At 32.6% G+C, this 56445-nt stretch overlaps 3 protein-coding genes across 23 annotated transcripts; 1 reads left to right on the top strand and 2 right to left on the bottom strand.

Annotated features, from left to right (window-relative positions):
• Positions 1-2752: 2752 nt before the first annotated feature.
• Positions 2753-19018, bottom strand: LOC18095308 (paired amphipathic helix protein Sin3-like 2). 15 transcript variants are annotated; one of them, XR_008059712.1, is made up of 27 exons: positions 18722-18989; positions 18449-18622; positions 18143-18326; positions 17964-18062; positions 17670-17843; positions 16357-16651; positions 15597-15733; positions 14726-14801; positions 14580-14609; positions 14255-14445; positions 14012-14166; positions 13783-13904; positions 13341-13595; positions 11528-12208; positions 11320-11405; positions 10525-11127; positions 10317-10417; positions 10102-10240; positions 9870-10022; positions 9589-9752; positions 8953-9064; positions 6441-6608; positions 6218-6327; positions 5703-5799; positions 3820-4788; positions 3048-3153; positions 2753-2945 (listed from the first exon to the last, which is right to left on the bottom strand). XR_008059712.1 is itself a non-coding variant. In XM_024610141.2 (24 exons), exons 2-23 carry the CDS (start codon positions 18817-18819, stop codon positions 6471-6473), a joined length of 4167 nt encoding a protein of 1388 aa, XP_024465909.1. In that variant the 5' UTR covers positions 18820-18821; positions 18901-19018; the 3' UTR covers positions 5847-6327; positions 6441-6470. The 15 variants fall into 15 exon arrangements, 7 of the variants coding, with proteins under 7 accessions (XP_024465909.1, XP_024465906.1, XP_024465920.1 ...); XR_008059716.1 differs by lacking the exon at positions 3048-3153; XR_008059713.1 differs by lacking the exon at positions 3820-4788 and having other exon boundaries at positions 3048-3156.
• Positions 19019-24776: 5758 nt separating this feature from the next.
• LOC7487848 (uncharacterized) lies at positions 24777-37194 on the bottom strand. Of its 7 annotated transcripts, XR_008058564.1 has the most exons (14): positions 37012-37194; positions 36534-36703; positions 36387-36449; positions 36222-36241; positions 36045-36089; positions 33211-33272; positions 32585-32718; positions 32354-32442; positions 31719-31853; positions 26285-26522; positions 25910-26206; positions 25572-25823; positions 25358-25489; positions 24777-25272 (listed from the first exon to the last, which is right to left on the bottom strand). XR_008058564.1 is itself a non-coding variant. In XM_024603315.2 (10 exons), exons 1-9 carry the CDS (start codon positions 37082-37084, stop codon positions 31721-31723), a joined length of 789 nt encoding a protein of 262 aa, XP_024459083.1. In that variant the 5' UTR covers positions 37085-37194; the 3' UTR covers positions 29202-29521; positions 31719-31720. The 7 variants fall into 7 exon arrangements, 5 of the variants coding, with proteins under 5 accessions (XP_024459083.1, XP_052306595.1, XP_024459090.1 ...); XR_002982406.2 differs by having other exon boundaries at positions 24777-25489; XM_024603315.2 differs by lacking the exons at positions 24777-25272; positions 25358-25489; positions 25572-25823; positions 25910-26206; positions 26285-26522 and adding an exon at positions 29202-29521.
• An 11566-nt stretch (positions 37195-48760) lies between these two features.
• LOC7487849 (uncharacterized) lies at positions 48761-53250 on the top strand. Its single transcript, XM_002298483.4, has 4 exons — positions 48761-48924; positions 49007-49183; positions 50515-52194; positions 52833-53250. Exons 1-3 carry the CDS (start codon positions 48910-48912, stop codon positions 52171-52173), a joined length of 1851 nt encoding a protein of 616 aa, XP_002298519.1. The 5' UTR covers positions 48761-48909; the 3' UTR covers positions 52174-52194; positions 52833-53250.
• The last annotated feature ends 3195 nt before the right edge of the window (positions 53251-56445 follow it).

Here is a 56445-nt window from a genome sequence, read left to right as displayed (position 1 = left end):
TGAAGAAGATGGCAACGTTCGTTAGCATTTGTTTTGATGGATGAATTGACAGTGTGGTAACTATATAACTAGTGTTTGATCATGTGGTGTTGTTACATCTAATTTCCTCGTTCATTTCAGTTCTCTTTTCTATTCTTTTTTCTTCTCTCGCCATTAACACGCATCTTCCTTTGAACAAAACCCAAATATCATTGTTTCTCCTTCACATCTCTTCAAATTAGCAATAATTTAAATAAAAAAATCAATATTTGATCTTAAGGTAATCTTATTGGTCCACAACAGTAATTTGGTAAGGTGACCCCCTCACTTTCCCACTTTATATCGCTTGGATGTTTCGGTCAAGAACGAAAGGTGAACTTTCCCTTGCATCAATGGCGTGCCATGTGAATAAGTGAAACTTGACGGTCCTAATGGATATCAATTGTCATCAGAGAAATGAGCTAACAAGATGATTGTTAATACTACCAGAAAAAAAAAAAGCTTTAATTTTATTGGAAAACAATGATAAAAGCGACTCATATTTAATAAAATAATATTAGTGATTTTTTTAAAATCCAAGGGAAAGCAAATTAAAAAAACAAATTAAATGACGATATAAAAAAAAATCAAGCTTGTGGGTTTGGAAGCCTTCTTTTTTATTTAAATAGATGAACAAAACATTAGACTTTTTATTTAAAATATAAAATAGTGTTGTCAACTAGTTAAGATTTTGACCATTAAAGATGCCTGACAAGTTGGGATGTTGGGATATGAGTTTTTAGAATCTTAAAATCTATTTTCTAATTTTTTTTTTTTACTTTAAAATAACTCAAGAAACATACTAAGAACCTCATTAAATCTATTTTCAACTTCAAAACATCCTACAAAGAAAGTTAAGGATTTAATTGAAAAATCTTCAAACAGTGTGGTAAATATATAGCTATTTTGAATCCTTTGAATATCTTCTTTTGGGAATAAAGAACATGCTAGAAAAAAATGCAAATCTATATCATTGACATGCCATCATTGGCATTGATATTTTGCTTTGATTGATTCCCAAATCACATAATGATTGTTCTTTGTTACAAACTAAGGATTGATATAAGGAACTTAGCAACATTATGTGATAAATATGGTAGAAAACATTTAGTTATTGTTAGCATTTTCACATGTGTTGATTAACATATTTTAGCACGTGAATATTAATTATATAGTTAAGAGTTAATTGAATGGAAGTTACTAGATAGATAGTTAGGTGGAATCCATACAAATAAGATTGATGTTTTGGCGGTGTAAAATGTTAGTTCTCCATTAATTTCTTATACTTCTCTTTTAATTTTCTTCTAAACTCTTGTTTGTTAAGGAATATTCTTACCAATTAGTATCAAAACAACCTTCCAAAGCCAAAGGAAGTTTGTTTCTATACAAAAAAAAATTACAATGGCGAAAAACAATATGGGAGGGTTTTGAAGGAACTTTACTTGCAAATGGAAGCCATGTTGGCAATCTTTAAATCCGTCAAGACCAATCAAAAAGCGAGGCTCAAAAGAATCGTCTTTGGTGATTCTTTCACCCACCAAATCAATCTAAGCAGAAGGCAATCATCAAAACGATCCAAGTCCAACTTCTTTTAAGGAGGGTTGTTAAAAAATGATTGAACCTTTCAAAGTAATCATTGTTCACAACATGGGGGATGGAGTTTCTGAAATAGACTTGCTTAAGTTGTTCCGGTCATTCAAGATTATAACGTAACTTATTATGCTTCGTGATGAAAATCAAGCTTTCCTCCAAATACATGTTATTTCATGCATCAATGCTCTTCAATATTGTACAAGTGTTCATCCAACCATAAGGAGAAATAATATTATATTCAATTCTCATCACATCAATAACTTACTACAATCGATCAAAATACTTTTAAAGAGGTAACATGCTCTTCTTTAACTAAATATGAGATTAGTTTTAGAGAGAAACAAGAAGTGGATTTTGAAGAAAATAAAGTGAAGTTTGATTCTTTGAATAAAAAGAGTGTTGTTTATTGTGAATTGTTGTGTGGACCTTCTGAAAGTTGAGAGTTCGATGTAAAGATTGAGAGTTTTAGTGTGAAAGTGCAAGAAGTTGAGAATTTTATGGATGATGAATCAAAGAAGGAATACGTGGGTTATGCTGAAGAAGTAGATGAGGAAAAGAAGATTGAATTCAAGAAGAAAAAGATGAAGGAGGATTGGTGGTAGTTCCTTAACAAGGAGAAGCCTATTTGGTTGTGCAAGCCTAAGGCTGGTCCCATTTCCTGAAGTTGAAATGATTAAGACTCGCGGCAACACTTCCAGGAGGCCATAGCAACAACACTCCCTTTCAACATCAGCAACGATTATGACAGTAGCAGCTGAAGAACATCGTCCAAGGAGTTTCTTTCCTATCTTTTCTAAGTTGAATACCTTTGTTCATACCTTTTGTATCTCACACGTGTTCAGATGAATCTCGGTAAAAACAGTTGGTGTCTAAATTTTACAATGCTTATTGTCTCCTTTATTATGTGAAAATCCCATCATGTACGCGTGTATTGTGTTGTTTCTTCCATGCATACTTTGAAAATCCAGCATCAGGGCATGATAAAATTTAGGAATTGGCTTGATGTGAATTGTGAGTTCAAGAATAAGGATAGCATGTTACAGTAGAAATCTCCATCCATCCATCAGCCCATTTCTTTCCAAAATATTGTTTTCAGAGTCATTAAATCCGCAGCTTTAGAAAATGAAACAAGAGCAAGAAATAAAACTCAAGATTACTTGTTTCTTAGGAGAGTTTATCAAACGGTCTGGAATGCATAAATTTAGAAAGAATAGATCATTTCATTAGCTATCCCAAGTCTGCAAAAATATAAGTATATAAGGGTCATGAATCATGGAAGTGTAGTATCTTTACATAATAGCAGTGTTCATCCCAAGCCTTTAAACGGGCAGTTTCTGCATTTTAAGAAAGGAAATCAAAAGTAAAGAACATGCAGCTTCAAAAAGAAAAAAGAAGATAAAAATGGGAATGAAAAGGTGAGTCTCATGACAACTCACTTTGTTCTTAATCCATGAAAGTAGAAAAGAAGGTATGTCCAGTAGCTAGTTAGATTTTTCTTGTGATAGATCCATCCCTAAGTCTTCATTTCTATCTTTGTTAAATCTGCTGAATGGGAATATAATAATAAAAGGTTTACGCCAAGAGTATTTTGTTGTCACCATGCTAAGTCTTTTTTTTTTTAAAGCTATGAGCCTGCAGTTTAGTGTTGCTTGAAAAACAAAAATTATAATAACAATCATGTCCATTAAGTTAGGTTTTCTTTCCAAATTTTCATGAATGTTTGTAGAATATGTGAAGGAAAAAATACAGAAGAAGAAAGAGAACTGTTTAGCCTTAATTCTTGAACTTTAAACCATTTATATGATGTTTTGATCCAATAATAGCTTTATCTTTTGAAATCCAAAATTTATTTTATAGACCATTAATAATTTGCAGTCTAGTTTTTTTTTTTAGGGTTTTAGTGATGGATTGTAGATTGTAGATATAAAATGCATACATTAATTGTTAAGAAGTGGAAACTCAAATCTTCAAAACCATAAATAAAATTGTTGAAGGAAAGTTTTTTTTTTTCATACAGTTTTTTAGATCTATAAACATGCAAAAATAAAACTAAAAACAAACATGCTTTCAACACAAATATATTTAAAGGATACTAATATGCATACTAAACATATATTCAAACTTGAAATTGATATAAAGTCAAAATTTTAGCTTGCATACTAATAATAAAATTAATTATGCTTAAATTAAAATAAAAAGGATACTTACTTGTTGAAGCGCTTTAAAATAATGAATCTTTTGTTGTTGTCAATGATAAATCCTTGAGACTTGATTACTCCTCACTTGTGCAACTAAAATGTTTACAGTGTCTTTCAAGATTCTAACAATATCTTTCAAGGTTTAGATGTACTTTCAAACTAAGTTCTTTGAACCAAAATAAAAAAACTCGATTATCTCTCAATAAAATGAATCTAAACTCTAAATTTTTTAAAGGAAAATCAAAGCATAAAAAAAAAAAAAAAAACATTAAAAATAAGATGAGTAAGAGTGTGTAAAAATATAAAAAGATAAAAAATACATTAAATTAGAAACTCTTTCTTCACTTCACTCCCTTTTATAGTGAAATTAGAAAGATAAAAAATTAAAGAATTATTAAAAATTAATTTCCACCATTATCTACCAGCCATCTCAAATCAAGAATAAAATCTAAAAAAACCAAGGGTTATTTAAAATAGAAAAATCATGAGTTCTTTTAGATTAATTTCAATAGTGAATTTTAAAAGTTAAGAAATTAATTTCTATAATTATTTACCTTTGATTAGATTAACTATTATAGATCAAGAATTAATTCCAAAGAAATCAAGAGTTCTATGAGTAGAAAACTAAGAATTCTTTTAGATTAATTTATAATTTATTTAAATAATGTTAATTAAACAAATTTAAAACATGATTATCTTAAATCTTCCATGAATTTTGTTCCTCGTACCTAGGTTTGTCTTTATACTTGGGTTTTTTTTTTAATTATAAATTTTAAAGATTTTCTTTTCCCTTGATAATTTATAAAATTTAAGAAGTTATGGAAAAAATTGATGACTCTGATGTGCCTGGCACATGGACGGACCATGTGAGCACGCACCCAAAGGGATAATGAAACACAGTTCTATAGAGCCGGTGATAAAGCAATTCGAATGAAAGAGCATCCGCAACGTGTTCCACTCCAGCCCTTTAGTTTAAAGACTAATGGCAAAATAAAAGGAAAGTCAATGCAAGGACAAATAGAGATTGTTAACAAAATGTTTAGGATCTAATTGCTCATCTTGGAGCTACAAGGTTTGTTTTTTGAAATAAAAATTATATATTCTCCAATAGCTTCTAATGTAATTGAACCAGCAATAACTAGCCAAGAACCTACGGTAGTGCTGGCTTAGCATTCCTAGTTTTGTTTGCCATGTCGTCTACTGATTAATATCAGAATTGGGCAGCGCATAGATTGCATTGAAGCACAAATTAAAAAAACTATTGATTAATTTACAATGTTATGGAAACGCTCCATTGATTATCAACTAGAAAAGCCAAAAGAACTACAAGGCATGGCAGCTACATAATTATCTCACAGATATGAATTCATATTTTAATTTCTTTTGTTTAGTTTGTGTGTGTTCAGTGTGTTTTTGGATAACAAAAAATCACAAACATTCTACCTAGGAGCTCACTATGTAGGAATTACAAAAATCAATAGCTTCCTCTTATTCATCATGCCTAAAACACAATAATCAAAACAAACCCATCCTAATCAACATCAATCTGCATGTCGCCACTGAATGATTAATAGATTTTAATTGAAATATTTCTACTTTATATAGATGTAGATGTCAGGGAAAGTTTAGATATCTACATAACCATTGGCATATGATATCAGTGTTTTCTAGGGTTCCATTTCTTGGTAAATATAATCTCACAACAGCTTGTACCTAAAAGAAGTTTATTAACCCTAAGCACAAGTCAGAATTACTAAGCCTTTCTCGCACCGAAAGGAATTGTTTCCACAGCTAATACTTGACCATTAATGTTATACTATATGAACTAACTGATAATTGTTTCTTTAACAACCATCACTATTATGCCTGAAACAAATAATATTCAAGGAATACCTGACATCCGATAATGTGCGCTGAGAAACCAGAGGATTTGTCATCTGCCTTCGTTTCCCCCGGATGACAAGTCTTGATGAAAGTTATCCTCTGAACGCTGAACTTCAGGAAAAGATTTTCTAAATTGTATCAACAATAAAGAGGTCGAACAACAAATAATCTAAATTTTTGACGCTAGAAACAAGTACAAAAGATTGTATCTCTAAACAAAACGCTGGCAATGCCCAGCTGCAAACCAAAAGGCCTAGAATGCAGGAAGCTCTGAATAAAAATCTCTATCCCCTACCTGATCACTTTCTTCCCACCTACAGATTCCACTGAGGTATTTTGTTCCATAAATAGGAACCACCACAGATTCTAAATTCAGGAACAAAGGAAAAAGGGAAAAACAAAACAGAGAGACGCAACGTGTACAAGAAGACTAACCATAAATTATATAAAATTTCAACAAAATCATGATTCAACCTTATGTACAAGAATGGCTCTAATAACGTTTATATACCCTCACAAGATACCTCGAGCAGGTCCATTTCTCAGGTCTCCATTTGACAAGTTGGCGTGAATGTTAAATAATATATGAAGATGTTGTCTTGAAGAAGTCCTTCTAACTTCAATAGAAAGCATCCTATAGAAACATAAAAAAAAATGCATGTCTTTCATTAAAATATGTAGCAGAAAGTAAAGCAAGGAAAAAACTATAATGCATTTCCTGGATCAATAATGCCATTCTGTATATACCTTGTCTGATGAAAAGTATTGCTTATTTCATTAAGCTGATAAGAATCTCCGGAAGCGTTGTACTCTTGCTTGAACCTTATCATGATACAAAGATCTTCCTTGAGGTGAATTTCTTCTTTTCCTTCTTGTTCGAAAAAAGAAATCTTCCGTGTCTAGGACATAGGAAATCTGCCCAAACAACACAGATATTTAGCAGTGGTCATTTGCCTTTGTTCTTTCAAGCAGCAAGAAAACGAAAATTTGACACAATAACAATGATGACATGAGAGCTTTTGGAAGAATTAATATTCTCCTTGGCAACCTATTCAGTTCAAGGATCCTTATGTTATAAAGAAGTTGTCTACAAACCCTAAACCTATTTTTCTAGTTTCAGACCTTCAATTTTCTACTACTTTTAGCCATTATATTTATAGTTCTTAGCTGTTTTGGATTGAATTAGGGTTTGATCGTACACAATGGTTGGCCGTGGTAGTGGTCATGGATGAAGATGAAGAAATCAAGGCCAGCAAGCAGATATGGCAAAATTGAGACAGGTAATTGAAGACTTGTTGAAAGCTGTTCTTGCCTTGCAAGGACAGGATCTGTGGGGGGCAAAATGGAGATTCCAAAAGGCAACCCCAACGCCTTGGAAATTCCAGAAGGTGGTCTTGAGGATAAACTTGATGATGGGATTGGAGAAAACCCCTATCACGATACTGGACCTGTATAAAATCCAGTAAGAGGAGGATTGAAAGGGCGTTTAGCCCATGCCCTTGGGTTGAATGGAGAAGGAATTAAAATAGTTGTTTTTGTGGAAAGATCCTCGTAGAGGATTATTTAGATTGAGAAATCTAGCTTGGAGACTTATTTTGAATGGAAACATGTGAACGCTAGAAAGGTGTTGTTCGGGAAGCTTAATTGAAGGGCACTACACTGTACTGGAAGATAATTGAATAGCAACATGCATGACAAAGTAAGCATAAAATATGTGCCAGGGAACATATGAAAGCAAAATTAACCAAGTAATTTTTTGCCAGCTGATTATACAAGGGAATTACATGAGAAGTTCCGTTTGTTAAAGTAAAGATGCATGTAGAGGAGTATATAGCCCAATGCAACAACCTTTCAATTCAGGTAGAATTGAATGAGCAAAGAGCAGAAAGTTGATCAAACACACAGATTGTAAAAATCCACTTGATTGATAGAACTTAAAAAAATGAAACTCTTATTTTAAAATAATTAAAGATCAAACATTTATTGTAAAAATCACCAAAGTTCAGTTCAGATATTTGGATGCCTATCATCCCCAATTTTAAGCTTAGTGAATGAGTGAAGGGTTGAGTTTAATGAGAGCACGGATGGGACCGCAATACAGGATTTGCATCAGATGCAGCAAGAAAACTTTGGACACATCTCTTTTATGTGACTAGTATGATATTGACAAGACTTTGCTATATAACAGAGTTGCTCATTTAAAAAAAAAAAATAACAATTTTCAGCTAGAAAGGAAGCTTTGTTTGTATGGTAGTTATTTTTTATCTTCTGGTCTAGTCAAATATCAAGATATAAAATAAAATAAAATAAAACCTAAATTGGGCCATATTCTGTGGAATGGGCTGTGTACTATTATTTTCCATTGGTTTAGACAAATTATTATTTACTTACTATTCATTAGACTATTCACCTAAAAACAAATCACTATTCATTTATTTATTATGGTATTTTATTAAAATTAAAACTAAAAGAGGATGTTGTTTTATTATTCATAGATTGTTCACCTAGAATTTAACATTAACAATTAACAAATTAAAATATATAACAATCTCCAGTAAAAATACAATAGCTTTTCATTTATGAGATGTTATTGATAAATTTGGAAAAATGAAAAAAGGGCTATCATAAGGACCCACAACAAAATAAACTTTTCCAGGTGCCCTTACCGAAATTTGGATTCTTTCAAACCAAGTTCAGGTATACTACAATATAGGATTTGAAAGGATCAACAGCTAGATGCATACCCACACCAAACACTCATATAACTAGGATAGAGCAAACATATCTAATAATTTAAAATGAAGAGGAAAATGCTTTATATACAAACAATTTTAAGAAATTTATGTTCTTAATTAATGTAAGGAATTGTGAACAGGTTCTATATACTTGATTCAATAATGGCAATTTTCTGATTAAATATGCTAAGAGGCTTCACTTTGATTAAAAAAAATGCCACATCAATTACTAAGCATGTTGATGCAGGCAACAAAAGAAGCATAATTACTTTTTTTGTGAGTTTTTTTAAGAATTTTTTTTTTTTTTTTTTGGGGGGGGGGTTATGTAATTTCAAGATTTGCTGGAAAATTATCTAGGTCTTGATTTTTAAGTTTTAGGGTAATGCTAGCCCAGAATTAAATGAAAATCCAAGCAATGTGCAGGTTTCTTGACTGGTGTTGAAGCAGACATGAATGTAGAAAAAAAGGAAGAAACCTTGCAAGAATGTAAAACAATGATAATTTGCACAGAAAAAAGAAGATACCTTGCATGAATTGCAGGCAACCTTACACTCCAAACCATTGAACATTTTAACGCCTTCCATGGCCATGCTTAAGGCAGAAAATTCATCTAGGCCAGCATATTTCCGCTTGTTTCTGCAGATAAAAGAGTCATATACCTAATCAATTGATTTCAAAATCCTTTCTAGCCATCATATTCTAAAACTTTTTTTTTTTTTTGGATATCATATTCTAGAACTACACAAAGGAAAGAGACATTCCTTTCCAAATGTGATGGCTCTTGCAAACAATTACACATGGCTGAACTAGCCATGGTAGAGATGGGAATACAGATCAGCAGGATGCTTTTATCAAACTTATTTATTGCACTAGAACTATTTGAAGACAACTAATAAATAGAAGTCTTTGCCTTTCCTTTTCTTAGTTTTCATTCCTTTTTATTATTATTATTATTGATAGAGAAGTGCACAGATCAAGTAGTTTCAAGTGTCTAACGAGACAGCTTTAGTCAGAGAATAAAGGAGTGCAATCTAAGCCGTTAACACATGCTGCTTGCACTTTAATGGAACTTATAAACAGTCTTGCACAGCTATTGCTGATAATAAATAACAAAAAAAAAATCCTTGTAAGCGTGGATATCTGAAGCATAATGTCAATACCTCAGCAGTGTAATGTCATGCGACTCCATTTTTATAGGATGGACAGAGAGATAATCATTATGCAAATATGCAGAAAAAGTTGGATCCATGCAAACTGCCAACACTTCAGATTTCTCAGTTGCGTTGTCCATCAGCTGGGTGGATAAAACAGATGGAGCAGATGACTGTGGAGACCCAAAAAATCATCAATGGTCAAATCAAGTGGGAACTACAGACAAAATAATACACCAATAAAATCACCTCAAATAATACACACACAAATGCAAGGAAAAAGGACTTACAAATTCCAACCGATATATGTTCTCCTCATGAAGGAAAAACCGCATGTTGTCATAATACACCAAATCATTGAAGCTCTCAGATTTCCGGGATATTTCGTATTCATACAATTGAAGAAGCTTACTAGCCATCTCATCAGTTGCAACAGTTTGGAGCTACAAGATAACTACAATTACAAACTTTTCAGGAAAACCTTGTATAAATACATGGAGAAAGAAATTGCTGTAAGCAAACCTGTTTGACTAATTTATATATTAACTTGTCCAGTGTGAATAACACATATGACTGATTTCCAATAATAGCTCTGCACTCATCCTCAAACTTCGCATTATCAACAGATCCATCTAGTAAACTGTATAGTGCACTCATAAATCTGCAGAAGTAGACAAACATAGAGCGTTAATATGCATTTAATATTCAAAACCAACCAAAAAGAAAATGTTAAAGACCTGGCATAAGGATCTGGAGAACTAGCATCCTTAGAAGTTCTCCATTTGATTTCAGCACCAGATGAATTCACTCTTGCTGATAAAATACGGTCATAGAGGATCTACAAATTCAAAGACAACCATAAAAGGCACTTTAAAATCACCAAAAATAGAAAATTACAAAAGAAACACAAATTTCTTTGTATGTGCATTGTGAATCTTGCTATACCTGATGAAGCCTGAAAAGCACATAAAAATCATCATTTCCATAGAAAACCCAGGAATCTCTCCTTTTCTCGTTAACTAAATCTGTTGGAACATGCTTTGCAAGGGGCTTAACAGACATGAGAGAGTGTTCTGGGAATGGTGCATCTCCTCCATTATACTGTGTATCAACCATCCCCTCAGCTTCACCTTCACTCTCAGCTTTCGCATCATCACGTTCTACTTCATCATCCTCAAGCTCTTCCCGGGAGCACTCATCACCAGCAGACTCGCTGCTTGATGCAGCATCACGAGCCTCAGAAACATTCCCACTATCCTCATCATCAGCATCATGTCCTTCTACGATATCCTGAGTGTGTAAGTCCTCATCATTTCCAGATCCATGCCGCATGCATCCAATACTATTCTTTCCCGTGGCAATAGCCTGCAAGCCAGTATCTCCATAGGCATCGAAATTATCCTCTTCAAAATCACCATTAGGGGATAACTCGCCTTCTTCCTTCTCAATTTTGGATGGTCCAGTGGATTCTTCATGACATCTATCATTTTTAGCACCATCCCTTACTCCTTCATTTGCAGGTAAAACTGATTTTACAACAATCACACCCTATGCCAACAAAGAAATAAAATCAACAATTCACCTCTACTGTAAAAGAAGATAGAACAAGAGGCAGAAAAAATTATGCAAAAATGAAGAACCCTAAGTTGCATAATGTGAACCAATTACCAATTACTGTATCTACTCTAGGCATGGCATGCAGGGTCTTGAATTTGTCAAAACTGATAAAAGTTATCGTACCTCTGAAGAAGGTCCAGCATCAATACCAGCATTGAGTTGACGGTCAATAGCATCACCACCTGGCACAGACACATTTGAACCTGAACCTTGAAATTCTAACTAATGTCAGTATCACAAAATTATCAGAAGATAACACAGATAACTAGCTCAGAATTAACAGAACACCAAGAAAAGAGAATAGGTATTGTGCAGCTGATCCAAAACACACCTGCTATCTCCCCAGCACTGTTCCTTTCATGACCACATTCTGATCCTATCATAAATGATGTTTTGGTATCTGCTACTCCTTGTATGTTAAATCCAGATACTCTGTCAGTTACAACTTTATCTTTCTGCTCTCTTTCTGGTCTAAGCACATTAAGCGCTCCATCTTCCTTACCAACATGATCAAGTTCACATAAGCTATCTTCCTTAGCTAATTTATCTGAACTTTTCAAACTGAGCTTGCAAAGGTTTCCTAGTTCTTGCAACATGTTTTCATCTCCATTGCTAGGTGATTTTGCTTGCTTAAAAGTTGATATTGCAGGAACAGCATTAGGACTTCCATCCTTTTCTGCTATGCTTGATGAAGTGCAATTCATGAGAGGATGCTTTGGTTTCCCTTCACCTTCACAACTCTCCGAGCCATCAGGATGAGAAACAATACCCAGCATTGGTTCCACGAAGTTAGTCCAAAGTCTTATAACTTTATTTAATTGTTCTTTGGTTGAGCAAACCTCTTTACAAGAATATTGGACAAGTTTATACAAGTCTTCATGAATTTTTTTATCTGGGTAATTATATTTCAAATTCGGAACCAAGGGTTGTCTTTTTCCAGTGGCGAAAGCAAGAAGAACACCATCCTCTCTCTGCTGTTTTTCTTTCAGCTCCTTGATCTCAACCACCAATGCTGTATTTTAAAGATCAATGAGCATAATGTGGACCCATATAAAAGACGTAAAACGCATGTTACAACATAGTGAAAATTGCTTCAGATTTATCTTTAAAGAAATGCTCTTCACATGCAGTATCACACAAACTTTTGCATAAACTGTCAGATTGTATAAGCTCTATTTCAAATATTCCACCAATTAGAAATTGTTGAAAACAAAAAAGGGAAGCCAAAGAAACAATGTCTACTAGTTCATTTGCATTTCCTAATTACATCGTTTAATGCACATATAAATGAGTGGAAAAGCGAAAACTGATACTATTTGTGCACATCCTTTGACAGAGTACACTCTTTGCATGTTCCTGGGCACAAAACTAAAATGCCCTAAGCTGACCCATGCACAGATATAATCAATGTAATCAGGTAAGCTTGTAGTCATGCTTACTAAAAGCTCCTGAGAAACATTTGTCTCTCTCCTAATTATTCCAGAACAAACACAACCAAGTCAGTCTTTAGTAATCAATTATTCAATTCAGCATGAGGTTTCTTTTGGCAGCAGGTGAAAAAAATTGAGTGAAATGTTTCAAGAGTAATAGTTAGGTGAGAGTGTAAACTGTGTAGAATGCTTTATATGTATGGTTGAACTTATAGATAAGAAGGAACATGACAATGTACTAACAATTAATTGGGTTAGATACGGGCACAGAAAGAGAGAAGTGACTATTACAAGATTAAAATTTGCCAAGCTTAACAACTGCTCCTGAACAGAAGGGTGACATTTGAATACATTTTTGCCAAAATAGTACTTCCCTAGAATAGTTATCTATTAACGTATTAGTTCACTGAACACAACAGGGCGAAAAATTCTCACCCGCTTCCCCCTTCTATCAAAAGTTCCGTTGAAGAATATGCCCAAGGTGCACATAATGCAAAGAATGATTGAAACAGCAGGAAAGAATTATGTTTTTTAGCTGCATAGCTGTATCCTAAAGAGGTTATTTTCTTTCCATAACTCTGTTGTTGATGGTAATAGTGAACATTCACCAAAATCTTGATTTAAGTATACAAACTGGTGAATGATCCAATGGGAAAAGTACCAGTAAACATAACATTTACAATTGACCCATTTGAATATTGAAATTCAACTTACATTTTGTGCTCAAGTTCTTTGATTCTTGTTGCTTGAAGTAGAAGCTGCGATGATCTAGTGATTTGTAATGGTTTTTCACATAAATTTCAGCCCAAACCTTGTTAAAATCAGTACGACACCTAGTCCACTCCTCTTGTTTCTGCTTCAGACGAGTTAAAATAACAGGCAATGCAAGACTTCGGTTTTTCCGCAATATTTCCATCACATCAAGACCATGGTCACCATATAACCGCTCTATACACCTTAAGTTTAGAGCTGCAATGCAAAGGCAAAGCAGAGAAGAGAAAACAAGCTAATAAGAAATATAAAAGTCAGGTAGGGAATAGTAATAACAAAAATAAATAGCAGTAACAAAAGCAACCACCGTAACATTATATGAATAACATTAATTATAATAATAACTGCAAATTATGTTAATTCATAGTCTGCTCCAAATACAAACCGGTAAAGTGGTCTTCAATATGGATTGAGGTTTCTACTTTATTTTCGTTTATGCCATTAAACAATTCTTCTGCACGCTTGGTAGTGGAGCTCACAGATTCCAACAACATGTCCAGCTCAAATCTAAAAAAAATACAAAACAGAACACAGACTCCGAATTATTTGCTCCCAAAAAGAAACGGAGTAACATGGAAAAACAAGGAATGTGGTACACCACAAAAACATTTTACCTATCGTCTTCACATCTAAACAGACTTTCTTCAAACTGATTTCTACGCATATGTTTAAAAGAGTAGTCCTCACTTCCTGATGTTACAGAGACCCAGTGATCATTCAACACTTGAGCACCAAGCTCTGATCTCTGGCTTGCTGAAGATATTGGATACTGCAAAGAACCAAGCACCAACTTGCACATCACCATAGAACTTGTTAAAATATCAATATCAACAAAGCATTCATTTGAAATTTCATACATCATCTGGTAGAAACCGATAACTAGGAGTACAACGTTCACAGTTAGAAAGGTCAAGCTCCTGAATGGATTTAGCCATATACTTCTCCCTGCATCTTTCCTTTTCTTTAGCTCCGTCTATTTGCTTCTGCTCCTTTTCCTTGTCCTCTAGTTTCAAAGATCTGGATGCTTGTCCATCGTTACCCAGGGATTCTGCAATCAGCAATAAGGTCCATCACATTTTACAAAATTTTGGAACATTGAATCCCAAGACATCAGAAAAGCTAATTGAAGACTGACAGTTTAATAATAAGGTTAACAGGGGAGACATATATCATTTGACATACTTTTGCTCGTAACACCAGCAAGGAACCCATCTGCAAGGATATTTTATTAAGTGGCATTAAAAAGAATCAAATGGAAGTAAGATCAATGTTTCAGAGCGAAATCTAAAGAGTAAACTGCAACAGTCAAAATGTTTTTTGGTAATTACCAATATGCCCATGACACTCCAGGTGATCAATGAACTCTTCCATAAGATCAGGATACTTTCCAAGTAAATCAGTCACCTGAAAAACACAGAGGTTTTAACTACATGTGCAACAAGAGAAATCCAAATGAGGAAACGGTGTCCTTATTAAACTAAAATTTACATGATAGAACCCTAATCATGCCAAAATTGATAAATGAAAGATCAACGTCATTTGTCAATTCAAATCCAACTTAAGCATGGGTATTCAAGATACATCAGGAAGCCAAATCAAAAGTCCCCAGCCCATCAGTTTTCTGGTGCACTAGGTGGCCTTAAGTGGCCCAAGTACAAGCCTAAGCTTTACCAACCATTGTCAAATCATCAGAACCCCAAACACATTAACTTTCATGATGTAAAATGTAAACTGTAGCAGAATCCACTTGCTCATGTGGCTAGAAAACATCACCTGAAACCATTCTAGATTTTGAGATGCAAAGAGGCATTTAAACAGGTCATTTCAATTGGATAGTACTTGGCTAATAACCTTAACCCGTGACACCATTCATTGTGCACTTGGATATTTGATACTATAAAATGGGTTTTTAGGATTTATAGCTTGAACTTAAGATTTGTGAAATGGATCAATACTATAATTTCCATTATCAGGCCTCAAAGAATAATCTGGGCAAGGGGAGAAAATGCAACCAATCATATTGTAGAAATTTTCCCCTGACAAGGTCGCTTTTAGCATTACAATTCATAATATCTTAATTTCAGTACCAAGGTAAAAACATAAAGGGAGATACATGCACATGCTTGGCCTCTGCAGAGATTAAAAAAACTACTTAAATGACTTCAAAAGACCTTGAGAACTGTTTGGTCTAACACATACCAAATTTTGTAACTCGTTCTTTTTAATAATCCCTTGGTTATAAATGTTAAGGCACTTCAAGAATGCTTGATAATCATCTCCATTTCCCAACTTCTCCTTGACTTTCTCAAAGAAAACAAATTCTTGGTTGTAGATGCCTGGCATAAGAATTGAGATACCCAAAAATCAAAAAACTAATAAGTTGGAAAATGAGAAACTTTCTACAATGGGAGATGATGTAGAAAGGCAAAAAAAAAAAAATCCGATATTTTTAAAACTCCAAAAGACTAGCACGCCTAGACGAATAATGTTGATCATTATAACAAAGTCATGCAAAAAACAAGTCTTCCTTTTCGTCATAGAGAAAATGAAGAGTTCTTAGGGAGAACCTGAGTCCCCACTAGCATTCAATAAATATTCACACATAGAACTGGCTATGTCAGTGAATAAGGACAACAAACCATAACTTGAGAATGCCACTGCTCAAGCTAAATCACTCATCACATAATACATAAAATATGACTTCGACGGTTCAGCCCCCTCAAGCCAAATACATAGGACGGTGTAAGTGCTAGCAATAGGTGAAATGTGTGTTGTTGATTAATATTCCATTGTTCCCCAAAGGGGAGAATTAAAACTGATTCAGCACCAAAAAACAGAGACAAACAAAAAGAGATAAATAAAGAAAGAAATAAGTAAAGGAAAGAAACTCCATGTAGTACAAGCAACATATAAAAATATGTGCAAGACATTTATTTTGGTAATGGCATCAGTGACTCACTCTTTATGTTGTCTTTGTCATCATAACAAGCAAAGTTAGAATTTCCAAAACCTTCCACCTTCTGGGAAGAATTCCTTTTCTCAAGAAAAGGTTGCAAGCTGAAGTCTCTACTGCTATCATGCTCAGGCTCCCTATCATCCTGATCATGAATTCTCCTATCCCAATTCTCCTTGTCAGCACGTTTTCTCTGCTCCTTATGCACTTTCACCATTCCTTTGTCATCTTCCATCTCTGGTCGATCAACACTAAGGTCACGCTCAGCATGGGAAGAAGAAACTTTGTCACGCCGACGCTGCTAAAGAAAGAGATCCATTTGCAAAATATTCAGAATCCATTTAAAAACAGATGATCAACTGCACTACATTGCAGGTCGAATCATTTTTCTAACATCAAAAAAAATATATTCAGAATATTATTTCTAGTAGAAAAAAAAAAATTATTGTGGGGATTGATTCAATATAACTCGGTCAACTTGACGGGTCCAAAAACAACTCAGAGGACCGGTAAAAACATAGATTGACTCAAAATAAATATTCAAGATGATATTTTTTTATAAATATCTAGACGACAATATATTGGAGCGAGTTGGATCAACCGGGTTAACCTAGCAATCCACATGCAGGGTTATAAGACCATGATAACCCTATAGAAAGTAAATTAAAACGAATTATAAAGTTCAATTTCCAATAAACTCAATGTTGAAGGATGAAATTAAAAAAAAAATCTACTAAAAAGGAGGGCAAATGACCCAAGTCAACCAGGATTAACTTGTCAAACCCGCGACTCAGCCCATGAGACCGAGACAACCCAATAGAAAGCAAGTTAAAACAAATTATGAAGCATGATCCCTAATAAACTTAATATTAAAGAATGTAATTGAAATTGAAAAATCGATTAAAAAATAACATAAAAAACGACTCAAGTAAACTCAGGTTAACCTGCCAAACCCGTAACCTGAGTCATAAGATAGAAATAACCTTATAAAAAGCAAACTAAAACAAATCACGAAGCCCAATTCCCAATTAACCCAATGTTGAAATATGAAATTGAGAAAAAATGTAAATTAGGAAAAGGAGAAAAAACTTTAATCAGTCAAACTCATGATTTGGGTCATGAGACGAGGATAATCTAACAAAAAATAAATTGAAAAAAATTATAAAGTACAGTCCCTGCTCTTTTAGTTTTTTGTTAATAAGGTTAAGGTTAAACTGCTAATGCTGCCCACTCAAAATAAATGATACATTATGATCACAAAAGGTTTATTAACCTGCTATTCCCTATAAAAAGGAAAAACAAGGAATATGTGCAATTACCTTGTCTATTTGTGTTTGTCGTGCGGAGGGTGCAGTAGAATTCCGTTCATTGTAATGCTGGTTAGAATTCCGAGCATATGGAACAGTATGTGTAATGGGTGTTGCTGAAGTATCTGGCAAAAATCTAGCAAACTCATCAAGCAAATCATGATGATCCTCAAAAAGAGCTGAAACCTGAAAGATGATCAGAACAGAACAGCTAAGAGTACTTGAAATATTTGTACAGCAAAAGGTTCCATGGGAATAGAAAGTAGTGCTCAAAACAACGAAACAATGAACAACATAATGCTCTACCTCACTGTAGACCTCATTTATGTCCTTGTGTTCCTTCCGGTACATATTCAAAATGTCTAGAAATGATTTATAAACACGTTCATCATTTTGGAAACGTTTCTGTATGAAAAAAATCTGTCAGTCAAAGTTATGGAAAACAAAAGGCAACCATTTCCTGATACAACAACAATATGAATCACCTTTATTTTGTTTACAAAATTGATAGCTTGGTTAAATTCAACAGTTTTCTTTGGCGGAGCTGCCTCATCCTCATCTAGGGTTATTTCATATCCCTTGGGCAAGAAGGTGTTGAATCCAAATATCAAGTTATTATGACCTTTGAATAACTCCTTTACTCTTACAATGACACCGGAAGTGTCAGTTCTACAAAAAGACAGTACATTAAATAATAATAATAATAATAATAATAATAATAATAATAATAATAATAATAATAATAATGTCGAATACATAATTAATGATGAAGATGATGATAAATAATTTACCTTTGAGCCTTGAAATCTTTCATGACTTCGAGGAACATGTCATATTTTTCCTTCTGGTCTTGAAACATGTCCTTTACTTCCTTTAGATATTGTAAGGCGTCGGTGGTAGTTAGTTTCTGCGAATTACCACTACCTCCGCCACCACCGCCGCCAGGGATTTGTGTTTGCCCATAGCTTTAACAATCAAAATAATTCCAATCAAGAAACAGCAGGCTAAAAACGAAATTAACACAATAAACAAACGAATTCCAAACAAAGAGAAAGGGAAGTTACGATTCTCCACGTGTCGAAGTTAAGGGCCGTTTAAATTCAGGGGCAGGGGCAGGGGCTGGGGCTGGGGCTGAGAAAATATCATCTCTCATTCTCTTCATCTCTGCGAAGCAAAGAAAATAAGGGGAAAACCTTGTTTTGGTTTCAGGACATGGATGGAATTAAACGAAAGAAAAACTCACTTTGGTTTGCTCTTTATGTGTTCAGAGTGAGTCAGATCTCATCGAAACAGAATAACAAAACACAAAGCAGGAGTAACTAAAAGGCGTGTTGTATGTACAATTCTGTGAGGCAAGGAATACTCCTCAAAATGCATAGGAATATTATTTAAAAATTAAATTAAAAAACCAAAACAAATCAAAATTTAAAATAATAAAAAAAAAAAGTGCAAGGCGTAATTAGGGCTCAAATATCAGGCCCAAACAACTAGTTTTGCTTTACAAAAATAAAGATTAATATACCACATGTTACCGTCTAATTTTTTTAATAGATTTGATGATAAATCATTGAAAATGTAAGTCTTGATCTTGTAACCCTAAAAATCTAATTGTTACCTTGTTTTTATTTGAAAATATTCTAAAATGACCATACAAATATTAGAAAATACATTCTCAACTTTAAAATGTCATTTAATCACTCTAAAAAAACATCAAACCGTATAAAACCAAATATATAGACCTCGGTTTATTTTTTTCAATATAGTTAAAAGGCGACACCTCCTTCATTGAATTCTTCTCATAAAAACGAATTTATTAACTCTAAGATTGACTTTTTAAACAGAATTGTGATTGATTAAATATTTTCTCGCTCCTCTCCTTTTTCCAATAACTTTTTCTCTCATTCCAAACATCTAGGAATAGAAATGTAATAAAATTAAAGTTTAAGATTAAAATATGACAACAAAAAAAAACTGGGGTAAAATATGCTAGAGTTGAAATTTGAGGGACCAAATTGATTTTTTCATGCCTTAAATGAAAAAAAAGCTCTTTTTTATATTAATTTTGGCCATTCATCTTTCAATATTTTCTAATAATAACCAAAAATTATATTTTATAAAATCAATTTTTAATTTAACATTGGAACAAATCAAAAAAGATCACAGTATATAGAAAATCAGGGAAATAAACTTACAAAGAAATAAAGTTTAATTAATAACCGAAGTGCCAAAAAAAATTCAGGGATCTAAAAGGAAAAAAAAAAGAAAAAAAAAAAAAGCAATGCTTCAGTTTGGTTTTGCATCTACTTCGTGTGTTCTATAATTTGTAGATGTACAAACAAACATAAGCTTCGCAGTGTTTGGCAGTGTGGTTGCGAGTGCTTTTCAAATAACTTTTCATACCAAAATGCATGTCAATAATATTTTTTCATTTTTTAAAAATTATTTTTGACATCAGCACATTAAAACGATCCAAAACGTACAAACCATATTAAATTTTAACAAAAAAAAATTTAAATTTTTTGAAAACACAGGTTAAACCGCGTTCTCAAACACTGCCTAGCTGCTTACGAGACTTCTAACGGTTGGAAATTCGATCAACACTAGTTGCCAGTCCATGCTTATCCGTGGGCCTCGCCGCTATTTGTGCACGCTTCTTTCAACCATTTTGTACACTGCTGGCTTCAAATAAAATAATGTGTCAATTTCATAAATATATTTTTAAATATCATGATTTTTTAATTAAAAAACATAAATATTTTTTTAATTAATAAAATAAATTATATAATATATCAACCAATTAATTATACCAAAATGGAAAGCTAGTCTTTCTCTTAAAAACAAAAAAAAAATAGATTTATATGTAAACATTCAACTTCTATTATCCTTTTTTATTTTATTCTTTTTTATTTATTTTATCTTAGAGATTATTTGTTCTTACAAGAAAAAAAAATGACTTTCATTTCATAAATACATCATGTAAATAAAATTTATTTATATAAATATAAAAAAATTCAAGATAAATTAAAATAATCTATTTGAAATATTATAAAATTAAAAAATAACTACTATTTTAAAAAAGTGAATTAAACAATTTAAAAATAAGATATAGGGTATTAAATAAAATTCAAATTGAAAAATTAATGCAAAGTAAAAACAAATAACAAAATAAGAGTAAGGGCATTAATTAAAATTTAAAAAAAAAATACAAAAGAGAACATCTCGTCCTACTTTCTATAAAACGAGATGACTTGCCCACACGCTACCGCGGGCTTATAAAACAAATGCACTTGATAGTGTTATAATTGTGAACCAGCGCTAGATAAGTAATAGAAATTAAAGCTATGATGGAGCAAATACTTCATGACCGAAAAAAAAGTTGTGTTAGTGATCAAAAACTTAGAGACTGAACAAAATGATTTGTAGCAATCTATAGTGTTTTGTAAGGAAAGATACAGTGCTTTCGCCACATGATTTAGCTTTTCAGTTAATAAAAAGCAAAAAAAAATACAAAGCTAAATTCTCTACCAACTTAATATTAAAAAAAAACCAACAAAGATAAATTTGGAAGGAAAAAAACCTATGAGAAAAAATGTTGCAGCAATTGAAAATGTTTTGTGAGGAAAACTATAGCGTTTTTCCCAATAAAATAAACTAAAAAACTATTTAGAGAAATATTGTAGCAATCCACAGTATTTTGTGAGAAAAACTACAACGCTTTCCTCATATGATTTAGCTTTATTGTAATTATAATTCTTAACCAACTCAATATTAAAAAAAAAAAATCGACAAAGATAATTTTGGAAAAAATCATAAAAAAATCACATGGGAAAACACTGCAACAATTCACAGTGTTTTAAAGAAAAAAAATAACAAAGTTAAATTCTTAATCGGCTCAATATTAAAAAAAATCAATAGAGATAATTTTAGAAAAAAAAATAACAAAACAAACACCAAAAAAGAGGGAAAAATCATGTTGGAAACACTGTAGCAATTCACAGTGTTTTTGTGATGAAAGCTACAGTGCTTCCCCACATGATTTAGCCTTATTTGTAATTAATTGTAATTGTAATTCACAAACAACTCAATATCAAAAATAATAAAATTGAAAAAGATAATTTGAAAAAAATTATAACAAAAAAAACTATGCGGAGAGACATTGTAGCAATCCATAATGTTTTATGAGCAAAGCTACAATACTTTCCCCACATGATTAAACTTTATTACAAAGTTAAATTTTAACCAACTCAATATTTAAAAAAATAAAATCGACGAAAATGATTTTAAAAAAAAAATATTACAAAAAAAAACACAAAAGAAACTGGAAAAAAACCATGTGAGGAAAAACTGTATCAATCCATAGTGTTTTTTGAGGAAAAAATTGTATTTACTTGTAATTACAATTCTTAACCAGCTTAATATTTAAAAAATAAAATTGACAAAGATAATTTTAGGAAAAAACATAACGAAAACAGAAAAAAACCATGTGGGAAAAAACACTGTAGCAACCAACAGTAATTTTCGAGGAAAGTTAAAGTGATTTCCTCACATATTGTAACTGTAATTTTTAACCAGCTCAATATTAAAAAATAAAATAAAAAAAGATAATTTCGGAGAAAATCATAAAAAAAAACCATGAAGAGAAACATTGTAGCAATAAACAATGTTTTAAAGAAAAAAAATTACAAAACTAAATTCTCAATCAGCTCCATATTTAAAAAAAATTGAAAATATAATTTTGAAAAATAAAGAAATAAAATAGAAAAACTATGTGGAAAAACATCGCAGCAATCCACAATATTTTTTTTAAAAAAATTACAAAGCAAAAATTTTAACCATGTCAATATTTAAAAAGTAAAATCATCAAAAATAATTTTGGAAAAAACAAAAGAAACAATAAATGAAAAAAAGAAAATTAGGAAAGTTGAAAAAAAAAAGTAATTTTGAAAAAAAAATTTGAAAAAAAAACAAAAAAAAGAAAAAAAGAAAAAGTTAGCAAAAAAAAAGGGATAAGAATCACTATGAATTACTGTTATAATTCACAGTGATTTAGGTGTGGGGAAATAGTGATTCTCCCACACCATTTAGATATTTTTTAATAGCCTTTACAGACCTATTTTCAAACCTAAATTAGCCTCCAATCTCTCTATAAAATATAAAATATAAAATAAATGAATAAAGAAAATGAACGATCTCGTCCTTACTTTCTCCGGCATTTTTAGAGGGAAAGACCATCTTTATCGAACTATCCCAAAAAATATAAACCCATTACCAACATCGTGCTTTTAAGTGGTTTGAATATCGACATCCGACTTCTTTCTTTCCCCTCAACATTTTCTGAAAAATAAAGTTTTGGAATGAATTATGAAATTCTAAAATAATAAGAACCACATGATAGATAAACTAAAAATTATAGGGAGGAAATTTAAGTTTTTCATGCCAATATCAAAACGCTTTAAAAGCCTTTTTGAAATTATATGGAGGAAATTATACCGGGTTTATTTGTTTTTGTGCTTTAAAAACATTTTAAAAAAATATTTTTTTTTACTTCAAATTAATTTTTTTGTATGTTTTCAGATCGTTTTAACATGCTGATGTCAAAAATAATTTTTTAAAAATAAAAAATATTTATTTTGATGTGTTTCCGAATGAAAAGCACTTTGAAAAAGTAACAATTATCTATATATCTATTTAATTAGTGATTACAGAACTAGTTAGACGTAGATGTCAAAACTCTTGAAAACTAGCTGTTCGTTTGGGAACGTGGTGCAAACCATGTTTCGCATAATTTTTTTAAAAAAATTGGCTTAAATTAAATTTATTTTTATGTTTTCAAATCGTTTTAATGTGTTGATGTCAAAAATAATTTTTAAAGAATAAAACAAATATTATTTTAATATATTTTTAAATAAAAAATACTTTAAAAAACAATCGCTACAAAACTCTCAACACTTCTTGATGAGTAACACAATGCCATTGTTTTTCAACAGAGAAATTGCGTGCCAATGGCAATCTGACCAAGACAGGCTAGAATGTAGATAGTCAACTTAGCAAGCATATTTAACACATCAAATAACATATAATCAAATGAAAAATTTTATTCCATATATATATATATATATATATATATATATATATATAAAGAGATAAGCTACAGTTGGACTAGGATCATCAAAATTTAATTTACATGTTTTTTCTATGCACCCATTACCTAATAAAAAATAAAAAAAAACCCTGGACTCCCTACTTAAATCAATGAACATGATCTAACCCTAAGCCCTAGCAAACACGGAAGCAAATTAACCCTAACAGTGACACCACCACATCAGGAATAATCAACTGTTTAGTAACACTTTCTGGGCCCCCTGATAACCCATCATTCGTTTAGACTCATCCATAGTTGAGTGAGTCGACATCCATCAAATATTCCTCCATCTTCGTCACCCCAAGGAAGTACTGCCAAGAGGAATTTATGAATTCTTCATCAGCTACAGGAACGCCAGCCATACTGAAGAATCTACTGCTTTCTTGGATAAAGCAAGTTGTAGACTGATCGATTTGGAAACTTGGGTTGCAAGAAATGAATCGGAGAGCGACCAGTTAGCAGGGAAAACTGAGAACTAGGGTTTGTTCACGAGGGCTCTTATATTATACTATATTTATTGAAGTTTAAAGGTTGTACTATCAAATTTAACAGCTTTACCGACAGAAATTTATGTCAATAATTATACTAGAAATCTATCAAAAAAAATTCTTGTCGGTAATTTATGGACTATCGGTGAGTCCGTCGGTAATAAATATACCGATGAATTTACAGACGGACAAAGCGCGTCAAAAAAAAATTACCTTCTTTATTATATCGGTATACCATCGGCAAATATAACATATCACAAACAAAATATCACATGTAATTTCGTCGGTGCATTAACAATAACAATGATATTTGCAATAATTATTTTCCAACTCTTAGGAATATACCGACAGTCTAGTTTTGACGGTAACCTCATCGGTGATAGTGGCATTGGTGGTAATTATTTTTCAACTCTCTGGAATATAACGACGGAGTTGTGCCGTCTATAACCCCGTCAATATTTTTTTTCTAAAAAATATATTGAACAGAAGTAGAAAATAATTAAAATAAAATAAATTGGTAAAAAAATAAAATATTCATTACAAATTTAAAAAATTATATGTTAAAATACAATAAATCTAAAATAGAGGCGACGCTAGAGGAGGAGGATGGGGCTGATCGTCATCGAGACCGTGAGGCCAATTAGAGGGTGCACATGAACCACATATCCGTGATCTCATCTCCATTACCAATCGACAGAGTTCTTCATAATCAGCAATGAGTCCTTCATATTTTATCATTAAGATTGGTCATCTCATATCTTGTACAAGTTGGTCTAACATCGCCGCAAACTTCGAAGTTTGAACACTCGAAATTGATTGCGAGTATTCAACTATCGAAGCATTACGAGCCGTCCACAAGTTCTCAGTCATAGTATTACAAAGTTCATACATCAATTCCTATCGGGCCCACCGAACAATCCTGCTTCTAACCACAAATCCGGATGAATGGGTCGAAAGATTGTCCTCGTATCTCTCCTTCAATCGGCTGTTATATGTATCTCGAAAAGAAAAAATAAATTCATCAAATTCAAGAAAATAATAACTTAAGAAAAAATATGATTGAAACCAACATATCATAAAGTGTTAAGCTCGGCTATCAACGAACTGATGCACCCCTTTTTGACGGTCATCACTTCACACATGTGTTTCAACAAAGAACCCCATCGGCCTTGGCTCGCTTCCACGCTTCCAAGAACCGTAGCCTGCAATAAAAAAATATTTTCAGTTAAATATATTTATAAAAAACAACTAATAAAAAAATAGATGTAATAAAAAAAATTCTACCGGTTGAAGGAGCTGTCAGTGTGTATGGTAATGGAATCGTGAACATGCCAGTTCTGGTTATCTGTACTAGACTGTAGTCGTCGAGTGAAACACGTGAATGTCAAGTGTTGAATGTATTCCGCTCATACAGCTTCTAAGACATGCGGTGGTCTGAAATCCTTCCACACCGATATGTCATTTTAGCCTGAAAGCTCTCTTTCATTCACATGTTTTTTGGCTTTCTTTTGCACCTCATACCAAAAATCACGCAACCTATATGGTACAAATTAATTATTTGTTAGTAAATGAAAAATAAATTTTTAATATTTGGAATTAAAAAAAATTGAATTTGATCTTACCTAATTACAGCATGATTCTCCCAAACCCTTCTCGCAATATTATGATCGACTCTCTCCTATTCAAATTTTCACTTGAAGAAAAAATTTATAAAAGAAAAATTCCAGTAATTTCGATAAACGATCCAGATTATCATAAAAATATATTTAAGTTAATATCAACATAACCTTGAAAATCATGTATCGACTTGCAGTTTCCATTCAAGATGTTTGGAAAATTAGCTCTATTGAAACAATGAAATTTTCATCGATGATTTATAGGCCGATGTTATTGTTTTAGCAGCCTCAATGTTTGTAGACCTGAAATTGCATTCGTTAAATGATATTATTTTTTCAAAAATTATTAAAGATGTCGTTGTGAAAGCAAAACAAACTTACATTGAAAAGTCGTCCTTCCACTAGGCCTTGTACTTGCGAGTAAATAGATCCTGCTATGAAGGGACCCCCCTTGACTTTGAGACATCGAACTCGACAAGCCCGCATCGTGAGTCAATGTCTGTGCCTCAGGTGCATGTTTTTGGTCAGCACCTAATAACTCGTGATCGTCAACATCGCTGCTAGAAGAACAAGTAGTGATCCTCTCCTCGCGACGTGCAATAGACTTTCTTCTAGGCATCTACGTAAATTAACAGATAAAAAATTAAACGATTCTTACTTCTAAAAAAAATTCGACAGCATATCTCTTATATGGGAGACTACCCAAAAATTTTAAACCTGCAAATACACAACGTATATGCCACAAACCAGTTGATTTTATTCAATTTCTTCTAACAATTCAGTATAATTCAATTTCGTAGAAAATTTTTATTTTCTACATGATAATATTTTTAGTCATAAATTTACAAAAAATTATTTTAAATTTACAAAAAATTAAAATAATAATTAAAATTAATCATACACGTTTAATTGAAATTGAACAACAAAATTAAAAAATAGAACAACTAAAATTCAACAAAATAATGTAAAAAATATTACAATAACAACTAAAATTCAACACAATTATTTCTAACTGATAATATTTTTAATCCTAAATTTACACAAATTTATTCTAAATGAAATAAATACAAAATAATAATTAAAATTATTCCTACACATTTAATTGAAATTGAACAACATTTAAAAAAAAATAACTAAAATTCAACAACATAATGCAAAAATTATTTCAATAACAACTAAAATTCATGTCATTTATTAATTCATAAAATTATTAAGAACACAAAATTGAACAAAAATAATGACAAAATAAAAAACATAAATAATGAAAAAAAAACACAGAAAAAGAAGAAAAAAGAATGAAAAACTCTTACCTTAATGGCATGCTTTATTTTGGCTCTTAATTAAAAAAAAACAAAAAAAAAAGACATTGTTAATATGCCTAAGAAAATGAAAATAAGAAGAAAAATAAAGAAAGACAACATACCTTAGGATGAGAAGAGAAAAGAATGTTTGATCTTTGGTGAGAAGGGGAGAGAGAGAGAATAGAAGAGAGAGAGAAACAAGTGTGTGAAAGAAGAAGAGAGAAGAAGAAAGAAGAAGATGAAGCCTCAATCTGTCATGATTCAACAAACTCTATATTTTTACAGTGACAAGACAAAGCTATATTTATTCTAGCTTTGATGTTGTCTTTTGTCGTCCCCTTCACGTCCATAACCATGTTGAAAATATTCTTAAACACGTTATTTTCTATGTGCATGACATCAAGATTATGGCACTGAAAATTGGTCTTGCAATAAAAAAACTCCAATAAAATACTTTGTTTTACCCAATCGTAGGTTAAACCAAAACCAGGAAACTTCTGCTTGCCGAATTGAAAACCAAACTCAATGTCACCGTACTCTGATACCACGTTATACAATTTTTCACTTGAAAGAAGTGGCGATGCAACATCCCTTTCAACTATGCCAATAAAGAAGTCATTTCTATTCTTTATGAACTTGTGATATATTGGCAAGAACCATTAGTGACAGTTAAAAAAAGATGATTTACCGCTGTTTGTTAGTGTGAATGCCTTGTTATTTTTCATATAGTATGAACATGTTAGTTTTTCATGCGTGCTCAAACCAGAAACCATTTCATAAGCTGTAAAATCATTGATAGTCCACATCAAAGCTACCTTCATCATAAAATTTTATTTTCTTGATACATCATAAGTTAAAGCCCCGAATGACCACAACTACTTCAACCCATCAATCAAAGGTCGAAGACAAACATCTATATTCCGACCTAAACTATTAGGATCAGGTATGACCATAGATAAAAACATGAACGTTGGTCTTATACACATCCCTAATGACAAGTTGTAACTCGTGAGTATCACCGGCCAATAAGAATAAAGAGCAACAAATGACCCAAATGGATTGAATCCATCTGTACATAACTCATGATGCATGTTCCTTGTCTCTATTGAAAACTGAGGAAGCACATTGTTAAAGTGTTTCCAGGCTTCACTATCGAAAAGGTGCATCATCACTCCATCCACCGCATCATGTGATTGGCGTCATTTCATATGCTAAGCAGTCTTTGGTGACATGAATAACCTTTGCAATTTTTCTGGTATCCTAAACCAAGGGGTTTCATCATGGACCTAGTAGTGTAGAAGTTCTCTTTCAGCCTGTTCCCTTCAAATAAAATGCTTCTCGTCCATTCGACAATTCTGTCATAACTGACCTCACTCAATCCATGATCTAACTTAATGTTGAACACTTATATAATAGCTGATAATTTACTGTGATTTGTGCAACCATCTCATAATGGTTCGTCATAATCTTTTAAAAGATTAAAAAAAACTAGTTGCGTCTGCATTAGGTTCTTCATCTATGATTGGATATTGACCAACATGACTCTAATTTATTCTCATCGCATCCATAACCATATTTTTATAAAGATTACTATTGTCATCCACAACTTCATGCAAGTTGTGAGAACTAGAAGTTGACCCAACCATCCTTTCCACCATGGTATCATGAGGAACATATGGTTCACTGTGTGTAAACCACCATAAGTATTTCTTCATGAATTTTTTTGTAGAAGATGCATCGTTATAACATCCAGATCGAGAAATTTTTTATTTTTACACCTCTTGCATGAACATCTAATACCCCCTTTACTAATATTTCTCAGATTAGATAGTGAGTAATTAATAAAACTATGAACCTAATTATAATAATTCACCCTCTGCAACCCTTGGAGTGAATCTCTATACATCCATGAAGGATCATCCATTTCACATATCAAACCTATACAAAATAATGATGACAACATGTATTAACTAACTACATTAACTAAATAATTTGCAAAAATATTAATTTAGCTCAAATTTATTCAATCTATTTTAATGGCACTCTTAATTCATTATCAATTATACATCTATGAAGTATCATCTATTTTAATAACACTTTTAATGGTATTCAATACTAACTACATTTCTAAATAGGCCCGTAACAAAGGACACTAGCATCCTCGAGGTAGCTGCTACTAGTAACTTCAGCTTGTGCTAGCTCTACTATCTCTCTTTCTCTCTCTTTGAAGTTTTCTTCGTAGGCTAATCTCTTATTGCAGCCTTGTTATCGCGTCCTATCTTCTCCGTGTTCCTCTTCTTGTTTAATCCATTGTCGCCTTGTTAAGGGAAAAAAAAATCCTTTAACCAGTTTACGTCCATGAAGAATAACTATTTTTTTTTCTGGCTGATAAATATATTTTTGCAATTATTTTCATGATACGGTCTTAGAATCGAATCCTATATATATATATATATCCTTTCACCCACTAAATCAACCTGGAGATTTCAAATTTGACATTATTTAACTAGATATTTCACTCATAGAAATTGAAAACGGTACAGGAAAAGTACAGAGAGAGAGAGAGAGAGACAAGAATACGTATGTTTAAAAACCTTTGAATTGATTCAATTTTTGTAAATAATTAGATGATATTTAATCTTTAGAAATGGTACAAAAACAAATTAAAATAGCTCATAAATATTTTTGAAAAAAATTATAAAAGTGGCAACGCTTCGTCCTTTCTTGTGCCTCTATTTTAAAAAATAATAATAATTGTGTCATGGTTTAATTTAGAAAAGTTTTTGAAAATAAAGTAATAATTATTTTTTAAAATGTTTTTTTGCTTGAAAATACATCAAAATAATATTTTATTATTATTTTTTAAAAATTATTTTTTACTTTAATACATCAAAATGATATGAAAACAAAAAAAAGAATTTTAAAGTAAAGAAAAAATAAAAAAAATTAATTTTTTTCGAGAACGCTTTTAAAATGCAAAAACAAATAGGCTCTAAATGCGAGTTTGTTGCGCATCCCCAACACAACTACATTTCTTAGTTTTTCCTTATTTTTCAATATTTATTATTTGCTCAAAAGAATATTTTTTCTTAATAGTTAATGGTTATTTTGTGATTCTTTTATACACTCATTAACTAAAATCAAAGACCCTTCCAATATACATTGATTTACCACCTTTTAATGTTAGTCCTTGCCTATTACTAACTCTTATAATTTGATTTTATTATAAATAAATAATTAAATACGTGCTTTATAATTTCTTTATTGATCAAAATAAAAAATATTCATATGATATATTATACTAACAAAAAAAAAAGATGAAAAAAAAGTCGTGAACCTGCTTAATATATTATTTGAACCATTTGTCATCAACTTTGTTTGCTAGCTTTGTTGGTTAAAACATGTGCAGGTTTTATGGAGATTGTGGATTCAAGTCAGTCAATTGAGACTTTGTTATTCTCTTTGCAAAACACAGATGAGGACATATTGTTTGTGTTTGTGTTTTTGAAAAAACGAAAGGGATTGTTCGCCTCTTATACATAGAAAAAAAAAATATGTCAGGCACACTGGCCTGTGTAGGCCCACAAATCTAGCTTTTTCAGAAAAGCCAAGCCCAACATTGATGTATTTTTTTTTCTTGCTTTTTTTTTAGTTCTATAAATTAGCATGGGTTTTTTTAATTAAATTTTATTCTTTAATATTAAATTAATAATAAATCATTTTTCGTTTTTTCATATATTAAAATATAAAAAAATTAAAAGTCCATAAACCAAGATGTAAATTTAGTATGTTGGCCAAGTATTTAATGGGTTTTTTTTCTTTCAAATTCCATTAAATAATGTAAGGTTTTTATTAAATTTTATTCTTCAATATTAGATAAATTATTTTTTATATTTTTCTTTATAAAATAAAAAAATAAAATCAACCCAATAAAATCATAACTTGATTAATGAGCCTTTTTTATATATATCTTTTGGTTTTTTTTTCAATTCCATTATTTAGCTTATTAAATTTTATTCTTTATACTAGATTGATAGTCAATCAATTTTTATTTTTTGAATTATATAATAAAATAAAAAATTAATTCAACCCAATAAAATCCATAACCTCAAGTTATTAAACTCAACAGCAACAGTCAAAGCTCTGGTTAAGTGTTGGGATAACTACATGATTTGTTTCCTTCAATCATGTGTAATAAGGGACGACCAGAGGCAGAAATTGTGGAGGTAGTTTGGCCATTTTAACTCAAAAATTGAAATATCATAGGACACATACTGAAAAGGTCTACCATGACAATTTAAATGCCAAAAACAGTCAGAGAACACTTCTCCACTTCGTAGGCCATCAGACGCTTCAATAGAACATAGAGCAATAGCTTCCCAGTCTAATTGTGACCATCAAAAATTCAATATAGTAACACATGCTAATAACTGCAATTTCTAAATTTCAGTGCATATTTTGTATATAGTGATAGCGAACACTTAGGATGAAGCAAAAACAAGTAGAATACTTACAATCAATTTGCCTTGTTTGCCTGAAGAACGCCACCCAGGGCCTCAACATTATCTGCACGACAAATGGGACATATGCATCTATTCTGCAACTGCTCACCAAGGGAAGCACAATTCTGTTCCAACTCAGAAGTCTGCTTGTTTCCAGTCAAAGATGTTTAAATTTTGTGCATATTCATCATATGTTTTACTAGAAATGTTCCTGGAAAGCATCGCAGTCTACTTTTACTTTTGGTATACAAAACGTTTCAGGTGTTTTTTCCCCCTTTACTGGTAAAAAAGTAAAAAAAAAAAAAAAGCTCTTTTTCATGGTTGAGATGGTAGAAAACATAAAATTAACTCACCATTTAACATCAATGAGTTATGAGCTTCAGAAAACTTCTAGAAACATCTTGAAAAAACTGCTCATAAGTAAGCTTATAGAAACATCTTTGAGAGCTATTGTTGTAAATGGCAGTTTTAGAAGGATGAAATTCCATATGTCAGTTGTTCTAATGGGCAGCTCATATGTCTCGGCATTACTCTCAATATCATTTACCATTAACTAACTGCCTGGATACTCATCTCTCTCCTAGAAAGAGTATGGTTAATCATGACCAGACAGCCAGTTCCACACAATGTGATGTTTGTAAGGATATCTTGTTAAATCCTGCAATAGTTCGGTTTCTTTCACTATCACATCCACCAGAGAAACCTTCCTCTGAAGGTCAACATAATCCTCCTGGACCTGCGAAGAAACGGGTAGCTAAAATTGTTCTCAAAGAAACCTTTCATCAACTTTTAGGTAGGTAGAATTGTTGAGGAGGCACTCTAGAATTTTTCTATAAACAACAGAAAACATATATAAAACTCTTGAACCAACTTCTTACCTGCTTTTGAATATTCTCCTCTGCTAGGTATTCTTGTTCCTCTTTAATTATTTGAGAAGCTACATGTGCAAGCACATCCTTAAGAGCTCTTAGATCAACACCAGTGACTACCTTCTTTTCAGCTTTGCAGTCTGCTTATGAAATAAAGGCAGAAATCCCTCAACATAGAAACCAAAGCAACAAGTAACAATCTATATCTCATTAAGGAATGCATTTGAAAAATGAAGGGAAAAGGAAAAGACAATAGCGGTTGAATAACCACAATGCATACAAATGCCTTGAATTTTTCAAGTACCTATCTGACCTTTTTTTCATGGATACAACAGTTGTCTATATAATCTGTTGTGATGAACATGATATTTAAATGAAAGCAAGCAGAAAGTTTTGAAAAACAAAACAGACATTCCCAGAACACACTAGTAGTATACAGTACAGTTCAGCAAGCCTGCTTCCATGGGCAAAGATGCTTAGAAATTTTACTGTGTGAAAAAAGATGTTAAAAGTCCACTCAAATTACTCATGAATTTCCATGAATTAATATCAACATAAAAAAAAATATAAAACACTAACAGATGGAAACAGATTCAGCTGCTAGAGCTGTAAAATATTCTATACAGGAGCATCACCTGCTGTAGTTCCAATGCTGCTCTTTTTCTGAGATTCGAGTCCTTTTTCCGCTTGGAATTTCCTATATTAACATATAAGTTGACAAATTAGTAGTTTTCCTCTACTACCAGAATGTACATTCAAATATAAAGTATCACATTCGTATTATTCATTTAAATGGAGAGGAAAACAGAGCAAATAGATCAAACTGTTCTGTGAACTTTCCTGCATCGAGAACAGGGAACCATTATGAAGGATATCCCATATAGGTAGTCATGTTAAAATTGTAGATCAGAATTATATTTTCAATAGTTCGAGATGAGCAAAAATGTTAGGAGATATGAGGAAGAAAATCTACACCTAGTTATAGATTACATTCACACAGCATCCTCTCTGCAGCTTATCTGAAATGTCAGCACTTCTTTTTTCTCTTTTGAAATTTTTTTTCCTCAAATTTAATTTGAGAAAATAATTCTAATATCCGCATTGCCTCCTAAAGATATCCATATATTTGCGTTCACATTTTCTCACAAGGTGCACTGGCATTAAACCATGAAATGCACAAGCTCTTGATTTTCTTTTTCCTGCTTTTCTACTTTTCTGTTTAATAAAATGATAGCGGGATATAGTTGAAATTTTTTTTTTCAGAAGATTGTTTGTTTGGAATTAAACCATGTTCTCAAGCCTTAAGGCCAAGCTAAAAGAATCATGCATCCAAGGAATGAAACAGTTTAAGAACTTAAAGAGAGATTGGTTTAAACTCAAACCATACAGATAAGATAAGCTAATAAGGTTGTAAAAGCTCATAAAAGTGTGGGTAATTCAGATGGAATGTGGTTGAGTCATAAAAATCCATGCTGTATGCAATTATGAAAGTGGGGATTTATGTGTGTATATGATGCCAGTCCTTGATATTTCTATAAAAAGCAAACAAGAAGCAGCTCGAGCATATCTTTGACTAAGAAAAATTTGCTTCAAATTCAAAAGACTTGAATGCAAAACTAATAGGTAGTGATGAATATCAAAACTTACACAAACCAGTATAAATTTTGGCAGCAAAACAGAGAAGAACCAGCTCACAATGGCCAGGCATTTTCTATTTATAGATGTTCAAATGGTTCGTAATGAGAGGTGAAATTGGACCAAGTTGTCCTACACAATGATAGCTGGGAAACACGGTTGCAAAAGAATTCAGCCTATATTACAAATTGTTAATCAACAACTTGTACATCCCAAACTTACAAGCTGGGGGAAGGTTCAAGAACCCAAACCCGTGACCCGTTGCATGAAGTAAGGTCATTATCAACCCCCCCAAAGGGAGATGGGTTGTACAAAATAAGTTTTTCACAAGTGTGTGGTGTCTGTTTTGACAGTATGATTCATTTTAACAATAAACATTAAGATCCTAAGAGAGGTAAAAAAACAACATTAGCAAGTAGGAATATTAGGAAGGAAAAGGGAAAAGAAAATTAATTATTAAAGAAATATCAGCATGATGGACAGTGAACGAAACTTTGGTTCTCCCTGTGAGGCTTAACAGGAGACAAATAAAATGGAATCTAAATTAAGATAAATTTTCTGATACAATGATCGAGTTTAATGGTTCATGTATCCTTCACTGCCCAAGATACCCATATCACCCCAAGCCACCACACAAGTAATCAGAACAGATACTAGATGGGCTTTTAGTTCAGTATAATTACTTTCTCCTTTACAGCTTAAAATTATCATACGTCCTTGTAGTACCATATTGATCTGGTCATAGCAATGCTTTTACAAGAAAAAGGATGTAAATGATCCCTCAAACATGTTAGGTTGACAAAACACCATCGATTGACCCAATGATAGCTAATGAGTAGCTGACAAATGTCCACCTGGTCCCACATTCTCTAATTTTTGAGAAATTGAAAGGAAACACATGAAAAACTGGGGGGGGGTTGATAAAAAAAAATAGTAAAATATTTGTTGAATGTAAAAATTACTGAACTAATAGAAACGTTGTGATCTTAAAAAAAAATTAAATCTGTTAAAAACTAAAACTAAAAAATTAAGAAAAATCAACAACTTATTTTATCAAGACAACACCAACTTCCTAACTAAATCAAAAATCCGTCATAAAATTACAACTGGTTATCAAAATATTACAACCTAGATCCACCACAAACAAACCCAAGTAAAACACCACTACCACTACCACAAGCTCAAACAAACTCAGTTTCTCTTCCACATGAAGAACCACCACCACCACATCTAAGTTGTATACCCAAATCAATCTACTACTCTCAACCTACACAAATGCTCGCTTAGATTAGTCACAAATCCACACCATGTCAATTTCACTGTTACAACCTCAACGCCTTCCTCTAGTCCCGGATCACAACAACACGATTGAACCATTCCACTGCTAGATCCACAGCAGTTGACCGTGTCAACCAGTAATATGGCTTGAGCAACACATCCACCCAAACACAAACCCATGCTCATTTACCTTTGGTCAGTCAACCTAACGAGGATCTCTAACAAAAAGATTTAATGAGCTACCATCCATAGTGATAGACGGGTCAATTATAGCATTTTTCATGTAGAGGGATTGATCTGACCAAATCAATATGGTACAACGATGTACGTTTTTTTTAATCCCTTTCTTTACAGTTTAGCAACTAGATCAAACCAATTAACATCTATCCTATGCACTCACACAGCAATTTATTTTTCAAGAGGAAACGTCTCCAAAAAAACATGAAGTTAACCAAAGACGAATGCAACTGTACACCGGGAAGCTACATGTACAATCTGTCAATGCAAACACAAATTCCCAATCAAATTTACACATGTCCCAGTAAGTGCGACTAACCTTATCTTAGTATTGAGCTCAAACATCTGGCGAATAAACTCATCTCTACATGAACAACAAAAACATGTTAAAGAAACAGCAGCAATTAATACGACTACTTGAATCAATTTCGATGAGGCAATTGGTCATGTGCTCAGATGTAGCAGAATGCTAAGTAAACTAAATAGCAATCTTTACCGTGAAGCCCGTTCTTCATCCTTCATACCGCCCAAGCCCAGTGTCCCATACAATGAGGTGAACAAGAATCAGAAACAGAAAAAAAAGACTGAAAAAGCGCAAGTAATCTCACTTAATCCAAAATAAGAAGAAAGGGAGAGGAAAGCAACACACAATAATCACTACCTTAAGACCCTCTACTTCAGATCCAACCGAAGATATTTCATCTTGAATCAGAGAAATCCTTGCCTGGAAGTATTAAAGACGATCTTAATTTAAGAAGAAGAAGAAAAACAATTCAAACTGAAGTAAAGCAAAATAAATTAAACAAACCTCTAGGGTCTGAATAGATACGTCGTTGAAAGCCAATTGAAATTCGTAGCCTTTAAGCTCTAGCTCAGTGGTTTCTTTGAAACGCTTCACCTCTTCCATCTCTGCATTTGCCGCATCCAATTGACATCCAAGCTCTACTATTCGGTTCTTTAGCCCAACCACTCTTCTCTCTACACAAATTTACAACACCGGAGAAAAATTATAAAATAAAATAAAATAATAAAACATATAATATTTGCCTCTCAATCGATAGATTTTCCACTATTTTCCTGCATTTTCTCGAGAAGCCAGTGTTTGGTAACCAAGAATGTAGGAAATCAACATTTGAATCCCTGGTTACTTATCCCTTCCAGTCAACGGTACCAAAGGCAATACGGTTTTGAATGAGATGAAAGGAGGATTCTGTGAAATTTAATTTCTGTTCCCTTCATTTTCTCAGAAACCAAACGAGGAAAAGGACAGGGGTAGAGGCACTCACCTCCTTGTGATTTCTCGGAAGCAAAGTCGCGAATTAGGGTTAGGAGTTGCCTTTGTGGATCGGTTGCCGCCATTGTCTGTTTCGCGCTTCTCTTTCTTCTACGAAATATTACCTTCCAGTCTTGGAGAGAATTGTAGTAATAAATCTCTGTTTCCAATTTTGCAACAAGTTAGTGGAAAACACGCTCGTATTTAAGTGATGCTTGGCATAACTTTTATATTTCGATTTAAGTTAGTTTTTAATTTATTTATTTTTGTTATAAATGCTGTCTTTAGCGTAACTTTTGGATTTAGATTTAAGTTAGTTTATAAATTTTGACAAAAAAAAGTTTTATGATTTAAATCAAAACCATAGTTTTTACCAGCTTGATAGCCGGCCCGGTCCAAGGCTTGGATTCCAGATTTTGACTGAGTCACCGAATCGTCCGGGTCAATTCTTTTTTTTTTTAAATCAAAACGACGTTGTTTTAGTAAAAAAAAAAAAAACAAAAGTCAACGGGTTGCAATCGGGTCAATCGAGTTGTCGAGTCAACCCGTATGGTCAGCCGGGTCATACTGGGTTTTTCATTCTCCTATTTTTTTTCAACCCAGCCCGGTTTCAACTCCGGATCAACCCACTAGGTCGGGCCGGATTTCAAAACTATAATCAAAAGGCTCATCGTAAAATTCAGTTAATTGTTTTTATTTTAACTTTAATTGCGGATTCTAACTTATACCACCCCTATTTTAAAATAGTTTCATCAATTATTTCTTATTAAATATACTTATAAATTAACTAATTTTTATTATAAATTAGAGTACATGATTTTTAACTTTAAATCGAAATCCAAAAGTTTTTTTTATAAGTAACTCAAAGCAAAAAAGAGTTATACCGATGTTTGTTTGTTAAAAATTTCTCAAATCAATGTTTTTTTTTTTAAGTATAAGAATATAATAAATTAGAATTCATGAGTTAGGTTAGAAGTTAAAAATTTTAACTTTTAATTTTATCAAGATTTTGATTTGATTTTATAATAAATTTTTAATTAAAAAAATTATAAATATATTTATTTATATTTTAAAAAATATTATTTTAATATATATTTTTAAGTAAAAAATATTTTAAAAAATAAATATTATTTTAATATATTTAAACGTGCTCCGCATCATTTCGATCACTGCAATAAAGGTTGAAATTCACATTTGAGAAGGGATGGTAAAATTGGTTAAAGTTATGATGAAGATAACAGACAGATAATTATAAAGTAAAATTAGACACAGGAAAGATATATTTTTTCTACCAAATAATATATACCAAGTAAAAATAGTGCACAAAATTTCAACGTATAGAAATGCTCCCAGAAAATGATTACGAGGAATCAAATTTATATGCCAATATGGAAGTTATTAGAAAATGTTCTTCTTCACCCAATTGTGTTTAACACCAAAGCCATGAATTTTATCATTATACGAGGAACTTATATTATGTCCCTCAGTAAACTTGGACACTTCATTTAACATTTCTAAACTAGATGGACGAGGTAAAGGAGGGAGCCTTTCAATCACTCCTTTCAAAAACTTATCTGATTGACATCTATATGGGTGGTTCATGAGTAGGAATCATCGATGACAATAAAAAAATGTAGTTTTCCCTCTATTTTTTAATCTAAATGCCTTGTTATGCTCCATACAATAAGGACAAGACAGATTGACATGAATACTCCAACCCGATAACATGTCATGTGCTGGAAAGTCATTAATGATCCACATCAAAGCTGTCTTTAATTGAAAATTTTTCTTTTTATATACATCATATGTTTCAACACCAACAGACCACAAATTATTTAACTCATCAATCAAAGGTCTTAGGAAAACACCAAGGTTTTTCCTCGGATTCTTTGGCCCAGGAATCATCATTGCCAAAAACATGAATAGTCTAGTCATGCACTTCTACGGAGGCAAATTATAAACAATCACAATTACTGGCCAACAATAGTATGCATTTGAAGACATGTCAAATGGACAAAACTCATCAGTGCATAACCCTAACCGAAGTTTCTCGGATCTGACACAAAGCTTAAGTGGACACGATTAAACTCCTTCCATGCCTCCCCATCAGATGGGTGTACCATAACCCCATTATCTGACTAATGAAAATGATGTCATGTCATATCTTTGGCATGATATGGAGACATGAATAGTCTCTGAAGCCATGGTGTCAAGGGAAAGTATCGAAGTAGCTTATTCGCCTTATTAGAACCTTTACTAGTCGAATTTCTAGGTTTGTATCGTGAACTTTCACAAAAATCACAATTTATTTTCATTGCATCTGCCCCATAGTACAACATACAATAATTAGAACACACATCATATTTTTCATAACCAAGCCCAAGTGACCGCATAAATTTCTTGGCATTATAAAAATTTGATACCAAATTTTATCATTAGGCATTCAACTTTTTGTAAAATCAATAAATTTATTGAAGGTAGTCTGAGTCAAATTTAAAGTTGACTTCATATTAAGCAATTGTACACAAGCAGATAATTTGGATTGCTTGGTACACTCATTCTACAAAGGCTCCTCCGCAGCTTTCAAAAGTTTATAAAAATTAGTTAATTGATATATTATAAGTTCATACACCTACAATGTCATGGTCATTTTCAGGAACACTTATATTGGCTTCCCAGGTTTCATTTTGGTCCCATAATTTCCATCCAAAAGAAACTCAATATCAGATTTAATGAAAGAAAATAATTCAATTAATATTTTTATACAAACTTGTATTGAATTAGGAAAGAACAAAGATAGTCCTATGCCCAGAAAAGATATTATCAAACAATTTATGAATCGTAACCCTACAAATTAAATTGGGGGTTTTGATAAATTTTCAATTAAAAATGTATAATTAGGTTATAGATCATGGTAAAAACATTTGATAAACTCTTATTTTATCGAATGAATAGCCTAAAACCATTATTCAAAGTATCGATCAAAATTTTTTTTGTTACCTGTGTTCTTGAGTTCTAGGCGAACGAGATGAAATCTACACGACAGAAGAACACCTCAGATTGAGAAAGTTAGGTAAAAATGTTTTAGTGTAAGTTAAATTGCAACAAAAAAAAATAAATCCTAAAATTAATTACTTGAATTATTGAAGAAAAGAGTGCAAAACCGAACTCATCTACAAAGAGGGGGTAAATCAGGATGTTCGATGGTGATAATGATGGGTCTAGTGGGATGTTGCCATGGGTCTGTGTTTTTTATGGTTTACGAAGAAAGATTGAATCTGTTAAGATGAAGGAGAAGAAGATGAAGTTAAAACTTAGGATGTTGGAGACGAATAAGAAGAAGATGAAGAGAAAAGTTAGGGACAAAAGAAAATCAGATCGATGAAGAGAAAGTGCATGTTAATTATTTTTTCACAGTTATGGATGTTATTAGGGACAAAGGAGATAAAGAGATCCACTGCAAGTTAATTAATTTTCTAGTGGGCTGTTTGTTTCTTTGTTGTGTTTACGTTTCTGAGGGGGAGAGAGTGCAAGTTTAGAATTGCTAATTAACGGTTGAGATCTTACAATGTCAAAGCTAATTAACGGTCTATATGATTTTAGTTTTAAGCAAAGATTTAAATAATTATTTTTTCAATCAGCAACAGATAGTCGGTTGCAAATTTTATGTTGCCTTTAGCAACGAATTTTCTGTTGCTAAGCCTATTGCTTATATTTAAAAAATAATATACATGTAATTCGTTGCAAATCTATTACTAAATTTAGCACCTGAATTATCCATTACTAAAATCTGATACTAATAGCCTTATTTTTTAATAGTGCAACTAGATCAGGTTATAAACTGCTTGAATGCCTTTTGTGATGCTTCTGGGTATAAAGTGAGTAGATCAAAGATAAAGTTATTTTTTTCAAAGAATGTTTCCCAAATTTAGCTAGGAAGATCAATATACAAAGCGGTTTTTCTAAAGTTACAGATTTATCGGTGGCTGATATGGTGCTTTTTGCCCATATGCTTACCATACAGGCAATAATGATCATGGCGAGCCACACTCCACTAACTATGAATTTGGGAGGGGATGAGATGTACTGAAGACAATCTACTAGCGGTAATTTCACCGCTCAGTCAACTTACACAACACAAATGGAAGTTAGTTCTAGTCCACAGGTCATAACTCCTCTGTGGAAATTGATATAGAGATGCGAGGGACCAAAACGGATCAAGACATTCCCATGGATTGTTGCTCCTATGGTTGGTTGGAAATACCCATCTCTACAGTGGGTGAAATTAAACGTTGATGGAAGCAGTAAAGGAAATCCAGGCATTGCATGTCCGGAGGTCTACCGCGGGACAATTTTGGCACATGGATTTGTGGTTTTACTTTCAATACAGGTTATTGTACCTCTATTCGAGCAGAATTGTTTGCAACCTTGATGGGATTAGAAATTGCTTGGAGCATGGGAATAAAAAAGCTCATTCTTGAATCTGATTCTACTATAACAGTTAATGCTTTAACACAAGATCGAGACAAGATTGATGCTAACCATGTCTTTATAGTCATAGCCTTTACCTGTTTGTTTTTGTATTTCAAAAACATTTTTAAAAAAATGAATTTTTTAATTTTTTCTTTACTTCAAAATAATATTTTTGATGTTTTTAGATCATTTTTATGCGCCGATGTCAAAATTAATTTTTAAAAAATAAAAAAAATATTATTTTGATACATTTCTAAGTAAAAAACACTTTGAAAAACAATCGCAATCACACTTCCAAACAGGCATTAATTGCAAGAGATTGGAAAGTGTAGATCATCCATATGTATCGGGAGGCTAATTCAGCAACTGGTTTAGCCAATTGTGGTTTGGCCATAAGCACTTTGAGCTAAGATTTTTTTGTTATTTAATGACTCGCCTATAGGTTTATGTCTGATCCTATACTATGATCTAATAGAGTCTACTTACCCTTGTTTGTTGTAATTTTTAGGCTTTAAACCCTGATTTTAACAAAAAAAAACATAGCATTTACGTCTCTTATCATTTCAAAAGATTTTGAGTTCGAATTTCATTGCAAAGAGAGAGAAAAAGCATTTCAATGACTTCAAAATTTTAACTAAAAGAATGATGAACTGATTTTATGTACACTAACATTATGTCTAGTAAAAAACTCAAATTGATGTTATTAACTTCTTATTAGATTAGAAACTCTATTCAAATTTTTAATTTTGTAATATAATTATGCATAATAAAAATTATTATATGTAAAAAATATACTAATTTAATTATATATAAATAAAAAGCAAATACTTAAAAACATAAGAGTTCTATTAAGTATATTCTTTATATAACATTAATGAAAATAAAACAAGGACATGCTATTAAATAAGGTTTATATAGAAGAGAATTGACAAGAAATCTAAACTATGTGAAAAAATCATTGTGCATGTCCACTGTAGGCCAACACAGAGCTATGGACTTGCAAAATAGATTTTCTCGTTTTTGAATGCTTGGAGTGGGGGTATTTTTGTCTTTTTATATATAGTAAAAATACAATTTCTTTTGAGTGAAAAAATTGAAGCCTTTGATGTATAGATATTTTAGTCTTTTTATATGCTCATTAGTAATTAAAAGATTGAACGAGGGTATATTAGTCTTTTTAATTTTAATTGTATAGTAAAAAAACTATTATACCCCATTACCCCTAAGGTCAATAAAAAATAGACCTATTAATCAAGGGTTTTTTTTTTAACATTTCATGAATTTTTAAATAGTAAAAAAATACTTATTTACCTTAAATATCAAAAAATAATTGAATTGTTGATCAAGGGTGTTTTGGGGTTTTCACTTCTTAAGCTATAGGAAAAATACACACGTACCTACAGAAAAGACAAAAAATCAATTATGCATTGAGGGGTGGTTCGATAAAAAACCTACAATATTCTGGTCTTTTAATCCTAGTATGTTTGGCATTGTGGTTGCTTTTGTGGTTGTGGTTTAAAAAAAGCAGTTTAATAAAAAGTACTTTTTATGAGGTTTATTTTAAAAAAATTCAGTGTTTGGTTAAAACTGTGGTTAAAAAAAAAACAGTTTCTTGTGTTTGGTTAATATGCTTTGTGTTTGAGGTTTGATTTTAGAATTACTTAAAATGATATATATATATATATATATATATATATATATATATATATATATATATATATATAATTGCAAAACATAGGTGTTTTGTAATTATGATTACATAACGAAATGAAAAATCCTTATATATTAATTTATTCCTTCATTGTTCCATCAAAATATTTGTAATTCCATCGCGTACAAAATCCATATATGAAGGCCTCTGTGATACTTGAACGGCCGAGCGAGGAATAATATCAGGTAAAAAGTCATCAGGAATTAAATTGGAATTGCGATCATACTCAGAAAAAACCGCATCATCTTGTGATCTCCTTCTAATATAGTTATGTAGTGTCATTGATGCAACTTCAATCTCAACTTGCGTTTTGTATAGATAAGCATGCATGTTTTGCAAAATTCTCCACCTCTGTTTCCATACCCCAAAAGAACGCTCAATCACGTTATGTAGTAATGAGTGTGCACAATTAAACACTTCTTTCCTACCACTTGGTTGTCCATGACGCCTAAATTCTTGGAAGTGATACCTCTCGCCTTTGTAGGGACCCAAATACCCATACTTATTTAGATATCCAACATCAACCAAATAATATTTTCCTGCAAATAATAACAACATGGTAATTTTTAACAAAACTAAAAAAACAAATTATATTCCTTCAATTACCAAATCTTCAATTTATTTAAAATCATAACCTTCTGGAGGTTTTGGAAATTTTATACTGTTATTGTCAATAGCCTCAAGAAAAATACGCGTATCGTGTGCACTGTCTTCCCATCCTGCCCACACAAACATGAATTGGATGTCGAAACTACAAGCGGCCATGATATTTTGTGTTGGTACACCTTTTCTTCCAATAAATGGAATTTGATTTTCAGATGATATGCAGACACGAACATGTGTGCCATCAATTGCACCGACACAATTCTACAGGCCACAAAAAAATTAAGTAATCATAAACATTTATAAAATATTTCATACTTATTTAAACAACTTAATTAAACTTAATTAAACAAAAATTCATCTTACCTTGAAATGTGACATAAATCTTGGATGCATTGCAATTTCTCTTGGTGTGCTCGTAAATTGTGGATCTACTAGTTTTATGACTTCCACAACAAACAAATATAATGATTTAAGCACTTCTTTAAAACATCTACTAACAGTTTCACCTGAATGATGAAATGTCTCCCGCACTTGTCTATTTGGCGCCCCAACTGCTATTGTAAATAGAAACATTGCCACATTTTCAATAACGCTCATTCTTCTTGAAGGTTTTAAGCCATGGTGTGTTTCTAAATCATTGCACAAACTTAACAAAGTGGTTGCGTCCATCCTGAACATGTTAACACTTCGTTTTCGATGACCTCTTAAAACCTCATTCAACCAACGCATCCATGTGTTGTACGAAACCATACATAGTTCTTTATACATATAATTAATATAAATACATGTTTATAGCTCCAGCCGTGCATATAATTAATTTTTTCATATCAAACTGCATCCTTAAAATAAATTCACCGTCATCATCATCATCATTACTGTCGTCGGCGTTGTTTCCATCACCGTCATCTCCAGCACGAGCAACTGAGGCACCACTACCTTCACAACTAGGATAATTAATGTGGTTTACAATGCGGTTCATTACATTATCATAATTGCCATCGAAATCTTCATTAAATATGTCATTAAACCGTGGATCATCCATAACTTCAATTACATGTAAACAAAAAAAAATTATATGTTGTTAATAAAAATATTTAAATAATTAAATATCATTCAATAAAAAAAAACTATCAAAGAGTTGGTGCGACATAATTTTTTTCATACCTGTAAAGCCAACAAAAACAGAGTGTTCCACTTGCTTGTATGAAATGCAATTAAGGTTTGAGAGGTTTGTTATGAAGAAAGATAGTTCATTGAAAATTATGATACAAACATTCCTCTTTATATAGAAAAAATTCAATGATGTTTAGTCTCTTTTACAAGTTTTTCAGCTTTCAACATAAGTACATTATCACATGTATAGACTGTAAAAGTAACATATAATGTTAATTTTACAACTCATACATGGACAACATTCTGACATGTATTCTTTCATTTGTATTGTTCTTATTCTATTATTCAAGATTCCTTGGCCTACTTTTTTTTATTTACTTTTCACCATGACAATTTCAGCAATTCACAAATTATGAAACTCCCGTGAATGAACTAGAACAGTACCGAATACATCTAAGGGAAACAATAGCAACTGAACTAGAATTCACACCTCACAATATTCACATCTCACAAAATAAACACAATTTACGTAGAATTCACACCTCACAATATTCACACCTCATAAAATAAACACAATTTACATAAAATTCACACATCACAATAAACAAGCCATCATCAGACCTCACGACAGAAATTCATTCACTGGAGAAACTACAAATGTGGTTTTATCTTCTAACCAAACCAATATTCACACCTCACAAGCTCACAGTAGCTTCACATGGAATATTACAAGAAAACAAGCATTATACAACAATGAATACAACTAAGGAAAAACAAGGCAGCAACAGGTATAATCCCATCAATCCTCACGGCAGAAAAGAAAACAGCACCAACAGTAACTGCAAATGGGGTATCTATCTTATAAACAAACCAATATTCACACTTCACAAGCTCATAGTTGCTGCACATGTTATATTACAATAAAACAAGCATTATAATAGCAACACTCAAGATCTGTTTTGACAGGGAACAAAACAGTGAAGGTAAATGAACAACCATCCAAGGGTCAACCATTTAACATTAATAAAAACCATTGAACAGTTTAATTCATAGATAAATTACAACATTAAAAACCAGCAATTTCTCATACAAGTCTGTTAACTCTCGAAAAGCAGTTTAATAAATACAACAGTAAATAAATTACCGCAAATGGAAATGCCTATATGTCTCAACACGAAATGTGGAATAATACAATGACTCGGAAAAAAGTTCAGCAAATGGAAACTACTCTTTTAAAAACCGACATCCCATTATTCTGCAACAATAAAATAAACATGTATAAATACAGTAAGCAAGTGAACATAGTTAATTGATTAACAGTTAAGAAAATGAAATAATACCATGTCAGCTAAGCAAGTTTAGTTCGTGCATACATTCGTTGCAACCATCTCAACTTATGTTGCTTATCACCCATACTGGCCCATATTTCTCTTTTCCTTCTTAAACTCAGATACTCCATAACAAAGTCGTGAAACTCATCTTCAATTGAAACTCCAGGAATTGAGTGCAGCTCAGCCATCACCTTGCGAATACTACAACCTTCGCGATCCATATTAACAGACGTGGAATCACTCTTACTCGACATACTCTCAAGTAGTTGATTGCATCTTGACAGCAGTCGAACACCAATTCCAGATGTTTTCTTCTTTCTACCTCGCACCTCATAAGGATCTCGTTCTTTTCTTTTGCCACCGCTTTTTGTGTTGCTGCTGCTAGACATATTTATCCCTCCAACCATTCGAGCCATGTCAATCTGAAAATCTGGAATCACATCTTCCTCCGAATCACCGCTTTCTTCTTCTAAACCAGCACGATCAATGTTGGCATTGCTTGTGCCAGGATCGATATCATTGCCACCAGGTACTCCTGATGAAGGAACCCATGCAAACTCAGAAGGAGTTGCAATTTGTAATGAAAACTAATTGAAACCCATTAATTTTTAACTGTTCAGAAAACCCAGTTTCAGCCATGATATTATTTCAATTATCAAGCAAAACATCATTGTCATTATGGCTGTTTGGATTCTCAGAAAACAGAGGAAAAAAAAACAAAAAAGTCAAGAATTTATTTCTAGATTCAAAGTAACACAACTTTCTTTCTCAGCATGCAAACACACAAATGCAAAATCGAAGTTCTGATTTCCTTCAAAAGTAGAAATCAAAGTAATCCTACACGACATGCTAACATGTCATTCTTTAGGATTTACTATAAACACATGCACAATAAATAACTCTACGGTTTATCAAGCAGAAACAACATCAATGTGCACAGTAAACATATCAGCATGGATGCATCACATTGTTTCCAGTAAACAAATTTTAATCAACCAGCAGCATTATAAGCGAGTAGACATCAAAAACCAAACCAGATTTCAACGAAGAACAACACATAATTACGCACAGTACACAGAACATGAAGCAACATAGAAATGCAGGTTTTAGCTCAAGTAAAAAAATTGAAGAACACACAGTACGGGTCATGAAACAGCACAGAAATGCAATGAAATTTGCTCAATTAAAAATGACGAAGGCACAGTAAACAGAAGACAAGCAACAACAACAATGAAATTTGTAGCTTAATTCAAACAATTGAAGAACACACAGTAAATTGCTCATGCAGCAGCACATATATGCAATTTTTAAGCTAAAAAAAAATTGAAGATGGAGATAAGGCAGGAACTTACCTCTGTCTCTCTCTTTTAGGTGTTTTCCCAGCACGGTTCTGCAGTGTTTTTTTGCAAACCGAAACAATGGAGACCCAGAACAGAAATGAGATTTTGAGCTATATTTTAAACAAAATTGACGAAGATAAGGCAGGTACTTACAGGTCTCTCGCTCGTGTGACCTTTCCCAGCATGAATCTGTTGGGTTTTTCTGCAATAGTAACAATAGAGGGACAGATCAGTGAAGGTTTGGGTTTTCGATCTTCGTTTGGAAAGAAGAAGGGATAGAGGGGAAGAAGGTTGCTCTCAAACTGGTGTCGTCCTGTACGTGGTGGTTTTTGCAAAATTTTGAAACAGGGTTGTTGTCGGCAAGAGACGAGAGAGGGGAACAGTTTGGGGAAGGTAGAAAATGGGAGTTAGATCAATGGTAACATTGATCTGCAACCGTAACATAACAATTTTGGGAGGGTAGAGGACCGTTGGGAAAGTAATGGGAAAGTGTCGGTGGTGAGAGAGAGGAGAAAACGCATGAAAAGCAATGGGTAATTGCTTTTCACAAACTACAGTTCAAACTCAGTTTGGACTAGGACCCACGTAAAGAAAAACCGTGGCTGGGGTTAACCAAACATTGTGTAAACTAATTTTTATTTTAGCCAGACTAACATATCCAAACACTATCTAAATCGATGCTCTTGCGTTGATGTGCTAAAAAAACTACAATAGAAAGTTCCATGTCAATACACAATAATGTATTTTTAGGTCTGATTATACAAGATTTTTGTTTACAAAGAGATTATTTAGTATATTTATGACAAAACTTAATGCTCTCTTATTTACATAACAATAAACACTTTCAAACAGTTATTTTTTTTTTATGCAGAGCGAGGGGCATCATAATATATATATAGAGAGAGAGAGAGAGAGAAACGCGGTTAGAAAATAAAATAGAGTAGCAATTCATAAAATGGGCGGCCCGATTGGCCCGTGAAAATAAAGGAGCCCGCCTTGGGTTTGCGAAATTCGAAAATTGAATCACAATTCTACTCCACACTCCACAGCGAGCCTAACGCGCCTTAGTAAAAAGCAGTGTAGTTGGGTCCCACAATTTCGAATTATACTGAAATTGTTAGAGCGGTACCGTTTGGTAGCAAACATGGTAATGAGTCCAAAAAAGAGTTACCAGATTCATTCTACATTCTCGTAATTCAAGTTCCAACCCAGGGGTAATCGAGTAATACCGCCGTTATCGTCTCTCAGTTGCTAAACCTAACAGACCTACTAGTTTACACCCACAGAAGCGGAGAGAAACATCGACGCCCATCGCTTTACATTTTTCCACAGCAGCCATGGCAGAATCAGAGGTGAAATTACTAAATCACCCTCATCCTCGTCAGTAACTTGTTTCCGTTGATTTTATATTGATCGTTTTGATTTTGTGCGTAGAAACTGGTGGCGTTGAAGAAAGCGTATGCGGATATAATATTGAACACGGCAAAAGAGGCAGCGAACAGAGTAATGGAGTCTGAGAGAAAAGCGCTTCGCTATCACCACGATCTCTGCAATTCAAAGGACGAGGCGCTTCGATTGCTTCTTCGCTTAAAACAAATGATCGATGCTAAAGTGAGCTTATTTTCAGTTTTTTTTAATCTTCTTTTATTCTTCAATTGTATTTTTTTAAAATTTTTATTTCGAGAATTGGCTAGTTCATGATCAGGCTTAATTAAATCTCGTGCTTTAATATATATATGGTTGCTCCAGTGGGAATATCCGAAAATGCTGTAGCGGTTTTCTTTTGTTTGGTTTTTTGATTTTTTTTTTCCATGTCAACGATTATAAAAAATATTATATTTCTTAAACATAACGACGACATATCATTTTTTGCAGTTATATTTCATAAACTAATTTTATAAAACAAAATTTCCTTTGCATACATTTTTAAAAAACAACGAACGGTTTTCAGAGAAGTAAAAAGAAAAGAACAAGAAACATTTTTTCTTAATTAAGTGTGGAAAACCAAATAACAAGAAATGATTCCAAACAGGACCCAAGTAATTTTGAAAATGAAACAACCTTGGGGTCTCTAATGTCTTTCTGTCTGGAAGCTGCGCTTGTGGTTCTGGTGAACCTTCTACACTTACATGATGGGCACAGCGCCACGAGCTTTATTTAACCTTGGCTCAGTGATGCAGTCTGGGATGAGAAAACGAAGGTAAACTGCAAATTACTACAATTTAATGGCTAACATCTGGAGAAAATTGACTAGAAAAATATATAGGATTTATAGAGAAAACCTTAAAGCATAAATTGATTGATGTAAAGTAAGACATGCCTTTTGAATAGCTTAGGGAACCCCTTATATTGCTTTCAGGTCTTGATCCCAGTTCTTATAGGAAAAGGCCTTGCTGAAAGGGGATATGCTAACCATATTACATCCATAAAATCCAAATCATACAAGTCTAAATAAAGATAAGAAACCAAAAGCAATAAGCAAATCCCTATGTCATTCAGGAAGTAAAGAGCGCACTGGAGGTAGCTCTTTGTTTCAAATCTTGACTAAAGAATGTACAATTAAAGTGGTTAAAAACAGAAGTAGGGTTCCTGTCACTTGATATGTAAATGACCCTTTATTTTTGGTTGAGCAAGAGCACAAGCTTTGATTTTATCATATTAGAGTGGTAAAGAAATAATTTGCATTTTCCATTTCTTGATGAACATCGATGCTCATTTGATTTTCCTTACCTTTCACCAGATATTTTCTTTCTTTCTTTTCATTTGAGCAAGGATTTTAAGCATGGCACTTTGATAGATGGATGCATGTGCGAAGATGTGTGACCTGCTTGAGTTATAATTAGTTTCACTACTGAGAGCACCATTACTTGTTATATATTATATATGCTTACTTTCATGTTGCAACCATTAATGCGGTGCTGACCCATCTTCTTTCTTTGCAGACAATTGAAGCAGAGATAACATCCTCAAGACAACAGAGTAAGATTGATGAGCTTGAGGCACAGCTCCAGGAGGCAGAGGGTGTCATAATAGATCTTAGAGATGAGTTGAGATGGCTACGTGATGAGCTAGAGAAGGTGAGGAACAGCCAAGGCCAGCCTTCAAATGGAAAGCTTGTAAAGGAAAATGAATCTTCTAACCAAAATTTAACTTCTGAGCCCATTATACTCTCAATGACTGATCTGTCACCTCAAACCGTGGCAACTTCTGATGTAAAGAGTGCGCAACTGGATCAGAGAAATTTCAACGACAAGTGCCGCAACACAACAGAAGATATTGAGCAATTGACTGTCTTAAATTTTGAGAACTATTCTTCACATGATGCTGACTTAGCTGCCATTATGATGACAAACAAGGAGCCGGAGCTGTATAGAAATGGTTGTACACAGAGAATTCGTGCATTGGAAGGAAATCTGTTTGCTAGCAGATTGACTCCCCCAGGAGTAGTAGCTGAGCAGGAATCTCTCATAAAGAATGAGGTTATTTCCAAAGCGAGTAATATGGATGAAGGTAAATGTAGTGTACCTTCTCCTAAGACTAAGGCCTTAGAAAAAACGAACTTTTTAGGGGAAGAAGGAAGAAAGCGTGTTAAGGTTTGCCCATCGAGACGAAGAAAGAGTAGGTCTGCAAAGGCCAAAGTTAAGCGCAAGTCTTGTCTCAATGTCAAGAAACCTTATCAACCTCCTTCTATTGTTTCTCGTTGCAAAACAAACTCAGTAAATGGCACCGTTAAATCTGATGGACGTTCATGTACCTTGCTCCTTGTCAAGCCTGGCAATATGGATATGAAGAATCCGAGTAAGGTGGAAGAAAAATCGCAGGAAACAAATGACTGCCTCACTGCTGAAATGATTGTTCCTGAAGGTAAAAGACCAAGAACAGAGCAGAGTACAAATTCTGTCTCTACATCATCCACAGTCCCTTTGGTTCAGCACTCGGAATTTTTGCAACCATCTTCTGTTCTCACTCATTGCAAGACTTACTCATTGTTGCTCCATGATAATGTTAAATCTAACGAAGACCGGTCAAAGGTAACTGAAAATGATGTCAAGCTGAAGCCACTGCCTCGCTTGGATCCAGGGTTAACACTAATTAGAGGTGGCATGGACTCTATATCTGGCTCTACAAATGCTAAAGTGAGTGTAAAGGCACCCTGCAGATCTGGTGTGGCACAAACTGATGCAAACAAGGACATGGAGGGTGTAGATGATTTGGTAAAAGAAGAATGTGATTCTAATCGGAATCCCACATTTCCAAGTAATGAATCGGATGATCAGATGGTCAATGTTCCACTTGTATATTCTAATTTGAAAGATACCAAAACATCTGAAGAAACTACTGTCAGTGTAATGCTGGTGCACTCTGATATAGAAGTTGCCAAATCATCCATGCAACCTTATGTGTCTCCTAGTCAATCAGACAATAGGCTTCTTAAGTACACTTTTCAGAGGAAGCACAAGAAGGAAGCTTTGAGCAGCCCTGATAAGAACACTTCTGTTGAAAAGAGCAATTTAAAACGGAAAGCGGAGGAAAATCTAGAATATTCACCAGAGCCACAGAAATCTAGCTTGATAAACGAGTCATCTGGGGACAATTGCTGATTGGCTCAAGTTGCTTGTCAGGTTATATATTCTAAACCATTCCCTATACCTTCATAAACATGCCCTAACTGGGATAAGATGCAATGATTTCTTTTTGTTACTAACTAGGGTAACATGGTGCAATTGTCATCTCGTGTTAATTCCATGATTCCATATTTACAATTCCATATTTCAGTCAATGGGAATTGAAAGCAGAGAAGTTTTAGTGAATGATTTCAAGTTCTGTGTCAGGGAAAGGGAAATGGAAATGGAAATATAATGGATGTAATTTATTCTTGTGTTTATGACTGAGGATACTGCACAGCTTAAATGATATAGCGTGAAAATGGTTAGAGGAGTGAACAATTTGATGCCTGTCATAATAATTTAATACTTTAATTCAGTTGTGTTTCCTTAGCTGATATCCATCAAGATTGGAGCCCCCCTTCTTTATTGAGTTTTATGTTTTTAGGAGTAATTTTAGGAGTAAGAAAGGAGGTTCTTTAGGAGTTGCACATTTTCACCTGATTGGGATTCTTTTGCTGATCTATCGAAATTGACTCAAGTGGTGGAATAACAATAATGAGCTTTCTAAAGGCACTAATGATAATAGTTTGCATAGCTGGATAGTGTACTCTGATTTACAAATACACATGCTAATATTCGTACATTTCTTTCAGGGTTCCGAGTAATTTTCTGCGCCTTCCTGGCGAGTCAATATTAGAACCAGCTCACTTTGTCTGGGAAAAGATGGCGGTGATGAAGCCAACAGCTCCATGAGTTCAACCAGAAGAAGGACGTGATTCTCAATTCCGTGGTGATTATTTAGAGAGTACTTCTTCAAGAAACCATAAAGAAGGCCACCTGCACATATACATGAGATTACCAACCAGCAACTCTTTACCATTGTTGCAATTCAGGTATGGTCTTGCTGTTCCAAACCTAACATAACAGCCTAGATTGGCTGGAACGCTCTTGTGTTATATATATATATATCGTCAGTTAGTTGTTTTATAAATAGGCATTCTTTTATAAATAGTTGTATTGACTTCTTTCTGAGGGAAAACCCGAGACATGCAAAAGAAGTTTTAGATTGAATATGAATAGCTCCATAAATCAGAAATTGAAAGTGAAGGTCGTTCCAAAAACAAGAGGCGACGGTATTTCTCATACTTTCTGAAAACACAGCTTCACGTAAATTAATAACTAGGGTCGTTTTCATCGCAGCAAAAACCTCCTCTCGTCATCAAATTTAATATATTTTTTTTTTATTCTAGAGATTACTTTTTATTTAATTATATCACTTTAAAGTACATGAAAATTTTCTTTGTATGGAATATTTTTTAAATAAAAAAACAGGACAAGTACTTGGGACTTAGAAAAGTAGATTATTAATAATAAAAAGGTGAAATTGCATTTTATTAGTTTTAAGATAAATAAAAAATATATATTATCAATAATAAAAGGGTAAAATTATATATATTTTTTTATAAAATTGAGGGACAAAAAAATACATTAAACAAAAAAAAATTTAATAGATGGACATTGTGGTTTAATTTGTTCAACTTGTGATCTGGGTTATAAACACTCAATTTAATTTATTTATTTCTCCTGCTCAATTTATATTTTACCCATATATAAAATAAAAAAATTTAAAAAAATTAAAATTAAAAAAAAAAGGCCTATGCCTTTAGGCCTTTGAAAGATAAGCCTAGGCACGTGTGTCTTTAAGTCTAGGCTTGCATTTCTTGGCTTATTTTTTTATATAATTTTTATGTGCAAATGACCTGTCATCCCTTCATGTCTTTTTGAAAAATAAAAATAGACAAATAACACGGTGCTTGCTGAGGTGGATAATATATTATCTGTATTTCCAAGTGACGACACCTGTGGTGGTTGAAAAATCAAGGTAGAAGGGTTTTGCTAGGGGTGAGCAAAAAAACCGAATAACCGATTAAACCGAGAAAACCGGAAAAAAATAACCAAAAAAACCGAATCGAAAAAAAAATTGAATTAACTGATTAGAAAATCACAAAAAAATTCCGATTCGGTTTCGGTTTCTAAAGTCTGAAACTGATTAAACCGAATTGAATTGGTTCAACTAGGCCAGCACTTAAAAAAAAAAACAAGTATAAATAGCTTTTAACCTTAAACCTAAACCTAAATACATAGTTTTTCACCCCTTAGCTGCCCCCTCTCTGTCTCCCATCTCTCAAGTGACAAATCTTCCATGCTTTCAAATCTTCAATTCTTTCTACCTGGCCACTTTAAAATGAAAATCAAGGCCTTTCATGAAGGAAGTCAGCCACTCATCTCAGGGACATGCCCTTAACTTTAGCTTGAGCCCTTTCAGTAGTCTTTGCTTCGTAAATGGAATGACTTTGTAGTTTCAAAAGGTGGAGCAAATCTTGGTTTTATGGACTGGCTTTCTAACCATCCTGAATATTGACCCCTACGATTCTGTCTTCTTCTCTTTTAATTTTCCAATCTTCCATCTGGCCAGTTCATTAAAGCTGGCTTCATTAGGACTACTGGAGTTTCTTCGTAAACAAAGTTTCTTTGGTTAGTTTGATTTGTTGGCTTCTTGGAACGCAAAAGGCCTTTGAGTTGGAGAGCTTCGAGAATACGTTTAAGGGTTTCAAGATCTTTTGATGGGGATTCAATCCCATGCTTAAGGGTTTCATCTCTCAAATCCCTTGTGTTGTGTTTGTTCAATTTCAAAAATGAAAGTGCTGAAAAATATGGTCAATAATTTCGGTTTGAACTGGTTTGGAAGGGAGAAAAACCGAGCCGAATTGAACCAAAATTAATCGGTTTGAATTGGTTTTCGGTTCGGTTCGGTTCAAAAACTAAAAAAAAATAATTCAGTTTGGTTGTTTATTTTGGTCCAAAACCAGACCGAACCGAAAATGATCAGCCCTAGGTTTTGCCAAAAACAAAATTCAATTTTAGGTTATTTTAATCTAAAACACCTTAGAACATCTAAAAATCAATTCATTAATCCACGAAACCCAAAAACGATCCAAAAAACTGAAATCAAATTGAGTTAGGTATTTTTGCCTTGCCTTCACTATATTTTTTTATAGGCAATATGAAAGTTCTAAACAACCATTATCAAACTTCTCTAATTGCATGCAACCTATTGACACAAAGATCAACCATTTTGGTGATCGAAATTGGCTTGAACAATGCCGGAATCAAGCGTCTCTCTCTCTCTCTCCTCTCACAAATCAAGGATTGAGAAATAATAAAAATAAATTTTTATACCAAAATTGATTTTAAAAAAAATAGGGAATGAACATGTATAATTTAAAAAAATTAAGGATTAAATTGAACTTTTCATGCCAACTTTGAACCAACCACGCATTTTGACGCCTTTTCTACATCTGTCATCCTTTTTTCAGTTTTCCCATGGCTAACAAAAAAGAAGCAATCGACTATTAATTTTGCAATTGAAGGACTTAATTGATGGAAAAAATAAATTTGAGGATCAAAATAAAATAAAAAATTATTGCTTCAATCTACATTGAATTGTAAAAGAGTCCACAGTATATGGTGTATTCACCTCACAGCTTAGTTTTCTTAATACACACACTCCTATTATTAACCCTTTAAAATACTCTCTTGAAAAAAAAAATAGATATTTTATTTTTTAATTTTCTACATATAAAGAGTTGTGTCATTTAGTTATCATATGTAATTTGAGAAATTTTAAATTTGATTTAACCATAAATATATGGAATAATTTAACTTTGTAATATGGTTTGGATATCTTTTTTCAAACCATACAAAGGGCTGAGGGTCATCATCAAGAATCACTTTTAAAAGAACATTTATCTTTCCTCTCTTAATTTTTGTAAATGAATGAAGTATATGAATCAAAATATAATTTGGTACAATAAGATGCCAAAGCAACACAAGTGTGTTTTAAAAAAGTTGATATATGGACCATCTTAAAAAACAAAACATGAAAATATACGAAAAAAGAACGGTTAAAAAAAATCTTATAGAAGGCATATAATGAAAAAAACAAAGACTAATAATTAATGGTATGAATGTTAAATGATAAAATTAAAAAAAATATCAATTTAAAGAAAAGAGAAAAAACCAAGAAAATTCGGGAGAACCTTCTAAATTTATTCAAAGGTCTTAAACTCATAACCTATTAAGTTCTAAACTCCAGTTAAATCAAGAAGCTCAATTCTCAATGAGTTTAATACTTATTAGCCAAAGTAATTCTAACAAAGAACAACAAATTAAAAGACTTTAGAAAACTAAGTTCATTTTTAGAAT

Source organism: Populus trichocarpa, chromosome 1, assembly GCF_000002775.5.
Source record: "Populus trichocarpa isolate Nisqually-1 chromosome 1, P.trichocarpa_v4.1, whole genome shotgun sequence".
Taxonomy (NCBI): domain Eukaryota; kingdom Viridiplantae; phylum Streptophyta; class Magnoliopsida; order Malpighiales; family Salicaceae; genus Populus; species Populus trichocarpa.
The sequence above is the reverse complement of the archived record's forward strand: the minus strand, read 5'-3'. Positions and strand labels throughout refer to the sequence as shown.

What these genes read in the sequence shown, in the direction of transcription:
- LOC18095308 (XM_024610141.2), bottom strand. Translation starts at nt 18,819, where the DNA reads ATGAAGAGAATGAGAGATGATATTTTCTCAGCCCCAGCCCCAGCCCCT. An exon ending in TGCTGGTGTTACGAGCAAAA is followed by an intron (nt 14,446 to 14,579) that starts GTATGTCAAATG and finishes TGCTGATTGCAG; the next exon opens with AATCCCTGGGTAACGATGGA. An exon ending in TTGCCTGCAATTCATGCAAG is followed by an intron (nt 6,609 to 8,952) that starts GTATCTTCTTTT and finishes TTGTTTGGGCAG; the next exon opens with ATTTCCTATGTCCTAGACAC.
- LOC7487848 (XM_024603315.2), bottom strand. Translation starts at nt 37,084, where the DNA reads ATGGCGGCAACCGATCCACAAAGGCAACTCCTAACCCTAATTCGCGAC. An exon ending in TATCTATTCAGACCCTAGAG is followed by an intron (nt 36,450 to 36,533) that starts GTTTGTTTAATT and finishes TAATACTTCCAG; the next exon opens with GCAAGGATTTCTCTGATTCA. An exon ending in CTATTGCAGGATTTAACAAG is followed by an intron (nt 31,854 to 32,353) that starts ATATCCTTACAA and finishes GACTGGAAACAA; the next exon opens with GCAGACTTCTGAGTTGGAAC.
- LOC7487849 (XM_002298483.4), top strand. An exon ending in AACAAATGATCGATGCTAAA is followed by an intron (nt 49,184 to 50,514) that starts GTGAGCTTATTT and finishes CTTTCTTTGCAG; the next exon opens with ACAATTGAAGCAGAGATAAC.